The sequence below is a fragment of the Thalia democratica genome, chromosome 2 (genome assembly GCF_965202585.1).
Source record: "Thalia democratica chromosome 2, ktThaDemo2.hap1.1, whole genome shotgun sequence".
Taxonomy (NCBI): Eukaryota; Metazoa; Chordata; class Thaliacea; order Salpida; family Salpidae; genus Thalia; species Thalia democratica.
In genome coordinates, this window is record NC_139166.1 from 74,271,667 (window position 1) to 74,343,755 (window position 72,089).

The window sequence follows — 72,089 nt, forward strand, 5'->3', positions numbered from 1 at the left end:
ACGAACCAATGTAAAGCGCTCGCGGCTTTTTCTGTTTCTTTTTTCTTCAACTTTTTGTAGGTTTTACGTGTCCGCAGTTTACGTAAATACGTAGGTTACTTAAAATAGACAAGATGATCATCGCATTTCACTGATGTTAACATATGTTATAGTTTCTCTGAGCAGTAACGATTTTTAGGTAGACAGTGACATTGATGAAACATTTCATTGCAGTGGAAAAAAAAAACACACCTGTTTAGCTTATCACATATGTTCTTTTTTTTTCTAACTGTTGTGCCGCTTACGCGGTAATTGTCTCTTTTTTACTTTCTTCTTTTTTCTCAAGCGAGTATAAATTCAACAATCGCGAGTAACTTAGACTTCTTTTAGTTTCTACTTCGTTTGAGGAGACGGAAGTCAGTGCAGCTTTTCGCTGCACTTAAGTTTTAATGGTTTCAATCTTGTTGTCGAGTTGATTTCGATTTTAGAACACTTTTTGAGTTTGGTTTAAACATTTAGTTTTTAGTTTCTTTTATTCGAGTATTGTCGTCTTTTAAAATAATTGATAATTTGGTTTATTAGTGTAATGTTGTGCAGTATTTTATCATCTTTTTGTTTCGCAAATTCATTGTAAATATAATCATTATCACAGATTCGAACTAAGTTTAAATTAGTATAAGTAACTGATTTATTAAACCTTTAGTAAATAGTAAGTAATTCATATTGGTTTATTTAAGTCAACTATAATTTAAGCGTTATCTTGGGGCACCTACTATACAAGTTAGAGCGCACGTTGCGTTATAAATCAGGCCAATAACAGTGTATAAGTAGAAGCCTGAGATAGCGATATGATGACCCGGACGTCCAGTTAGTTATAACTGGAATTGAACACAGATACCTTCATTAAAATTTCTACGTTTTTTAGATGGTGACATGGGGACAGAGTGGAATAAACTTGATTTAATAATAGTATAAATTTGATAAACTTTATGGCGTTTATTTAACTTAGTCATCAGGTCTGTAAAGTTTATAAAAATGAGTTTAAAATTTCTAGTTAGAAAAACAACTAAGTAGTTCGAGTTTGTGATAGATTTGAGTTGTTTTTTTCTAATGGTAATTAGTTTTATTGTGTTTAATTTTATGTTAAAGTGGTTTGGAAAAGGCTAACCGACATGTGTTAGAACTAAAATGTATTTGTGGTGTATGATTTTATCGCAATTCATCGTTGAAGCGTTTTTTAAAGTGAATTTTAAAACTTGTACGAGCAAGTTGAAACAAAAGTTAGTCTTGTTTTCAAGTTGTTCCGCCGTCTCGTCAAATTAATTAAATATAGTTTAATCGTTTTAAATATTTTGTTAAAAGAGAAATGCTCGCTAAAAAATAAAATGAAATTAAAGCCTTCTAATAATAAAACTTTCGTATAACATAAAGAGTTTTAAACGTCTATAAAAGTTAGCAACTGTAAAGTTTAATTGTTTTGTTTTCAGACAATCGTTTTAATTTGAACTATAACGGATAATAAACTTATTAAACTGCATTTAAAAACATTGTTGTTTTTCGTCCGTCCTGGTAAAAATACTTGTATGAGGTTATTAAAACTTGTTTTCGAGTGTATAATCGGTTATTAAAGTGAAATGTTTTAGATTTATTAAACTTAATTTAATTTTATATTTAGCAACAACGATGTTTCAAACCCGTACATTTAAAAAAGTTCTTTTCGCCTAAGTACTGTACTAATTACAATATACTCGAACTTTTACTGTTTAATGAGTTTTCGTTAATGTCAAAGGAAGTTTAAACTTTATAACCAGAAATTTTACAACCTCAAACTCAATGTTTTACTGCTGAAAAAGTTTTTGTATTGTTAAAGGAAGTTCATGCTTAAATGACAATTCTTTACAACTCAAGTTTGAATACTAGTAACTAACTTTATTGGCATGTTTTTTGTTGTTTTAAATCTAACCGTATTTATAAAAAAAAAACATTTTTAACGAGGGCATTCGAGCTATTAAATGTCTTACCCGGTATTTAAAATCTGAAAATAAAAAACGATTTTGTTTAAAATTTGTTAGAATATCAAAGTTTTTAAAATTAGTACAAGTTCACAGGCTTTATACTTTTACAAAAGGAAGTTTAAACTTTTGAGACGCATGTAATTGCTTGTTTTGTCAACTAACTCGTGTAAAATGTGAAATGTTTTTTATGTTAAATCTTGTAGAGAATTACTTCGTATTAATTGAAGCCACAAATGTTTCTCAATTGCTTTAAAACTTAACAAACTTTAAAGTTAAAATATAAATAGACTAATTGATTAATGTATTGTTGTTGCTAACTAATGGCATATAAGTTTGTAAATTAATTTTTTTAAATGTTTTAACTTGTTTTTAAAATTGATATCAAGTAGTGACGTACATTCTAATTGCACTTTCGCACGAACGGCTCGAGAAACGAATCGGCGAGGAGCGGTACGAAGAGACCGAGTTTTATGTACAAGGAGAGGAACGAGGAGATGAACGAGGGGATGTACAGAGAGACGGATCAGAGAAACCCGTAGCGCCAACAGACCACTGGGTGAGGCAAGGAGACGGATTCCGTAGCGCCAACAGACCGTTTAGGTGAGGCAAGGAGACGGATTCCGTAGCGCCAACAGACCGTTTAGGTGAGGCAAGGAGACGGAATTTTGTAGCGCCAACAGACCGTTTAGGTGAGGCTAGGAGACGGAATTTTGTAGCGCCAACAGACCGTTAGGTGAGGCCAGGTGACGGATCAGCATAAACCGATAAACCGGTCAAACGACGAGGTGATGTACAAGGGTGGAGTGAATTCCAGCAGTGAAGAAATTTTTTAAACTTTCTACATTTTTCTGTTATTTTGTAGAACTGTATAGTACTTTTATTAATTTTGTGTATTTTAAATTAATATATAGAATTTTTCAAGTAAAGTAATGCTTTTTAAACTAAGGAGATAAAAGTTGGCGGTTGTTTTTCGTTCATTTTTCTATATCGGGAGTTTTAAGCATTCTTACAAGTGTTAATGAATAAAAATTAATGTTTTTTTTCGAAAAGCCAAGAATAAATTCTTAAAGTACCAAGGTAAGAGGAGAAAATGTGCCGCTTACGCGGTAATTGTCTCTTTTTTACTTTCTTCTTTTTTCTCAAGCGAGTATAAATTCAACAATCGCGAGTAACTTAGACTTCTTTTAGTTTCTACTTCGTTTGAGGAGACGGAAGTCAGTGCAGCTTTTCGCTGCACTTAAGTTTTAATGGTTTCAATCTTGTTGTCGAGTTGATTTCGATTTTAGAACACTTTTTGAGTTTGGTTTAAACATTTAGTTTTTAGTTTCTTTTATTCGAGTATTGTCGTCTTTTAAAATAATTGATAATTTGGTTTATTAGTGTAATGTTGTGCAGTATTTTATCATCTTTTTGTTTCGCAAATTCATTGTAAATATAATCATTATCACAGATTCGAACTAAGTTTAAATTAGTATAAGTAACTGATTTATTAAACCTTTAGTAAATAATAAGTAATTCATATTGGTTTATTTAAGTCAACTATAATTTAAGCGTTATCTTGGGGCACCTACTATACAAGTTAGAGCGCACGTTGCGTTATAAATCAGACCAAAAAAATTGTATAAGTAGAACCTTTTCAGATAGCGACACTGTGATAAAAAAATGAATTAGTTTAAATTGTGTAATGAAATCAACATTTCATTATATAAGTTTTAAAAGTGTGAAAATATATAAAATTTCTTGTAACACTAAAATCAACGATTAGCTTTCTCAATACAATTTTCTCAATTTCTCAAAACAACATTGTTTATTCGGAGGAGCTAATTTTTTTTCAATGAATATGTAAGTAAAAAGAAGTTTTCTTTGCCTTTGATACAAAATAAACAACATTTTGAAAGTTATGAGTATTTGGCCGGATTTACGGCAGTAATTGGTGTGCTGAAATAATGTGCTTTAAACACTTTAGATTTAAAAACTAATGTTTTCATGTGTGTTTAACTGTAGTTTTAGTAAAGCGTGATGTAATTATAATGTGTCTTTGTGTTTTTTAGTTCATGTAAATAAAATATTAGTTTTATTCCCATTGTTGTATTAATCTGCTGTACTTTACTAATCCCTATTACCCCTAAGAACATCTATATCAAGATATTAGACACCACGTCGGGTTTTCTAAATTGAGATAATTGCAATAATTTTTCACCTAAATTTCTTTTTTTTAGGTAATAAATTTACGATTACTATTTCAAAGTTATCAATAAGATTTAATATTTTTAATAATTTTATGAAGATATGAATTGATTTACACAGAACATTGTTTAAATAACTAAAGAAATTTACAATTTTATCATAAAAAATTAGTTACGAGTAGTTATAAAGGTACGACTATCACATCACAGTAGATCGCAATGCTACAACTATCACATAACAGTAGATTGCAACATTACAAATATCACATCATAGTAGATCGGAATGATACAAATAACACATAACATCAGATTGAAACAACACAACTATCACATCACAATAGATCGCAATGCTACAACTATCACATCACAGTAGATCGCAACACTACAACCAGCACATCACAGTAGATTGAAACATTACAACTATCACATCACAGTAGATTGCTGCACTATTTGTATTGATTTAATTTCACCGGAATATATAAAACTAAAAATTTTTGTGAAACTAACAATGAAATTTTGCTAGAGATATTTATTTTAAAGTACTAGTTTTGAGCTTATTACAATTTTAAATTACGTATAAAATATTTTAAACTTTAACAAGTTTTTCATAGATTTTTCTTTTTTCATATATTCATAAATATCAAACTATGTAAAACATTACTCAAATTATATTTAATAACTAACAGCTAACTTAAAAGCTTTAGCTTCGTTGATAGTATTCAAAAAGGTCGTTACCCTTAAAAATACAACTATAGTAACAACTTAAACAATACTTAGTGCTTAATTACAAAGTGTTATTTCTAATTTAACTTATACTTAACTATATAATATAGTAATTTTATTATAATTTTTTAGACTGAAAGTACGTTTGAAGGCAAAGTTTAACAAGGTTTATTAGAAAATAAAGTTTTAGCGGGCTGCGTATTTTTTACATTAGAGTACCAAAATATATAATCTTTCTTTAAACTACAATAAAATAAACATTTAATAAGAACTAATATGTATAATATTATCTATCAAGTTTAGAAAATATTAATAAAAAACTAGTTTTTAAAAAGCACAACTTTATTAAATAGTATAAATTGTTTTTAGGGTAAAAAATACGTTTTGTAATTTACAAGGATTTGCCCATCTCTACATCACAAAATCAGATTAATAGTACTTATGTTAATTCATAAATTTATTCATTTAATTACCTCTACAATCTACAATCTTAAGCTAGCGGTAGCCTTACATAAGTAAGTTCCTAACCGACGTGTATTAATGAAAAATAGTATTACATTTTTTCGGAAAGAAATATAGTTTTAAGTCTATAGATTAATCTTTACTAACCATTTTTGTAGATTTAATAGTTAAACTGTGTTCATAAATATGTTTATATCAACGATTTGTTATACTGGAATGTTTTTTCAAGAATTCCGTCAATAAACTCAGTCTCAAAAATAAAATAAAAGTTACGAAGCTAGTAGTCTTTTGTCTATATATTCTTAATTTTGGTCTTTTGGTTTCTTCAAAACTTACAAAGACAAAACGGCTATACAAACGATAACACGTTTATAACAGTTGTAGTGTTGCGATCTACTGTGATGTGTTAGTTGTAAGGTTAGAATCTACTGTGGTGTGATAGTTAAAGTGTTGCGATCTACAGTGAAGTGATAGTTTGGTGGTTGCGATAAACTGTGATGTGTTAGTTGTAATGTTGCGATCTACTTTAATGTGATAATGTTATTGCAATCCACTGTGATGTGATATTTGTAGTGTTGCGATCTTTTCTGATGCTTTAAATATTCCTGATATGTGCTCAACAAAAGTTCTTAAACAACTTTGGGTAACAAAGTTTTAAGTTATAAGTATTTTTTATTAATTTACTGCCTCTTACAGGCTTAAATTATGATTAAAGTTGTATAATATATCAATATATAAAAATAATTGACATTAACATGATAATCAAGTTTTTTCTTAATTTCTCTTTGGATTTAATGACACTATAGAAATATCCTAATACAATAAAAGTTAATTGATTATTATATTGACTGTTGTTGGTGACCTAACAATGCGGTATAAAGCTTATTGTATGGCGCGACAACGTCTTAGCTCAAAATGAACCGATGCTACTAGTTAAAATGAAATGTTCAAAAAGGAGTAACTTCCAAAGTGTTCGAGTCTGGAATTCTAATGATGAAAGACATTTTTACATTTTCATTACTGACTTTTGTAAAGTAAACAATAATAACAATAAAGTTAAAAATTTATAGATAATACTTTCCTCGCTTTAATTTAACATTTATTTCAATCAGCAGTTATGTTATAAATCCAGGTGGGTTGCTGTCTTTTCTTTAGCACTGTATAAGTTTTTTAGTAGAAATCATAAAGATAAATTAAAAATATCAGGTTGTTTAGGCATTAGAGCTGAATATAAAAATAATCTCATATATAAATATTAGTTTAATTTCATACTGTCTGTAAAAAACTATTTAGTTCCTTGTTACAAAGAATTGAATTTAAAATTATAAAAAAATGTTGCTAATAAGTTTTATATAAAAATGAAATAAAAATATATGATCCTGTTAGTAAACATCTATATTCTGTACTAAAACATAATGATCATAAACATTATTTCAAGATACATAGAGTATAATAGTCTGTGCATAATAAAATTAAAGTAATCGAACACTATTGTGAGCAAGAATAATAACAAAAGGTTCAGTTACAAAAAGTTTATTAGTACGAATAAAACTAAGACTATTAGTAGTTTTAAGATAGACATAATAAATTAATTAAATACTGCTTCTTATTTCGTATAGTGTAATTTCATCTAAACAAATATCATGGGTACTTTTTAGAATTTTTTTCAACTTCCAGTGTCAATCGAAAGGTCTATCATCTAGTCACTGTAAATTTTATTTGTAGTTATGAGAAATCTTTTGAAAACTTGTTTAAATAATTGCTATCACATTGTAAAAGCAGTATGTTGTGGTTAGTAAAGTATGTTTAACCAAACACACGATTGTAGTTTTCTTTGATACTGTGATACTTACTTCAGTTAAGATTTGTAAAAATATAAAGTTTTATTATCATTTTTTTATTATTTCAAACTTTTAAACAAAATTTTTCTATAAAGTATGAAAATTCTCAGCATAAAAAAAGCTTTTTAATAAAACAAAAAAATTTGAAACAAAAAATAAATTAGACTATGGATTTACCTTTTTTTTTTCAATTTAAATCGATTGTATTTATGCTTGTTGTAGTAAACTTACTTTAATCAAGGATACACTATATTAATAAAATATCAATTAAATATAATGATACATTAAGCTAAAACACTTCGAATTCTGAATTAGTGACAGTTTTTAAAAGAACTAAATTTAAAAAACTATTCTAATATTAGATGAGGGAAAAACTTATTTGATCATATCTATGACGTTACTTTAAAATTTACTTTAATAAAACTAAATTAGTCTGAAAACCCGTTATATACTTCAAAAGATTAAGTTTGTTAGTCACAGTCTAAAACTTTAAACCAAATAAGTTAAATTTCTCTCAAAGCATTTGAATATTTCTTCAACTACGAACCAAACTTAATTTCTTGAATCAACTTTCTAAATATTTGTCAATTAAATTTCGTTTACCTATTACTAAATGTTTCGTTAACAACCCAGGGATGGCACATTACGTCTTCCAATGTTGGTCTGATTTTAAGATCTTTCTTCAACATTTCACTAAGTAGCCAGTGAAGATCTATATAGTAGTATATGAAATAATTGAAAAATCATATTTGTACAGTGTAGTATAAAGCAAGTTATAAACTTAAGAAAACCATTAACTTTTAAATATTTTTTTTTTAACTGACACATTTTAAGTTACACATTAATACTATAAAATTGGATTTGTATATAATTGGATTGGTATGATTTGTATGATTGGATAATTTATATAGTGTTTGTTTAGTATTTTAGAGAATCTAATGATATAACTCTGAATGTTAAGCTTAAAATAGACAATAGTGTTGAATGAAGTTTCGTAAAAATAATTAAAGCATTGACCTGGCAAAATAAGTTATTATTTTACTTTTTTTACTTGCTTAACTAATTTAGTTGAATACCTTTAGAGATACGCCTTTCAACTGTGAACTGCTTTTTGCAAATCTCTTCTTTGTTTGAAAAGCAGTTAAGTCCGAAAACCATGTTGTACAAAAGAATACCGAGGGTCCAGACGGTGCTCTCATCAGGGTAAAAAATACCTTGTTCGAACACTTCTGGAGGAGATTTTATCATTGTACCTTGAAAAAAAGTATAAATTTTAGAAGTTACAAAACGCATAGAATTATAAGCGGAACTTTTAAAGTTTGTTCAGTGTAACTAGTGACCACTAATAATTTTAGACATAATTTTTTTTACATGTAGTCAAAACTAACTGTTTTACTTTTTATCAAAGTATTTAGTTCTTTGTTATTTGAACAAGCCTATATTAAACATAATAAAAATAAATTAACAAAAATTGAACAAATATGAAATGAGTGAAAACTTAACTTTTATCAAAAAAAAAGACTTCTTCATTCTTCAAGAAACTTTTTTTTTGAAAATTTTTATAATATTTTTATTTATGATAAAATTAAATTTTTAATTACTTAGAATTCTAAATTAAGTAACGTTTAAAAATAGTTATTATACATATACATTTTTTCCATTAATATATGGACCAAATAAACAAAAATGTAATAGCATAAATGATCGATATAATTTTTTTTTTAATTTAAAAACAAGCACTTTATCTAACCTCTCAAGTCGCGATAAGGTTCATTTAAATCCAAAGAAGCAGAACCGAAATCTATCAACTTCAAGGTACCTGTTTCTAAATCTACCAGCAGGTTTTCGTCCTTGATGTCGCGATGAATCACTCCGTTGTCATGACAAAAACAAACTGCCTCTAGTACCTGAAAGTTGTATTATTTGATTCGAAAAACGTTTATACTTGTGCTAGAAATTCTCTTAATTTTTTAATACTAAATTGTAGTTTGATACATGAAATAATAATAGTAATCGCTGTCAGTTTTAAATATCAAACCCTAAAAAATTGAGTTATTAAACGAAACAGTTATAACAAAAACTAAATTCCGGTAGTCTTTTATTTGTTTTTAAAAATACTTTCTGAAATTCCCTTAGCTTTAAACCATTCCACTTTGATTTTAAACAACTTTAGCCCTCACAAAAGTCTCACAAAATACAGGTGAAAAACAACAAGCTTAAATAATTTTATAACTTGAAATTAATTACTTGGCGAAAGAACATTCTGGAGGTCTCCTCGTCAATGTATTTTTTTGAACCTATATAATCGAAAAGGTCTTTGCATTCTCTCGGCCTTTCTAAGACAAGGACCCAAGAGCCTTTAAATTCGTAATAGTCTAATAGCTGGATCACATTGGTGTTTGTTCCGCCATTCGTCAGCTTGAGCATCAACAAAACTTCCAAGGGAAGCTCCTTGCTTCCATCAAAGAACAACTTGCGGTTAAGCAACTCTTCTTCAGTCCTGTGTATTTTTAGTTTATTTAAAATTAATATTTTCAAAAAGATTTTTTTTTTTCACTTTTTGTAAGTTCCTTGCAAACTTGTAAGATGAATAGTAAACTTTTAAAAAACAAAAGCAAGTGAAGGAGTTTTTTTTCAAAAGATCCTTAATTTTTTCTGTAAATATGGAAATTTATCAAAATGTTTAGAACTTGACAAAAAAAATTAAACGATTACACCAAACTAAAAGAAAACGGTAACTTAAAATTTAAAAAGTAAGTATGTAAACCTAGTTATATTTTAATTTCATTAATTTCAAACCATCAACTATTTTTATATCATATTTATGCACTTCTTTTTCTAGGATAAAAATCAGGAAAATATTGTAAATTTTTGTAGACGACCTTTAACCGATTAATTTATGAATAATATTATTCAATCTTACCTTCCGGTGTATAGCTTATCACTCTTGCTTATAAATTTTATTGCGACTGGAGCACCGTCCCTCAGTCTGTGCCCCTCTCTTACAACTCCGAAGCCTCCCTTCCCTATCTTGTCACCGACGTCGTACTTACTATCGAGCGCCATAATGTTGTTACGAAAAAAGTTGTCTGTTGTTTCCTTAATAACCCATGGATGGCACATCACTTTTTTCAATGAGGGTCTTCTTTCAACATCTTTCTCCAACATGGCACTAAGTAGCCAGTGAAGATCTAGATAGTAGTTAATAAAATAAGATAATATATATGTAATAGTAATAAATAGTTTATTAAAAAAAATATGATTTAAAAAATTCTAGAACATATATTTCATACAGCTATAAGCTTTAATCATGCTTTAAAGCTAAATTATTTAATTCATAATGCTAAATGTTTTTCATAATTGTATTTTTCTAAAAATCATTTAAAAGCCCTTCAAGTGGGCTCTGTAGTAGGTGTTCAAGTTGGAACTATCACATTTTTTTATATATATAGTATAATATATATGTTTAACATAGTATAAAGCATTTATAAACTTATAAACTTATGAAAACGTTTAACTTTTTGAGTAATCTTGTATGAAAAACTTACACATTTTGAGTGTAATTTGACAATTATAAGAAAACTCAATTTAATTTCATAACTTTTAGTTTAAAGACTATTTAATCTGGTGTTTGTTTCATTTTTTAAAGAACCCAATAATAAAACTCTAAATGTTAAGCATAAAAAAAACGATAATTTCGAATGAAGTTTCATAAAAAAAAAGCATTGACGTGGCAAAATAATTTTTTAATTTACTTTTTTAATTTGGTTTACTTATATTAACTAAATACCTTTAGAGATACGCCTTTCAACTGTGAAATGCTTGTTCCAAATCTCTTTTTTGTTTGAAAAGCAGTTAACTCCGAAAACAATTTTGTACAAAAGAATACCGAGGGTCCAGACGGTGCTCTCATCAGGGTAAAATAGACCTTGTTCGAACACTTCGGGAGGGAATACTGTTTCCGTACCTTTAATAAAATATTTATACATTAAAAACACGTAGAAATATGAGCAGAACTTAAAAAGTGTTTTTAGTGTAACCAGTAACCACCAATGCTTTTTAGCTGTAAAGAAAAGTTTACATGCAGTGAAACTACATATTTACCTTTTCAAGAAAGCATTAACTCTTTTATTACTTGAACATGCTTATTATCTTTTATAACAATAAACAAGCTTTTATATTTAACATTATAAAGTTAAAATGATAAAAATTTGACAAATCTTAAGTAAGTGTTAATTTAATTTTTTGAAAACATCATCAATAAGAGAAACATTTATTTTGAATTTTGATAATTAAATTTTTTTACATATGATGAAATTACTTTTTGTCTAATACTTATTAGAAGTCTAAAGTAGGCTAGGTTTAATCAATTAATATTGCTATACATATACATTTTCCCATTAACTTATAGACTAAATAAAACGAAAATTAGTAGCAAAAATGATCAATATTTTTTTACAGTTAAAAAGCAAGCACTTTTTCTAACCTATCAAGTCGCGATAAGGTAAATTTAAATCCAAAGAAGCAGAACCAAAATCTATTAATTTCAAGGTACCTGTTTCTAAATCTACCAGCAGGTTTTCCTCCTTGATGTCGCGATGAATCACTCCGTTGTCATGACAAAAACAAACTGCCTCTAGAACCTGAAATATTTGTTATTTGATTCTAAAAACGTTTGTACCTGAGCTTAAAGTTCTCTTTAATTTTTATTACTAAAAAAAAACTACTTTCTGAACTTTTTTAAAATAATTAGTATCTAGATTTTAAACAGTTGTAGCTTTAAGAAAAGTCTTCCGAACAACTTTTATATTAAAACAAAAAACAGGTGCTTAACAACAACTTTAATAGTTTTATAACTTGATTTTAATTACTTGGCGAAAGAACATTCTGGAGGTCTCCTCGTCAATGTACTCATTTAAAGATATGTAATCAAAAAGGTCTTTGCAGTATCTCGGCCTTTCTAAGACAAGGACCCAAGAACCTTTAATTTCGTAATAGTCTAATAGCTTGATCACATTGGTGTTTGTTCCGTTTTTTCTCAGCTTGAGCATCAACAAAACTTCCAAGGGAAGCTTCTTGCTTCCATCAAAGAATAACTTGCGGTTAAGCAACTTTTCTTCTCTCCTGTGTATTTTTAGTTTATATGAAACTGATATTTAAAAAAAAAACTTTTAAGTTTTTTGCAAGTTCTTTAAGTTTTTTTTTCCAAAAAATCATTATTTTTTCTGTTAATATGGAAGTTTATCAAAATGTTTAGAACTTGGCAAAAACCTGTAAACGACCACACCAAATTTAAAGAAAACGGTAACTTAAAACTTAAAAAGTAAGTATGTAACCTAGTTATAATTTAATTTATTTATGTACAAACCAGCAACTATTTTATATCATATTTATGAACTTATTTTTCTAGGATAAAAATCAAAAAAATAATGTAAAATTTTGCAGACGAACTTGATTCAATTTGTTTATGAATAATATTATTCAATCTTACCTTCCGGTGTATGTTTCACTCTTGCTTATAAATTTTATTGCGACTGGAGCACCGTCCCTCAGTCTGTGCCCCTCTCTTACAACTCCGAAGCCTCCCTCCCCTATCTTGTCACCGACGTCGTACTTACTATCGAGCGCCATTATGTTGTTGCGAAATAAGTTGTCTGTTGAAATTATAAAATTAGAACAAAAAAAACAAAATCTTCAAGTATTTAGACTAAAAGCTTTGTTTACGTTAACTTTGTTATCATAATCAAAGATATATTTATTATTATTTATAAATATTAAATTATCCCCTAAATTAATCGGATGAACTTCAAACAATTATTATTAATCTTAACTACATAACCTTATATATTCAAATTCTAGAATTTTAAGAAGTTTACAAAACTGCCTTAACTTAGAAAATTATGTAACTAAATCATAATATTGAAATTAAAGTAAAGTACAACGAAAACTTCTTACATCTAACTTGGAAAAACTTTTTCAATTATACTCTTGAACTAGAAATATTTTAACCAAATAAATTTTAGTTAAACCTTTACCTGACTTATTGTTATTGTTGTGAATTTCTTTGCTCTTCATCATTGCATTGCGACCGTCTTCATTCGGGTAAACAGAATCATTACGGCGGTATTGTACCATGTTTGGAGATTTCAGAGGACACGCATCATTTATTTGCGCCAATTGATGCTGATCAATTACTGAAGTGCCCAGCGATAAATTGTCTTTATCTATTGGCACGTAAGGTATGTCAATGACCTGTTCGGCATGGTATAACTGCGACGGCGTGCTGATATTCATTGTGCTGAAAGCAATATTCAAGGCGTCGGTGTTAAGCGCGGTATTGAAAAAATACCTTCCATCTTGGACGAAGCGGTCAGGCGTTAGGGGGCTGCTTACCGAATCAATGGTGCCATCGCTGACTAAAACAAGATCTTTGATCGGTTTCGAATTCCACTCAGGATTTTTTGGAGCTTCTCGAATGTTTTCCGTCAATAATGATCGGTTAGAGGATAGATAGGGTGTTTTTGCAAAAGTAGGAAGAGAAAGACTTTGAAGATGTTCTATCAAAGCTTGAGTATCTTCAGTGTTTAATGTTTTTTGAATTGGAGGAACATAACCTACAGAAACATCTGACTCACTGACAATGTTCTCAATATCAGTCTGCTGATCGTATTTTTTATCAGTTTCAAAAGATATAGCTTTATTCGAATGCAATAACGGCAACTTGTAGTCCTGTGACATAATGGCTTCTAACTCTTTGTTTAAATCCTGGTTGCTAGTATCTATTTTGTAAAGCTGTTTACCAACTTCTAATCTACCAGCATTAGGAACTGGATTAGCTTGCTGAGAAAAAAGTGATTGCAGAAAGCTACCAATCTGTTTTCGAAATGGTAAAATATTGTTTTCAGATCTCTTCAACTGCATCTCGAGTCCATGCCGAGAACTAATTGCAGATCCCTGAGAAGCCTTTCCGTTTCTACTTTGACTAGAAGCAACTGAATGCTGCTGGTTAGCAACATTTTGTCCAGCTTGTGACGGGTAGTTCCTGAAACGCTGGTCTTGAACACTAGCTGCACTGTCAACGCCACTGATGCTTACTAAGCTGATAGTGCTGGGAGAGCGACGCAAGTGAGTTCTGATTAGCAGTTGAAAATTTATTTATACACACAAATTGCTTTTATAAGTTGTATTTAAAAAAAAACCTTTATGATTTTATTTTTTGGGTTAAAAAAATTTGAATAAGTAAGTTTCAATTATACCAAAAGGTCATTTTTTGACTAATAAAAAATTTAAAATAAAAAGTTTTCTACTATTCTTAATTTTTACTTTAACAATGTCAGTTTTTAGCAATTTTATTATGTTAAGTTCAAACGGAATTAATAAAAATTTCTAATCGAGTAGTTCATAAATAAATTTTAATATTGTTTTTAACGCTTTATGAAATAGTTTTACCTTGATGTTTTGGAAGTATTTTCATTTCTTTCCAGGAACTGCTGAGGTTCGTCTTGTGTCATATTTAGAAATTTACTAAATTTACCTTTACTGCTGCAAAAAAAAAAAAAATTAGAAATACTTTTCATGGCTTAATTTTACTTTAAAACAGTATGTTTCAAATGTTTTAATTGTATATTCCAGTTTTATTTTTTTGTCATTTAAATCTATTACAGGAAGTATATCTGTGAACCTACTACATGTTTGGGTTTTACAAAATAAAACTATTTGATTTTAGTTTAAAAAACTTAGCTTTGTAAAATTTGTTTTTAATCCATACTTCTTCATAAAATAATTAATTTAGTTATTCATAAATTAGAAGAAAAAATGTTAGAAAAACCACAGTAAGGATTCAGTAAACAGTATGATGTACAATTAAAGCTTTAAACGATTTCCATCTTTTTTTAGTTAATTTTTATATATGCGTATCATTAAGATATATTTTACTAAAAAAATCTTTTTTAACGTAGGAAATATTGGTTATATTAGTTTCAACAGGAGCATTTTATCAAATCAGCCTGAATAATTACATCATAATTAATTTTACTAGAACCTTCAAAATGGGTTCGTTTGTAATGTAACGGTGTTTCCCAAAATTTTTGCTGAATCAGCAAAAAAATCTTTAATTTTCTTGAAATTTATACCCTTATCCCTAACCCACCTTGTGAAAAAAAGAATATTTTAATGATCAGAAATCAGCGACACATTTGTAGAAAATTTGGCTAATTTAATTCTTTTTATTTTTTTACTTTGTAACTTTTTTGAGATTCTCCGTCTCTAGTGCACTACATTATGTTGCAAAACATAGCATATTTTAGTAAATTAAATATTAATTTAAATTAAAGTAATTTTTATCATTCTTAGTATCATATGCAAATGAGGTAAAATGACAGTGCAGCAGTACATTAATAATGACTAAATTCGTATCTCTAACCACTTTAACCCAAAAACTTTTAGTTTATACCCATAACCTTATCTAAAAATAAAATCAAATAAAACTTTTAATAAAATTTCATATCAAAAAAAAAAAAAAAAGCTAATCACAAGCGCCTTAGATCTGCAGCTGCCAGATAATAAACAAACTGCTTAAATTAATATTATACTCTAGGCGGTGCTAAAGATATCTAACCAAATACAGTCTACTACAGAATACTTGGAAATGCAATGAAAGAAAACAAAAAAAATGAAAATTATATAAAAAAAAAAAAAAATATAAAAAGATAGAAATTTCTTCTTTTTATAGCAAAAGGTTTACATATTAATTGAGGAAAAAACACATTTAATATGTAAACGAATGTGTAATATGGTTTAAGTTTTATTTATGTATCTTTTTTATTGGATTAATAAATGAAACTGAATATTGTGTTAGGGTTATAAACTATTTTATTACTAACTCAAAACAAATTTCATTAGTGTTATCACAGTAAAATAGTTCTACACAACTTTCTTTTTAAAGTTATTTTTTGAAAGTTAGTTTATTTATTATAGTATAAGTTTATAGTGCTTAGTCAATAACTGATTGTGGATTCACTCTGGTGGCAGTGATGACATGGTTCGATTATTGGAGTAATTTGTTTGTTATATCACTGGTGAACACTTGCTTGCGGATTTGATCTTTATGATTTTCCCACTCTTTTTATTCTTGAGATTTTTCCACACTTTTTATTTTATAGATTTTAGCCTCTGGGTGTTCTCTTGATAATGTAACACTTATTTTTTTTGTAAATAAAAAGTTTTTTTATGGTATAACAACATCAGTCTTACTCTTCCCACAGTAATAAACATTTTTACAAGCTTAAGTTCCATATGAAGTAATTCTATATAGCCCTTTTAATTTAAAGGCATAGGGGGGATCCACCTTGATTTTTACAAGTTGATCTTGTTTTATAGAATTTAATCTGAGCTATCAGACATTTTTAACCGTTTGAAAAAATTCAAAGTATTTTCTAAGACATGAGCGATCAAAGTGGGTAACCTCAATTTGTTCGTAATGGAAGGTGCAAACTAAAAACCCAATAAAAGACCATTTCACTAAAAATCTATCTCCTTCATCATTTTTTAAGCAATGTTCTTCAAATTTTCTCAGAAAGTGTATTATTAAATTTTAAAAAGAATGAATGCAGGATATTTTTTTTGTAAAATTAAAATTTTATTAAAAAAAACCACCTATTTGTTTTGTTTTTTCATCTAAAATTTTTATTTTTTAAATGTTTTTAAAATTCGAACATTTGAAGTCTTTTAAACTATAAAAGGAATGTTTCCTGAAAGTTTGAGGTCTCTAGCTCAAAAAATGAAGGAGAAGAAAGGTTTTTAGTGATTTTTTAAACTTTTGAGGAAATTGACCCATAAGATTTTGACGTCCATACGTTTGTATCGCAAACTTTTTAGAAAAATTACAATATCTTTAAATTAAAATAAGATTTATTAATTCTATAAAAACTGGCTTGTAGTTTGTACTTCAAGCTTTTATATAAGATCCAATGTTTTTTTTAGTAAAAAAAAATGTCGGAACCCCCATGCCCTTAACATCAAACTAACCAAAAATTAAAACTATCTATTTTAACTAAAAAAAAATTCTTTGGTGATTTTTTAAATAGTAAATACTCACAATCTTAAAACCTGAACACTAAAAACCATCAAGTGTGGGGAAATCATGACTCTCATATTCCCTAACAAGTATAAGCCAATGCTGTAACAAAAACAAAATTTATGGATTTCACTTGTTTTTTTTTTAATTTTTAGTAGAAACCATGCAAACACCAGGCTTAGTATTTTTAATAAACTCAGGCTAGTTTGGACTTTTTTATAAACACAGATTTCTTTCAAACTTTTTGAAACTCAGACTAGTTTGGATATTTTCCTAAATCTCATAATGGTTTTTAGACTTAAACCTTTTCCTTTAAACTAAGCTTATATTCAGTCCTTTTTTTATTATTTGGTTTTCTAGATGTTTAAGCTTCATCAGTATCTGATTCAGTTATTGTCATATGTTTTTTTTTTTTTTACAAACTCAGACCATCTTAGTCTAGTTTGGTGTAGCTGTTTTGCCTCAAACAAGTGACAACTCTGTAGAATGAAGTTTTCTTATATAGTATGCCTTTTCTAAACATTCTATACACTTTTTTATAGTGTATATAAAAACAATAAAAAATACATGTTGCAAGCAGTAGCAGCATTCTAGTAGACCAATATATGTCAGAAAGAAATATTTAGGGCCTTCACTATATTTTGAAAAGTCCTTAACCACTCAAAATTTTATGAAAGTATTCATAAACCAGTACTAAAAGTTAATGAAGCACTTAAACTAAGGAAATCTAGTGTTATTTGTCAAATTGCAATTATCCAGAGAAATCCAAGAGATTGGGAACTTTGGAATAATTTTTTTTTAAAGTTTTTAATACAAACCTTAGCACCTCAACGTTTCATTGCATTCTTTTTTTTAAACTAAAAATTTCACTAGATTTCACAATTTTTGACAAAAAAAAGTTACACTCCATCCTTAAGTCCTCTAAAATTTATTTCTTACAATAATTTTAAATAAAGGGTATTTTTTTAATTGCCTATATTTTAATTGCTTAAAATATTTTTGAGTGTGTATTTATTATTATTTGTAGATATTAACAACACTAAGTAGTATTTAACAATATATTTTCATGTGAACAAGTACAGAAGTTGCATTTTAATAAAATATTTTTAATCCAACCGTGCTTTAATGTTAAGTAATAAACAAAAATGAAGTTATTTTATATATTACAAGTTATATTTGAATAAGAACTTAATTATAACTGAAGATCTCTAATAGTGTTAAACATTTCTTTGTAACAGAATTAACTTGAACAACACATTTCTTAATAGCTTTATCAAAAAAGTCAAAATTATAAGTCTTACAATTTGAAATTCATATGTTTTCAAGCTGAAGTTGTTTAAGATATTACTATCGTGTAGAAATTAACATTTGTCCAGTAGATTTTAGCCCAACAATTTTATATTAAATAGTTCAAATATTTTTCAGAAGTTGCAATAAAATGTTTCCAAGCCCAGCATGGTAGTTCAGACACAGTCCTGGGATTCAGATTTAGATTGGTTGACAAAAACAAAAGAAATGCAGCCAGAAAAAGATGAGAAGGTTTGAGCTAAAATTCCTGAATGATATCTTAAAATTAATTGTAAATAAAGGTGTTCTAGAAGCTTTTTTACAGTGATATGTTTGCTGTTAAGGGTTTTCAGTTTAAAATTATAATTTTGTAAGTGTTTGTTTAATGGTGTTCTGGATTTTTATTTGGCCTTCTGTGTCATTTTTTAAATATATTAGACTATAAAAGTCTCTAGCTAGTTTTCTTTAAAAAATTTAAAAAATTAAAAATTTTTGTGGTATAAACTAGCAATTGGGCTTTTAATTTAGTAAGAAATCATCAGTAGTGCGTTTTTATTGCTTATTTTACCTCATTTTTGTTTTTTTTTAGAGTAATTTTTTTATTGATTTCTAGATATATTTCAGAAAAACTGTGGCCCACCAAGACTTTTTTCTAATAAATAAGGCCTGCAAGTAATTTTTTATGTGAAAATTTGCCTGAACTTTTTAAAATGCTGCCGACCACTGAGATAGTTTATAATAATTTGCAGACAAACGTGAGCAATTATAATATGGTTTTACCTAAAGAGCTGCTTATCATTAAACAAACCTAATAACCTTCCTATCTCTGTATACATTATGTACTTTAGATTGTCCTTTTATTATTGTACCTTAGCAGTGAAACATTGGTAGTGCCAAATAAAAGCTTTTTCAGAAGGTATTATCATTTAGTATATGCTTTTTAAATTAACATGTTTTGTTTAATCTTACCTTTTTAAAATCATTTATATGAAAAGAAAAGATTTGCCTGAAAGCAAGCTTTGAAATATCAAATAATTTTTTATTTGACATTATTGAAAGTATTGGTGTTGTTTTTTAAGATTTTAGCAGGGTTGCTACACACTCTGGCCACTCAGGGTATTTAAAGTTTTTGGAAATCTCAGGATGACTTTGTATAGCTCAGGATGTTAATATTTTTTTAACACAGACTAACTCAAGGTAGTTTTGTTAAGTTTAAACACTTTTAAAAATCTCAGGCTAGAATTTTTTAGATTTTGAATGAAATTTAGTTGATTTAGATTCAATATTTTATTATTTTAATACAAATTTTGTAAAAGAACTTGGTTTTTTATGAGCTTCAAATGTTTTTTAAATTGTTTTTGTTTTTTAAGTATTTGAAAAAATTCATGGTGACTAAGTTTTTTGACAGTTTCTTGTGACTCTGGACAGTTTTGTTTGAATCAAAGAGTGGCAACTTCTGTTTTATTAAATTTAATTTAGTTTAACCTCAGTAACTTGGACAATAAAAGCTATTAGTTTTTTCAATGAGTTTTATCAAAATATATAGAGCTCTTAAATTTCATACTAGTTATTGTTGTTTTTTCATGGTTACATAACAATTCAAATTCAAACAACTCAAATTCTGACAATTCAAATTCTTAAAAAAATATTTAAAAGACTATATCGCAATAATTGTTATAAGCTTGAATGAAATAAAAAATACATGTGTAGATCTTATTAATATCTACAAGCCACTTTAAAAAAATTTTTTAGTATTATCTAAGATATTTTAAAATTACTAAAAATAACTATGTTTTTTACTTTCTTTAAGACGTATATCAAAAAGTATTTAATTTTTGCAAAAATAAAAATGTCCTGTAGATATTAATATGACCGGTATACGTATTTTTTATATTTAACAAATATACATTATTTGCTTATTTGTGGCCCTTTCAATTTTTTTTTAATTTGAATTGTTTGAATTTGAATTGTCTGAATTTGAATAGTTGTGCACCCTTTTTTTATGCATTAGTCTATACTTTCAGTCCTTATAGCTGAAATATTAATTAATACTAAATATTAACCACTATAGTAGAGTTTCCCAAAGTTTTCCCCTTGAGGGCCATGACACATGTTCAGGGCAAGGTTGCCACTCTTTGGGTCAAAAAGTCTTCCCTGAGTGACTAAAAACTTCCTGAGTAACCTTAAACTTTCCTGAGTTACCTTAAACTTACCTGAGTTTCCCTGATGTTTTTCAAATCCTTAAAAATGTTACAAGTTAATAAACTATTACAATGCTAATTCTAAGAATATCTAAGTACTAGCCGGAAGGCTTAAAACTTTCTAAACAAGTACTTAAAAATAAACAAAGTTAATTGTTTTGAACAAAATTTTAAAACTGGATTAACTAAATCTCATTCTAGATCTAGGAAAAAAAAATCCCTGAGATTTTTTAAAGTATCTTAAAATTTCCCTGAAATATGTTATTATGTTATAACTATCATAATATTTAAGGGTATAGGGGGGTCCAACATTTTTTTACTAAAAATAACATTGTATATTAAATGAAAGCTTAAAATACAAACTACAAGCCAGTTTTTATAGAATTAAAAAATCTTATTTAACTTTTGAGATATTGTAATTTTTATTAAAAGTTTCCCATACAAACGTATGGACTGCCAATTTTTCGGGGTCAATTTTCTTGGAAATTTAAAGAATCACTAAAAACCTATCTCCTCCTTCATTTTTTGAGCTAGAGACCTCAAACTTTCAGGAAACGTTCCTTTTGTAATTTAGAAGACTTTGACTGTTGAAATTTTGAAAATATTAAAAATTGAAAAAAAATCCTGCATTCAATCTCTTTGAAATTTAGTAATATACTTTCTGTGAAAATTTGAAGAAGATTGCTTAAAAAATGAAGAAGGAGATAGATATTTAGTGAAATGGTCTTTTTTTGCATTTTTAGTTTGCGCCTTCCTTTAGGAAACTATTGAGGTCACTGACTTTGCTCATATCTTAAATAATACTTTGATTTTTTTTTAAGAGGTTAAAAATGTCTTAAAGCTCAGATAAAACTCTATCAAATAAGATCTTCTTGTAAAAATCAAGGTGGACCCCCTATGCCCTTAATATCATAATATTATGTGGTAGTAATCATATAATAAATATATAATAAAATCATAATTAATTATTGTGATATAATATTAAATATAATATTATGATTAAATATATCACAATAGTTTAAAATTTTGAGCTAAAATTATTGTAGATTTTCTTGAAATATATTTTTATTTGTTTTATTTATTGCAGAAAGCATCAGTGGAAAACTTAAAGTCAGATGAATCAGTTTCAAGTTCACAAACTTTAGAAAGTGAAGAAAAAAATGGTGAGTTTAAAACATTTAATTCTAATAATTCAACTACTTTTTCTTTCATAAGTAGGAAAAAAAAATCAGAATTTGGCTGTAAGGTATGTGTGTTAGTATACTCAATTTATTTGTACTACTCTTCATAATTAAACTCTACCTTATTTAATTACTATCTTATAAATACTAGATACCACTTTATGTAAATCAGACAGGACAGTTTGAAAAATGTTATCTACTATAAAAAAGAACCGAAAAACACTAATATAAAACCTCTACTTCAGAAATATAAGTTACTGTTATAAACCTGATGTAATTAAATAAAACTTAAGAACAATTAAAGGTAAAGTGAAAGATTCTTTGAAAACTATAACTTATGTGACAACTATAAAATGTTAAAAGAACTCTTAAACAATTAAGTATTGTTTATAATACTTCTTATTTTTCACCCATATAGATACCTTAGTAATTTTGAATGCTGTTTTTATTAAGTAATAAGGGTCTAATTCTCAGTCTCTACTGCTTATCAAGAACATTTATCTTACAATAATGATAACATTTCTTATATAATTGCGTTCCGGATGACTTATTTTACATTCAAAATTAAAACAGTTAACATTCAACAATCAAACTTTAGAGGAGCATATGAAGAACAGGGTTGCCAAATAAGCTTGAATTTTGAACAAAATCACTAATTAACTTGGAAAAAACTGGATTTTTAAACAATTTTTACATGTTTAGTAGTATAGATTAAATTTGACATGAAAAATCTACCATATAGATGAAAAAGAATTGCCACTTTACCTGGAAAAACCTGGAATTTGACAATTTAGGCAAAATAACTGGCAAAACTTGGAATTGAAAAATTAAAAAAAAAACCTGGAATTTTGAACAAAAGTCTCTAAAAAATAAACCTGGAATTTAAACATTTTTCAGATGTTCAGTAATAGACTTTTAATTTTACTCAAAAAATCATCCTATAACTAATATTTTTTTGTTATCATTAAAATATTTTTTATTAAAAACATATTTAAAGTAGCTTTACAGTATCTTTTCAATGTTTTTATACTATTTAATACAGTTTTTTACCTTAAACTTAACTTTAAACTAAGAATAGACCCAAAAATGTGTACCTTTAAAAGCTGGGAAGAAGTTTGTCAAAAAAATTTGGCAACCCGGAAAGATGCATTACTTTACATGGCATTGATTGTTTTACAATTTTTGATGCATAGTACTTTTATAATTTAGTAGTATATTTATATAGCTGAATGGCATTGTGTTAATTAATATAAATGTAAAATTACATTTAGCACAAAGGGCTAAAAAAAAATTTAAATTGCTCTTTATGCTATATAAAGTATACTTTTGGTATAAATCTGTAAAACAGGGTTCACTTTTGTTTGTATCATTGCTGCTTATACTATAAAGTTGCTTCGTTTGACTTTTCTTCTCTAATTAAAAAACAGCTTTTTTAAATGTAATAACAGATTTTTATTTTCTTTTAAACATAAGGTCTACTACCCGACAATATATATTGATATTCAATTTTAAAAATTTATGTTAAATTTTTAATTTATCAAGACAATTTTAAAACTCAGTTGAAACTTCTACCTTTATCTAAATTATGTAACTTTAAATATCATATTATCATAATGTTTAATTACACAGCACTTACTTAAAAAAAATTATAATAAGAGTAGTTATTTCCTATCTTGTTAACTATGTAGCAAAATAATTGGTTTTTTATTAAGTTTTCTATTATTACTTTCATCTTTTGAAATATTCTTTCATCCTTTTTAAGAAATAAAGTTTAGTAAATGTTTTAATTTAACTAATTATTGGCACAAGGCTACTTGTATCAAAAGATGTTATAATAACTAGCTAAATTCTTTAATTTTTGCTTTCAAAAAAAAAAAAAAAAATTCCAAAAATAACTTGACACAATAAATCACAAAATATAATTTAAAAAAGAGTAAATAAAATAATGAAAACAAACTTCACTTAACTGATCTAATTTTGAAAAGCTTTTTATTTGAAAAGATCAAAAAAATGCAGCCTAATAATTGTTTCAAGTGTAGTTATTAAAAGGACAAATAGAACTATAACTAGGTTACAATTCAAGTTAAATGCAATTAAGTTAAGGCCATATTGGGTGTAGCATGATCTAATTTTGGAAAGTTTTATCTTTGATTAAATCAAAAAAAAAATTGCAGGTAAATAATAGTTTCAAGTGTAGTTATAAAAAGGACAAATAAAATGATAACTAAGTTAAAATTCAGGCTAAATGCAATTAAGTTAAGGTCATAGGGGGTCCACCTTGATTTTTGAAAGTTGATCTTAATTTATAGAGTTTTATCTGAGTTAACAGAAATTTTTAACCGCTTGAAAAAGTTCATAGTAGTTTTTGAAATAAAAGTAATCAAATTCAGTGACCTCAATAGTTTTCAATGGAAGGCACAAACTAAAAAGGGGAAAAAAGACCATTTCATTAAAAATCTATCTCCTCATTAATTTTTTAAGCAATCATCTTCAAGTTTTCACAGAAAGTCTATTATTAAATTTTAAAAAGATTGAATACAGGATTATTTTATTTTTGCAAAACAAAATTTTTATAAAAAAAACCACCTGTTTTTTGTTTTTTTATTTAAAATTTTAATTTTGATATTTTAAAATTCCAACATTCAAATATTTTTAAAATACAAAAGGAACGTTTCCTAAAAGTTTGAGGTCTCTAGCTCAAAAAATGAAGGAGAAGACAGGTTCTAACATAGACTTTGTTTGAAAGCTCATGTTGTATAGTATAAAATGCTTTTGTAAAACAGAAGATAAAATTTACTATTTATATATTACCAGTATAGAAAAAATGTTCATTACAAACGTGTTAGGAAGAAATATTTTTACTTTAATAATTCACTAGAAATTTATTTAATCCTCATTTCTTGAGCAATTGGCTTAAAGTCTTTAGAAAGTGTTTGTTGATTTGTAAGGAAAAATGCATTATAACTTTTTTTTATTCAACTGTAAAATTCAGCATGTAATGTAAGTTAATACAATATTTCAAGTGTCCTAAAAATAACTGAAACATCTTTGTATGAACCCTCCCCGGTTAGAGTTAAGCTAAAACTTTTTTAAGTACCTTTAGGACGTTTTTGATGAAACAAAAAGACTTAAATATACTCTACTTAAAATAAGACACCTTATAGTAAACTCCAGTAATTATAAAACTCCAGTGGGAGGTATTGCCCCCCAGGAGGTAATTTTGGCTATCATGGACCCAAAAAGTATATGGGTAATTACTAGTAAATGGGTGATAACTCATTGAGGAGGTCATTTATTTTTAAATTTATGCCAAGTAAGAAACTGTGAAAATAATTTTGGGTAGTCCTACCCTAAGCTAATTCACAGAAGAGAAAAAAAAATCATACAGTCCTTAGACTACCAAGAAGTCTTTTGCAGCAGACCATGATTGGAAAGGGTCAAATATACACAAAGCTACACTTTTGCACATAAGGAAATTTTTGCACCAAGATTCACTTTTACACAGACGGTCACTTTTGCACAAAGAGTCATTTTTGCACAAGAATAAAAAGAAATAAAACTAAAAAGTAGAAAAAAATAAAAAGATTCATTGCTAAAAAAATTTATTTACAGAGGGTAAAGGTTAGGGGTAACAGTGATAAAAAAAATTACCTAATAAAATTTATTATTAAAAAAAAAAAAAAACAAATAACGTATTAAAAACAAAAAAAAAGTATTGACCAAGGGTAAGGGTTAGGGGTTTGAGTGACAATAAAAAAAATATAAATTTAAGTTGAAAAAAAAAAGGTTTACCAACCCTAGCAAAAGTGTCTTCTTTTGAAAATGTCCCTTGTGCAAAAGTGACTTTTTGTGCAAAATTGTCTTCATACATATTTGACCCTTCGTGCAAAAGTGTCCCACCTTTGTGCATATAAGACTCATATCCATTGATGATCGGTCCTAAAGTCTTTAATCTGGCTAAATCAAAACTCTCCAAGTCAAAAGTTGCACCAACAAAGAAAATCCAAAACACCGATTACTTGCAAATGAGTTTGAGCTAAAAACCCATTTACAGTAGACCCTTTAAGACCAAAATTGATTTTTTATGATTAAAACCAAAACACTTTTTGATTAAAATCTGATTAATACAGAGCTCCCTGAATAATAACTTGTAGAAGGGAAAGAAGATTATTACGAAGCTTATTAAAAATTCATTAACACACACAGGAGCGAAGGAGGGGCAAGATGAGTACAACCCGTACGATTACTCGCAGGACGAGTTCGAGGACGACGCGGACGCGGACTACGAGCTGGACCAGATGAGGACGGAGGAGGAAAAGATGGAGCTGGAGGAGAACACGATGCGGAACATCATCGAGACGGAGGCCGACAACTACTCCGTGCAGGAAAAAATGAAGGAGGTTTGAAATATTTGCAATGTTGTTATTATTGTCATGCTAATAAGATTTGTTTTTGTACGGATGTTTATTTTTATACCGGATGTTTGTTGTTTTTGATAGGCAACTATTTTAGCAAAGACAAGGTAATTTTCTAATTTATAATTTTTTAATTGTTTTTGATGGTTTTTAAACATTACTTAAGCATTTTGCTGTTATTTTTTTTTTGACTGAATTCTTGTTGTCATATTTTAACAAACTTTTTTTTGATCTCCTTCAACTATTTATTTTGATAATTTATTTTTATAGAACATTAATCAGAGTTGCCACTCGTTCAGGAAAAGTCAGGAAAAATTTTAAAAAATTACAAAAGTCAGGAAAAAATGGGGTGTTTTGAAAAAAAGTCAGGAAATTTGGTAAAATTAAAAAAAAAGTCAGATTTTGTCAGTTTAAATTTACAAAATTCCTTGTTTTCCAAAGCCTTCAAATGGCAAAAATTTATTAAAAGTCTTATAAAAGTCGAAAAAAAATTCCAAAATTTTCCTAGATATTTACAAAAGTATTTAATTTTATTTCCAATGCTTTCATCAGGTATAAATTACTAAAATATTATTTACAAAAATTTTACATATTGAACAACTACCCTACTTGAACAAGCAGATTTTGTAAGCTTTTTAGTATTGATGATCTGTAGCAAGGACACTTCCATAGTGAAACTGTGATATATACACAAAAGTTTATATAGCATAATTTTCGAATTTTGTGTATTAAGTGTATTTTGTTTAAATAATTGAATTCTTTATAATTAAGCAGTTAGTTTAGTATTTTATGTAACAAGTTAATGTGTATACTTTACCTCTTTATAATTTTTTTTAAAGTTGTATAAATTTAAAATGTAAGTTATAAGAGCTTGATAAATTTTCTCAGCTTGATCAGTGGCAACCATGATTAATATATTACAGTTTTCTTTTCAAATATTCCTTTTTGGGTTTAACATATAAAATAATTATCCTACCTAAAATAACTCTTTTGTAGATATATTTCAGTTTTTTTACTTAAAGCTTTCAACTTAAATATGTCACATTATTGAAAATTTACATTGTGGTTGTTCGAAACAGGCCAACGAGGAACTGAAGAGTACAGAGGAAACTCCGTCGCGGAGGAGAAAAGTGCTGTTCAAGCCGAAACTGGTGGAATTCAAGAAAGACGAGGAAGAAGCAGGGACGAGCAGTGACGACAATGCCAGGTTTGAATAAAATAATTTTTATTTAATTATTTATGTAAATAATAAAAATATAAAAAAGTGTCTTTTCCTCTCCAAACTCAAAAAAATTTCAATCAGTTTAAACAAAACTATCACTGTTATACAAAATAAACTTTTTCAAGTTTTGTACAATTTATTTTGTTTTTTTATTTTACATTACTGACTTAGATTATATTTAAATTTAGTAGAAATAAACTTTGACTAAATTAAAAAAAGACTTCAAAGCATTATTCAATGTTAAAATTTAATAGTTTTTGTTAATGCAAATTATTATCATCTTTGCAACAGTTTACATAATTATAAAAAAATATATTCAGAGCCAGCGGTAGTAGACAGATTTCAAAAAAGAATTCAAGTAAAGAAAATACTAAGTTAGCTTTTTTACGGAAGTTTTAGTTTTGTTGTTAGATTTCTATTTTAGTTATATGACTGTTCTAGTCATTAAACTGAAATAAAGCTTTATATACACTCTGTACAATAGTTTACATATAGAATTATGTTTTTAACCGGTTATTAAATTGAGATATGTTTGAAAATTTTAATAACTTTATTACATTTGACTCAATTTTAAAAGCAAGCAAAAGTTATTTTGTAGACAGTTTAGTTGTTTAACACAGTATGTTTTGATTTAGAAACCAAAGCGTGTTTCGGAAGTTCATTTCTAAGTTGATGTGTCAGACCAATGTTGAAAACTAGTTGAAATTTTTTGTGTCTTATAAGTTGGTTGTTTCGTTTTGTACATTTAATTATTAACTGTTAACTAACTATTAATGTTTGTAAATTATTTGTGTAAATTTTATTCAGATAGATTAAGCTTTATGTTTTTAATTTATTGTTGGAGTTTAAACCTAGTGAAAATAATACTTAATTTGTTTTTTTTTTTTGCAGAAGTTTCTTTTTTTTTTTTAAGTACAGGGTTGCTACTTTACCTGGAGTCCCGGATAAACCTGGAAATTGGGAAATTTTGAAAAAAAAAACTGAAATTTTGAACAAAAATCACTAAAAAAACCTGGAATTTAAACAATTTTCACATGTTCAGTAGTAAAATTTTATATGACTCAAAAAATCTATGATATAAGTAAATATATTTTGTCATCATCAAATTTTTTTTTTTATTAAAAAAAAAATTAAAGTAGCTTTACAGTATCTTTTCAGTGTTTTATACTATTTAAAACAGTTTCTTACCTTAAATTTAAACTAAAAGTAGACCCAAAAATTGGTCTGTTGGAAAACTTGGAAACATTTTTTGAAAAAACGAGTGACAACCCTGTAAATAGTTTTTTTAGAAGGTTGTTTATACACATTTCTTTATTTTTTAGAATGAGTTTTACCTTCAAACCTGGAACTTGGTAATTTTTGAAAAAATACCTCGAACCTTAAAAAAAATTATATGCAAATAATGAAGTTTAAATGTTTTTGTTTAAGAAAATCTATTATTTTTCAAATGTTTGTTTTTTCAAAGCTTTATTTGTTATAGAACTCATGCAAAGTAGCATTGCAGTATCTTTTTAGTAATTTTGTACCACTGAAAGTATTTTTATACCTAAAATTTTTTAAGGTACAAAAATAATTCTACTTTAAAAAACCTAGAAGTAAGTAGTACAAGTTTTTGCATTTGCTAATTTTGTTTTATCTAATTTAAATTTAAAAAATAGATATAAAATAACATTGTGTAAAGTTTTAAACCCTCACTTCAAAAATTATCATTTTAAAAGTTTCAGGTTTCTCCACATTTATACAATAGTTTTATGTATGTACATAATAAACTTTATGTTTTAATTTCATACTTTAACTACTGAAAATCTTTTTTAAAGGCAATACTTTAGGTTGTCTGTTGAAAAAAAAAAAATTGGATTCTTATAAAAGTAAGTTCAGTAGCCAAGTTATTTTATAGTTTATATTTTGCTAATGTGTGTTTATTTTAGTACTTTTATTTTTTAGAGCTGAAACACCCGAGCGCAAAGTTCTGTTCACCGAAGATTTGCCTCAAGAAGAAGAAAACAAATTCGAAAAAAATGATAAGTATGTTGGAAAGAAGTATTTGTTACTAGTTTGTTCTGTGCTTGCTTTGGTAGGAGTTTATTGTTTGAAACGTAGAAAGTAATTAATTTATAGTCAATAGTCTGCTTTTACAACTTAAGCTTTTTAAATGTTTTTTTATTTTAATTTATTTTCTAAGTATTTTTTTTCTTTAAAATTATTTTCTTTTAAAGGAAGTTTAGTTTTTAAATCTAACTTATATTTATATGATTTTTCCTTTTTTTTTGTTATAAACTTTTTAGACGTCTCTCGATATTTCAAAAATCAATGCACTGTTTTTATTTATTATATCTTATTTTATAAATTTATGTACTTGTGACACTTTTTTTATTTGTACTATACAAACGCTCTTGAAACACAAAAATACTGCTAATACATTTGTACGAGAGCGCTTTGCATTATTGCGTCACGATGTGTGATTTATGTGATTTTGTCGTAATAAAACATCGTAATTTAGAGTTTTGTTTGTTTCACACAAATATTTGCACTCTAGTGTTTGACTTATAATTAATTTTTGTGTTTAGAAGTAGTTGTTTGGTTTTAAATTAACTTTTTATTGTACTTTAGTCCTAAACAGAACAGTGGTAGTTCTCAGCTTATGTAACCACAAGGAGACAAGTTTTCGAGATTTTATTTTATCACATCTTTTAAAACATTATTTTTATTTGTATGAAATATATTTTGTAAGTGAAAAAAAAAAAACGTTATTGGGTGAAGCATTGTATTATAATTAAAATCTGATAAAATAAAATCTCAAATAGTTTATTTAGAAAGTTTTTCTCATAAACTTTTTCATCAATTTACAATTAAAGATTTAAAAATTTATAACAAAAGCTGTTTAAATTATATTTTAGTCTTTAATTCAGTTAGTATTAGAATGTTTCAAAAACTATCAGTAGCTTCGTAATTTTGAAAGGTTAAATCAAGTGATACATTAGCTTTTTTATAAACAGTTGTTTCAAAATTGTTGACAGTACTTAAAACTGAAAACAAAAATTTCCAAATTACCATTTTGTAATACACTAGTTTTTATATATACAAACTATACATTTCTACATAGATTAATTACTGAAATAAAAAAAAAAATTTTTGAATTACTTTATAAAAAAAATATTTTGATATTGTATACGTAAAATTTTAAAATCTGATTTTTTTGTAAAAAAAGTGAATAAATTTTTTAGTTTAATACATACTAAATCTAATATTTTGCTTTTAAATTCGAAAAAGAACTGTTATTTAAAGTTTTACTGTATAATATAAAAACTAATCACACAAAATACAGTAAAATTTACATATGCTGTAAAGTAAACAGACTAGATTTTACATGAACTAGACTATAATTAAATGATATAAAAACCTTTCTATAAAACAACCTGTTAGACGTAGAGTAGTGATTTTGCTGTCCATTTTAAGAACTTGCATATTTTGTGTTTAAGATTCTTAAAAACGTTTTAACAAACATTTTATTAGAAATTAAACATATAAAAAAGAATGTTATCAGTATTTTCTAACTTTTTAGAAACTGTGTAAAGTAGACTGCTAAAAAAGTTTGTGCACACTTTATTGGATCTTTTTGAAAACTGATTTTGTAATCAAAACCGCCCTTTCTCATCCATTATTGTTTTAAAAATGGTTTAAAACTAGTAATGAAATAGAGTTTCATTAACAAAGATCTCACTAACTTTTAATTAGTCTTTAAAATGGACTTTTTGGTAACTACTTAATAATTTTTAAGTAGTTTATTTTTTTAACTTGATAAAATCTTTATTAAAAAGTACCGAATGCTACTTTAATAAACTACGGTTTCTTAGTATTAACTCTTTATGAGCAGCTAAACGTATTATTAACTGTATCCATGTACTGTTTACTGAGATGGTAGCTAAAAAGGAATACAATTTGTTTTGTCATAGTTAAAGTTTTCAATTTAAGATTTGATTCAAAATTTTTACTCAGATATGTTATTTTACTTATTGATTTTTTTACATAAAAATATTTAAAAAACATTTTTAGTTTTATACGATTTTTAGCTGAATCTGAGAGAAAAAGTTATTTAAGCTTTACTGGCAAGGAAATTTGACAAAATAAAATATTTTTTTAAAAGCAGAATAATATTATTTTTTTATCATCTTATTATTTATCTGCCATAGGAAAAATCCCTTACGTACTTAGAGTTTTATTAACTTGCGAGTTATTAATCAAAAGAATAAAGAATTTTTTTATTGACGCTTTTATTTTACGATAAGTTTTACAGACCATTTTAACAATAATTAATAATCTTACTTTTTACATTATTATCAGTTAGTTCACTAACTTTATTATTTATAAGAATAAAAAATTAAATTGAAAACAAAGTTACTCATATAATTTATCTCTTAGGTAAACCGCTTATCATATATATATATTTTTTTAATATTTAAGGTTTTCTTGGAGTCAAAAATTGTATGAAAGTTACACTTTCTCCAGAATATTACATTTAAAGTTTATTTATAAGACCTTATTTTACAAAAGTAAATTAGTTGCTAAAAGTAAAAATTTTCAAATAGACTTTACTTTAAATTCAAACATTTTTAATTTGTTTATATTATTGAAATAAGTTCTTAAGTTACTCGATTTAAAAAAATGTTCAACGCTAAAAAAAGATTTTAACCTTTCTAGGGAAAAAGATAGAGAGTAAAACTAAGCAAACAAAACTATAATTATTAGAGTTATTTACATTTCTTGAACGTTTCAAGTGCCTTTATTGTGTTTTTACAAGTATAATAAACTTTGATGAAAGTATGTACTAATATTGGTAAGCTATTTTTGTTTTGCAAAAAAATAAGATTTCCAGAAGTTGAAATTAGAACTTACAAAACTTTTTAAACAGTTTCTGTTCCTTAAGCAGCAAATCAAAAGACCTAGCTTAAGTTCTAATTTTATTAAGTTGTAGGAGCAAAAAAACAGGCTTAAATGTTTAGTTAAAACTATCATCAACTTAAAGCTGTAGGCTTTAAATATGCAATCGTCAAGCTTAATTATGGTGATATTCTGTTTGCTTAAGCTTTATCTTAATACTTTCATATTTGATAAACGTTACTGTACAAGGTTATAAAGTGTTTTACAGCGCCTCAAAATTAAAGTTCTAAATGTAATTATTAAGATGTCAGAATTATTGCAGTTACTTTTTTCGAAAAAAAGTAAGCATTCAAAATCATACATTAATTAAACATTCATAACCCATTAAAGCCCTTGAGGTAATGCTTAAAATTATGAAAAAAAGCTTTTGACTCAGCTTTTTTGTATCACCTTTTTTAAGTATACTTTCTACAATAGTTTGGTTACTTAACTGTTGGTAATTTGCAAAACATAAACCTAGTTGGCAATATGTTACAATTTAACTTTTATTTAAAACTTTGGTGTATACTAATTTTAATATTGGTTCTTTATTATTCTTAAGGCTTTACATTCTAAGATCATACGACATCAAAGGGTTTAAATTCACTGGTTTTATCTACTACAAAAACATGTAAAAGACCACAAGCAAAGTATCTACATAAAAATCATTTAAAGCGCGCAAGCACACTTGAATAAGAACGCAAAATTGACAAAAGCGCAAATAAAAGCTACTGACGACAGCGCGTCGTAACTATAACAACTCTTTTTGTTTGCTCTATTGCTGGTTCATTGTTCGGCGGTGAAAGTTAATTGTGTTGTCACACACGCCAATGGCTTGTTGCGCTTTTCTTCTTTTCAGCTAAACAAAACACATGACTTGCTTTCAATCAAACGGCGGTGCTTTTCCATTTGACACTTTGGAGAGACGGAAACATGAATTATTTATATCGGGCTTTGGCATGCTCTAAAGTCCTTAGTGTGATTTAAAACTTTGTTTTAAATATTTAAAGCTCTATTTTTGTCATAAGATCTTTTCAAACTTGACTGAAATTTACAATTTATTCCTTTTATGTTAGGTTTCAACGATTATTGTCAAAATGAACTGAATAGTTTATATTCTCTAAGTGTAAACCACAGTATATTTTTTTAATTGTGCTTTTATGTTCCAAAGAAAAAAGATATACCATAGGCAAAAAATAAAGACTTTTAAAAAAACCTAGTTAAAAAAGCTATAGTCTGTTTCAATGGGAATATTAAAATCAAAAAAATATTGTTTAAGGATTTGACCTATATAAATTAAACTAAAAAACAGGAATAATATAACGTATAGTTTAACTTGTAAAGTAATAAGTTGAATAAATATATACTATTTTTATTTTAATTATGTTGTTTTTATTTAGGTCTGAAACCACTGAACAGAAAGAATATGACACAACAAGCAACCACAGTGACGTAACAAACGAAGTTAAAAGTACACTTGACGACGTCACGAATGAAGTAGTGAAAAGCGCTGACAGTGATGTCATAGACAAAGCAACAAGCAATCATAGCGACGTCACTGATGAAAAGAAAAGCACCGAGAGTGTTGTCACAAAGGACGTGGAAAGTACTCATCAAGAAACTACTGATGAAAAGAAAAGCACCGAAAAAGAAACAAAAGACGTTGATAGTACCCATAATGGCGTCATAAGGTCTCATTCACCAGCGATCAGTGATGTCAGCACACTGGAAATTGATGGAACGAAAGTCAAAAAGACAGAGAAGGTATATTTAAAAAAATATCAACTTTACATTTAAGTCGTACAATCTTAGATGTTTTTTTTTAATTTAACTATTTTTAAAACATTATAGAAGATTATTAATATTAAAATTTGATATGTTAAAATAAAAAAATGATTAGTCTCTTTATTTGATTTTTTATATTTGTAATAAAGTATGATATTGATTTATTTATACTTGAAGGCTAAATCGATATCTTTTTCTAACAGATCTATTTAAAAATTAAAAACAAAACAGATATAAAAAAGGATAGTGTTTAAAAACATTTATATCTAATAAATTGTTTAATTTTTGAGGGAGTAAAAAGTAAAGTTTATAAAAGTTTTTTTTTAGAAGAGTCTATTTATTAGTTTGGTTCATAACATTATTAGACATTTTAATTTTATTGCCACTGTAAAGTATTAGTCTGTAGTAGCCAAGTTTTCTATAACTTTCATTTCAAACAAAAAAGTTGTTATTTATTTTTTAATCTTGGTGTTGGCTTATTTATTTTATGACAAATTGTAAACTTTCAAACCTGATTTTTGATGTTATCTTTCAAAGCTTTTTTGTACTTAGTGTTAATACTTTACAAAAAAGAGTTTTCTTTCAAAAGTTAGGTTTGAAAACAATTAGCACCCATTTTTATTAATGAATTGATGTACTAATAATTTTACATTTTGCGTATTATGTTTAGTATACAAAAGTATAACAAAATTAGATACATGAAACTATCTTTTTCTGGTAAGGAACTATAATTTATTGTTTGGTGTTAACGATTTGTTAAGAACTAGTGGTTTTTTGCACATAATCGCTTTAATATTATTCATTAGATGGTAAATTTATAATACTAGTTTTACTTGTTCAACTAGAAAAATGATATAACTTATACAAAAGTATTTGTTTTTTTTTTAACAAATTGCAACATAATGAAATAAAATGTTTACATATTTTTGTTCTCAAAGGTGCTCGTAGAGAGAGATGGAAAGTTCCAGCTGGTAGAACTTCGCGAGTTAGAGGCCATTCTACCTCCCCTGAAAAACACCAACAACAGTTCAAACAAGAAGCCAGACTTGTCAGAAGTAGTCAGCTGTGGAGAAAAAAGTAGCCCTGCGAAAGAGGTACAAGTAAGCGAAGAGAAAGATTTTAGACCTACTTCTGCTCCTGTTAAGAAGCATACTCCAAAACCTCCCAAGTCTAGACCTAAATCAGCACACTACAATGCTTTCGAGCACCGAAAATTTAAGGTTAGTTTTTGTTTGGTGTATAAAAGTTTTATTTTTTAATAATAATGTAAACGCATGATATCGACAAGCTAAGTACAAATTTGAGCTTTACATTCTGTAAATATTCAATTCTGAAGTTGTTTAACACTACAAAACTTGTATTTCTATTAAACACGCAAAACCTCAAAAACTGGGCTTAGAACTAATTCAAAAAACTTAATGTGAGAAACTTATTTAACTGGTTTAGCACAATTATTCTCTTGAAAAGATTGTAATATTTAAAAAATAGAGGTCTACTACAATTTTTTTTAAAGTTTCGTTAAAAACCTTGGCTTCTGTAACACTTAAAGTAAACTTTCTATGTGTTTCTAATTACTTATATACTAATCACTTCTCAGGGGTAGAAAAATTGCCGCCCGCGAAGAATTTTTTGCGTATAACACACTAATTTATACTAATTAAGTTAGGTTTTTTGATAAAAACTTTCAGTTAGTGCTAACATTTAATAAATAATTACAAATAGTCCTCTTTTATTATTTATATTGTCAAACTTTAGTTTGAAACACTATTTTTATTAATTAATGCAGTATTTTTTTAATAACTGTGGCCTGCGAGCAACTTTTTCCAGGACAATCTAATTGATTAATTATAATGCAGGCCGACCTTTGTACTAAAACAAAGTACAATGAAAACAAATCATATAAATGCGAATTCAAGTACTTTTAATAGCAAGATTGTTTTGAACAAGAAAGCTTTTTAAATGAAATAGTTTTTCCCACATATTACGTCATAATTAAAAGCTAAAATAGTCTTAATCAACTTAAGAGTAAAAATATTACAATTTCATAGAAGCAAGAAAGACCTATAATGTTTTTATTATCTCATTGATATTTTTGTTCAAGAAACGCAAACTATAAAAATATAGAAAATACAAAAAATATGGCTGAACCTGCTGAGCCTAATGTTAGTTTTGTTACTACTTTTTAACATTTAGCAACGTCCAAACTTATATAACAAAATTTTAATGAGGTCTAAAAAGTCAAAGTAACACTGTTTTAGAATAATATAAATAACAATTACTAATTTTTAATCTAATAATTTCAGAATGTTAATAGTAAAACTTGAATACCAAAATACAAATATTTAAACTACTTATTTATTAACTTAAATTTAAACCCTTTGTACTAAATGAAATTATTTATATTGAAACTGAGGTTGCTTTATTTGTTGAATGTTTTATATGTTTAATTGTTATGCTTACATTCTCTAAAACTTTTGTTTTAACAACTTTAATGTTCTTTAACATAAGAATGATTATTGTTTATTGTGATTAACACTATTATACTTTTAAAGTATGGAAATTGTTAGAGTATAAATGTCTGTAAATGAAAGTTATGTTTTTCGCAATTTGTTTTCTAAAATTAAAGAAAAATAATAATTTTGTGAAAAATTATGCTTTTTGTTTAAATACTAAAACAAAAAGGTGTTTTAAGTTTTCTTCAAATTTAATCAACCGTTTTCACATTATAAGTAAGTACAAACATTTGCTTAACCATCATTTTAAATATCAACTTAGTAATAAACGGAGCAGCTTTTTACAAGTTTTATAAAGGTATTTTAATTTTAAAAATTCATTGTAACATTGTTTTACAAGAAAAATTTTTAAAACCAAACAAGTCTCTATGCCATTTTATTTTATGCATTTTAAACTGTCAATTGATAAATAATGTAGTTCTTTTTTGTTAACCGTAAGCAAGTAATGTAATAATTGTAATAATTGTTTTTATACAATTTTTACAAATAAAACTAATACACTAAGGGTCTTAGGTTTTTTATAAGAGATGACCTGTTGCTTAACTTGTTGAAAGCTTAAAATGTAGTTTAGTTGAAGAGCCTTGGAGAAAAAAAAGTATTGTATATTAGGGTAAAGCATGGTTTGCACAGTTTTTCATTGTAACATTTCACAAACTAGATATTTATAGATAGCTAGTTATAAAAAGACTAAAACCAACTAATAACTTGATTTAATTTTGTTACTTTACCAATTTTTACAATTTTATAACGCATCTTTAAAAGGATGTTAGCTTTATTGTAAAGGTTGTTGACACAAATTGTACTTTTCATCATATACATTTAAATAACAACATATAATAACATCATATCTACAAAAGCTAAAAGAATTATGTATTTTGTAGATACTGAATCCTGTTTAAAAAGTACTGTACATACTTTAGAATAAACTTTTTTTCTTGTAAAAGGCGATTTAAAATTAAATCATTCGGACATGCAAATATAGTTATAATAACGGTAATAACTAATTTAACAATATTCCTTACGTTTTAAATAAAAACGATTGTAAACTAGAGTATTTATCTGTTAAAAAAATACATTCACAAGAAAAAAAATCACCAAATTTTTTAATACGACTGGTTAAATAGGATGTATGTAAAGTTTAAACTTTTCTTGAGACTTTTTTGAAGTTCTAAACAAATGTAAAAAACCAGCTTTGAATTTTAAAGAAGCTATTTCAATGTCATCTACTATATTTATTTACTTATTTGAATCTTTAGTTTTACTGACTATGCTAGTATTATCTTTTACATTTTTTCATAAAAGGAACATTTAAAATTGCTTTTGAAATTTTGTATATAAATAGCTGTATAGTTTACTGTCCAGTATACTTAGATTAAAACATATACCTATCTTAAAATTAACTAAGTATTAATTACGTTAATAAAATTAATCAAACTAAAACATTGAATGATTTATCAAAGCTATTTCAATTTTTTTGATTAAATTAATATACCTAATATTATTTGTTATAGTTTACTAGTACTGTATTGAGCTTTATTTAAAATTTTTGTAAATTACCTCTATATAACTAAATCATATAGTCCGATACTTTCCAAGAAACTTTTGTTAAAGTTTTAAAGAACATGCACTTCAATATGAAAACGTTTTATTTGTTTGCTTTTTAAAATGTTAGTTATTGAGCATATAAAAATCTAACTTTAAAAAAAAAAAGCTTTATTGAAATAACATTGTTTGTAAAGTGTTGGTTACACTACAAAACTCATTTATGAGTCCTTGAAAGAGATTAAACATTTTAAGCTAAAGCTTAAATACTTTACTTTTATAAGTAGTTTTACCATTACATAAGAAGAGCATGAAATTTATTTGAAAGAAATTGATGAGTTATATTAAGTAAGAAAGTAGAAATGATTATTAAATTAAATGTACTTAATAGTGTTGGCAAACTTATCAGCAAAGATAAAGATACACTAAATCAGTGTTACTAAGTTATCAAATATATATTAAATGCCGAATACTAATGTTGACTTTTATAAATATTCTAAAATATTATTTGATTCAAAGGGTGTACATTGTGCTTTTGGTACAGTCTAATTTTATAGAAAGAGACCGTTTTATAGTATGATTATAATATAATCAAACAAATTCCAAATCGAATTTAGTTCTATGTACATATAATATTTAATAAAATTTGTTCTAAAACTTTTACTTGTGTTATTAAAGTATCTTCTGTTTATCAAAGTTCTGTAGTTTTACTGTTTGGTTTAGAAAATACTTAACTATATGAGAAGTAATACAACTAAAGTCGGTTCAAAACTGTGAATTATTTTCACACATTTGTTTGAATATTCATGTGTACTTTAAATACTTAATTGCTGTTAAGGTGTTTAATGATCTAATAAACTTATATGTAAATTTTTACTGGTACATACAGTTGTTATGTTTTTAGCAAAATCAAATATACCAAAGTAAGCCGCTTTTAAATTGTTTAAACTAAACTGACTTAAAATAAAACTTATTTCAAAAAAGTATTAGTTGTGTTTTATGACTCTTTTACCCTGTCATTTTATATCACCATTATCAATATAATTACTTTATTCTTAAATATATATTCTAAATTTTTGCCTTACAGTCATTGTCCTTGAAAAGTTTGCTCAGAGTTAAACAATAAAAAGTTATAGTTTTTTGAACGAGAAAAAAAATAGGCCCAAAATATTTGATCCAAGGACCTTGTGCACAAAGAACCTTTCGGTTATTGAGTTGCACACCACGGATACCTTTTAACGTTTTGTCCAGGGCTTTGTGTTGAATTCATTAAAGCTTTGTTTTAATATAAAAACTTTTATCAATAAAAAAACAGCAAAGTAAAACACGTTTCCATATATTTCAAACTTACTTGACTGTTTACAGCTTATAAAACATCAAACGGTACTTGTTTTGGAAACAAACTTTACAAACCAAATAAAATACACATTTTTTATAAACTAACCAAGAAAATATATACAATTTAAGAATTTTGTCCTCCAATTCAACAATTGTTATTAATCACAAGTTAAAACACAAAACTCTCTCCACAAGAAAGTCTTTTAAAATAAAAAAAAATTCAAAAATAATAGCTCCATAAGCGACTTAAAGTAATGTTGTAGACTAAAATTTATTGAAAAAGAAAACAATGTGTCCTAAATTATTCAAATCTTTACTTGATGTTACAAAAGTTTTTAGATTCAAAGGAGTAAAGAAAAAAGTTACTTACAACAAACGAACATTTAGCATACTAGAAAAATTATAAACTTTTTGTCTGTAAAAGCATGAAAAAAGATTAGAAAGTAGTCTTTAAGACAAAATAAACAAACAAAAGTTTATAATCTCTGTTGTCTGGTAGAATTGGAAAATGGAAAAAAAAAAAAATATTCTTAAGGCACAAAATAACAACAATTTTTTACCTCTCCACAGAGAAAGTCGAACCAGCAGACGTTCGTGTACTCTCCGGAGATGAAGGAGGTCATGAAGAAGCGGGCGGCGGCGAAGAAGCAGAAAGAGAAGGAAGAGGAGGAGAAGATGCGCGCGGAAGAGGAGGCGAAGAAGCAAGCGTCCGCGGAGGCGTGGAAGGCTTGGAAGGCGCGGAAGGATGAGGAGATCAAGCTCCAGAAGCTCATGATCAAGAACGACGAGGAGGAGAAAAGGAAAGCCGCCGAAAAGGTAAAAATAGATATAAAGTAGTAACTGTTTTTTTTTTGATATTTTTCAAAGTAAATAAAGTTTACAGTTTGTACATTAAAAAGTAATTAGAGCAAGGTTTAGTTTTTATAAGATATATTAACAAAAAATCATAATAAATCAGCACATTAGCTTTAAATTAAAAAACAAAGCTCTTGAACTTCCATTCAATATTTTATTATAATTTTCTTCTTAAAATTAAAGTAGTTTGAAATAGTTTTACTGATTTTCCGTTCAAATTTTAGGTTGGGATGAGGGGCCTAGCTTGTTAAAAAAAATGAATATGTAATTTTAAATATTCATTTATAACCATATGTACACAAGCATATCTTTTAGACCATAAAATTCGACCTGGCTATTTAAATTAACATAACTTTTTATACAGCTGTATTTTAGAAATAAAAGGTTGGAGCTTTCGGTGAATGAAACAAAAATAAAAACAACAACACATTTGATGATTTTGTTGTTCGTCAGACTTTATAATGATAAAAAATAGTACTTGACCTCAAACTGTAAAAACCTAGTACAAATTAAAAAACATGTTGTTTAATACAAAAACTCCACAGGACCCGAGCGAATCGGCGAAGGCGTACGAGCGGTGGTACAGGATGAAGGTGGCTGTGGGGAGGAAGCAGCAGAAAGCTTTTGAGGAGTATCAGGAGGAAGAGGAGAGACAGTACAAAGTGAGGTGAGGGAGTTGAAGTTTAAGTTGAAAACTTATTATTTAAAACTTAAAAAAGGCAAAACGCGCTTTGGGCGGTAATAAAATGAAATGAAGCGAGAAGTTGGTGTTAGTGCTGCTCTAAGCAGCTTTGAAACTTACAACAAGAATACTGAATGTTCGGTCAAATTTCACATGTCAGGCAGCACAAAGTGAGGCGAGAGGGGAAAAATATTTAGTTCTCGTGAAGATATTTTTCAATATAAAAGTGTAATCGCATTTTAACTTCTATGCAATTGTATACAATTTAAAAAAATAAGTATTCAAAAAACTTTGTTACGAAATATCGAAAAACTACGCAGGGCAGGCCTTTAAGAGTCTATACAAATACTAATCAAGACTATCACACAAACTGGAGGTTTTTACTTAGATTTATGTGTTTTAGTCGCTACAAATACAAAGTTTTCTCAACTTATACAGCCTAAATTAAAATTTCTTATTTGGTTTCTAAAAATTTATACAATTTAATGTTACGCTTAAATATTCCTCTTTAAATTAATAAACTTATTTTTAAAATTTTATCTATTTAAATTGGTCGCTTTAAAAAAAAGTTAGTTAATTTTCAACAATTATAATAGTTAAAGGTAGTAAACATAAACTATAATCAGCTTCGTTAAGAAGTTTTAAACTAATGAAAACATTTTTTACAATTTTCATAAAGTTTTGTTCTTCAATTATGTATTGCAGCTTTTTATGCATTCGATTTGCGGTTAAACGCTCACTTCCGTTTTAATGCATATTGCAACAAGGCAAGTTTTGCATAACTTGTAACAATGCATGAAAACTTGTAAACTTATGAAATTAAACAATGATAAAGAGCCCTTGATATATACATTTACGTCAATTTACACTCGTATTTCTCAAGGGCAATTAAGGTTATTAAATGAATTTTTCGGTAAATTCCACAAAAGAACCGGTTTGAAAAGTACTCAAAAACACGTAAAAGCAACTTTAAGAGCTGTTGTGTTAAGTTTTAATAATTAACTTAGCATCAAATACTGTTATGCAATTGCATTAATGGATTTTAATTATAATTTCAATTGAGCCTAAAACTTATACGCTTAAAACATTTAACCATGTTTAATTTTATTTCGAGAATATATTCAAAAGTATGTTACAAATAAAATTTCGAAAAATATTCAATCTAAAACTGTACATTTTCATCAATATATTTTGTTCAATAAACGTTTAAATGTTCAATTTTCTTCCTTTTTAATGTATACGAAGTTAATCTAACTTATGTACTATGGCTTCTAACAAGAAAACATAATAAAATTTACTATGTACCAGTATAACCGTCAGTTTTGAAAAACATTAACTACCTTGAATCTTACAAAATTAAGCGGCTTTAAATGTAAACTTAATCAAATTTTTAACCAGCAAGATTCACAAATAAAAGTAAGAGGCACTTTGAACTTGAAATTAAAACAGCAGGTGAATTTTCGCACTCAAAGCTCAGTAATTTCGACTATAAACTTCCAGCATTTTAAAACTTTATCTGCAAATCAGGTCTCGAACAAAAATCAAGGTAATTTTAACTAGTACAGCTTTGTTCCTGAAAAGCAAACAAGTAATAAAAACAGCAGGCTGAAAAGTGTGCTAAATTGTCAATATTTTCTACAAAAACAGAAAAAAATATAATTTTCAATACAAAAAAAACTCTTTTCTGAGATTCTAAGGATCCATAAGTAAAACAACAGGATAAAATTTTCTCTAAAATCAGGATAGCTTTTAGGGAAAAATACCCAAAATCCATTTCTCCTTTTATCTCTAGAACGAAGGGGGAGGCCAACCGGGCGTTCAGGTGCTGGCTGCGGAGGAAGGACGCGGAGATGAGGCTGCAGCGGGAGCAGGACGAGCTGCTGAGGAGGGAGAGCAACCGGATCATGAGGAAGGAGAGGAAGGCGAGGAAGATGCTCGAGCAGATCCAGATGGCGTCCGACCTGAAATACATCGACGCCTACTACTACCACTGTTGATTGGGGAGAGAAGATTTCTAAAAAGATCTTTTTACAGATCTCTAGTATTTGCACCGTTTAATGGTACACACAATAAAATAAAATGAATTGAAAATATTTTGTGTACTGTCTAAACTTTTAACCTCAAGAATAGTTTTGTGTCAATTTTTCGTGATTTTTTCTTGTAAACGTTTAGATAAGCATACTTTTTTAAGCAATTAAATTAACTCAATCTTTTTCTATAAAAAATTCTTTGTTTTTATTTTCAAGCGGAACCTTAAGGTGTTTTTAATTGTTGAATTTTTACTGTTTGTAAAATATGCACTAAAAGTTTTGACCAAATGTTGTTTCTTTTTATTTTTGTGTTTATACTACACTTATTTCGGTATGTAATTTACAACAATTTTTTTTTGTTTTTCGAAGACTGAATTTTTTTTTTCTATTTGCAAAAAAGTACTAAAAGTTTTTCTGATGTAAAACTAATGTTTTGTTACTGTGATTTAGATTTGTTCGATGTTAACTGTGCTTTCGTTTACCTATATGTTTCAATCTAATTAGCAATTTAATCACGTTAAATAATGATCTTTTCATTTATTGTTATACTAACTATTATAGTTTTTTGTACTTGCACAATTTTTAAATAAAGTCACACTTTTTATACTAATTTATGTTTTTTTTTTTGCTAGTATAAGGTATTTTTTAACTTGTTACTTTGCAACTTTTCAAAACCACCTTATAAGCTATTCTAAAATAAAAATTTTAAAACTTGAAATTTTTTTAAACATTTAACTGCTTTTAAAATGTTTAATACAGTAATTAATAAGGTTTTTTTTAACTCTAAAGTTCTATTGATATAAAAGTCTAGTATGAGGTAAAAAATAACAGTGATAGGCAATTATGAATTATGACAGAGCTACCAGCAAAAGTGTTTAGGAGAATCGTTTTTCATTGATATATTCTAAGTTTTTTGTTATGCTTAAGATTTTTGTTATGTTTCAATTGTTATTGTTTTAGTCAGGCGTCCGACAGGTACAGTTTTGCTACGTAAAAGTTTCAGGAAAACACTGATACATGTGAACATTTGTAAGTAGATATTGTCAGTCTAGTGAGCTTAAGTTTTACTTTTTTTATTTTTTTTTTACCATAACTAAAGTTTGTTTAACTTATTTAAAATACCACAATAAACTGTAATAACTAAAACCCATTTGTAAAGCGTACTTATTGTTAGCAATAAACTTCATTTAACTAGCGTAAGTAGATAGTCTAGGTAAAAATACAAGTTTTAAGTGTCAAATTTTTATTAAATTTACATTGTTTTAGTAACTAGGATGTACTAAATACTGTTAAATACGCAGTTTGTACATATAAATACAGCATGCTAGTGTGTATAGGTTTTTTCCAAAGCAAAAAATAACAAATTAGAAAAAGCTTTTTTTTCAAGCGTACTTTTGTTTTGCTATAACAGAATAAGTTTTATAACTTCTTGACCAGTAATAATAATCTAAAATGCGTAAAAAACATATAATTCATAATAGTTTTGTTTTTGCACATTATGTGCATATTGCATAATAGTTTAAGTGTGCATATAGTATTTTTAGCATACTACTATTTCGTTTTGAAGTTTTTAATACGACTAACTTTGAGATTTCAAAAAAAAAATTGAAATAAAAAGTATTATTTTTTAGTTAAATCTATGTCAAAGCTTCAATAAGCAAAACATATTTTCTTAACTTTGATATATTTAGATAATAACTTTTCGTTTTTTTGTTGTTTGGTCTCTAAAAACTTTTACTTCTTTCTTTAACAAAATTAATAAATAAAAAAATATTTCATAAGTTCAAAAACAACCAACTAATTACTATTAAGTTAGACCGAACGAAGAATATTTGCTTTTAGAGGGTCTACTAGTGTTTTACTTAAATATAAAATCTTTGCACATATTTTTTTAGTTTGTTTAAATACATAACAAGAAATGAGTTTTAGCTATGTTTTGTATTTATATTAATATTATTTGCATTAATTGTTATAATCATTAAAAAATTATGTTACTTTACTTTCAAAGTTCATTAATGAAGTTAAACAGAGATTTAGCAGTTTTAAAAGATAGCTTTACCGTAGATTCCTATTTTTTTTTACAAAATTCAAGGCAAAAACAGTATAGCTTTAACATTTTTTTTTCAAACTAAAGTTAGAACTTCCATTTCAAACAAGCAAAACAAATCTTGCAACTAAAAATATAAAGAAAAAATCCCCCAAATAGAGACAAGGAGCAGTGCCGGAAGGCGTACCAGTGCTGGCTGAGGCGGAAGTCGAGGGAGCAGCGGAATCAGAAGGAGGACAACGAGGCGCTGAAGCGGGAGGCGCTCCGGGTGATCAAGGAGGAGCGGAAGGCGGCCAAGATTCTGGAGACGCTCCACAAGGTGCAGGAGATGAAGTACGTCAACTACTATTAGTGGGGACGGGGAAAGGGCAGAAAGTAGGCGACCGGGGAAACTTTTTTGAAGCTTCATCTTATGTGAATGCAATAAAATGTAAATTTTAAAGTTGAGTTATTCTATATTCACAGTTAGAAATATAGAGATGTAGTTTTTTAATGTTTTTTGTTTAAATCTTGCACATTTTGTTGGTAAAAAGTTAGCAAGTTTTATTGGCAGCTTTTTCAGTGAATGAAAGTAAATATTATTAACAAGGATATCATTAGCTATTTTAAAGCGTTTTTTTTCTTTAAGAAAGTGGTATTTTTAAAAGCAAGCTAATGTTTATACAGATTGGTAGTTAAGATAGTCTTTTATTTGTTTAAATTTAATTGTTTTTAGAGGTTAGTATGAGTTATATTAATAGCTTAAAAGTAAATTTTAATTTAAACTAAAACTATTATATAGCTAAATAGAAAGAAATTACAAGTATTGAATTAATTTTGGAACAGTTATCACCAAAATAATAAAATACAAACTTATTCTAAATATTTTCAAAGTATCTTTAAAACAAAATTTCAGTTTCTTAATTTATTTTTTTTAACTTTGCAAAAAAAAAATATAAACACTCGTTTTAGTTTTTTTATAAAAGCCTGAAAATATTTTGGTTTTTCTTACCGTCATTTAAAACTTCAATTAAATGTTGTAATAACTAGTAAAGCGCTTTGAAATTAAATTTTGAGCTAATTAAAGTTTTACAGTTGCACTTAAAAATAAAAAAGTGATAACCTTTAAATAAATAGTTTGGACAGTGTAACCAGCAAATATCAGTGATTAAGGTTCTTTTTTCCTTTAGTTTGGCTAGAAAATTAGAAGCTGAAAGTTGTTTACATGAAAACCACCCAGTTTAAAGTTAATTAACAAGAGTTATAATAAAGTTTATTAATTTAAACAGCCTTTTTTAAGTTAATTTTTAAACGATTACATTTGAAACATACAGTTTCAAAGCATGGAAAAAAAAATTAGAATGCAATTATTTAAAGTTGTAAATAAAACTAATCTAAAGAAATAAGATCAAATTTACCAAAATGTTTTTAAAAGTATCATGACAACAGTTCAATTTTATTTTTTGTTGTTGTTGTTTTAGGAGACAAATTAAAACAATTAAAGTAATTTTTTAATATTTTATGGTCTTGTAGAATAACTTTAAGGCAGCTTGTTGTTTTCGTTTTAGATGCTGTATAAGGTTTATACAAAAATGTGTATTTAGCTTGTTTATAACACCAGCATAACAATGTTTATGATCTACGCTATGTATTTTATAGAAGTTGTAACAAAAAGATTTGAAACTTATTTAGCTTTATTCAGATAAAATAAAAAATAAAGTTTTTCTTTACACTTGTTTTACATGCTATATTATATCTAAGCCTTATAAATAAAAGTAACTTACTTTATACATATTCGAAATTTAATACAATATTTAAAAACCAGCCGCCTTATATACGATCTTATCACCTTATTTATAGATAAATTACCAAATATACCGCACACATTCAAGAATAGCAAACGTAATGTTTCGTCATAAACCAAAAGATGACTCATGATGTTTTTAAATACACATTTCAGCGCATAAATAACATTTTTGCATAGAAACATTGATTATATAGTGCAGGTAACGTAAAAGGAAGTATATAAAATTTAAAGTTCAAGTTAAAAGGATATGTTCTGCTCACAAAAGCTGTTTAGTTACTACGTGTGTATAATGTCGCTTTTGAAAAACTTTGGATTTTTGTGTTTAAGTTTTACAATTTTTTACTACTTGCTTTGGAATTGTTTTTTCAGTAAAGTTTTGATTCTGTTAGAAAGTGAAAGAGATACCTTGCAGTTGTAGTCACTTGACTTTTTAATACATAAATTTATATAATTAGTTTAACTTGTTTACATCATTTCAATTGTTTTAGTAATTAAACATTATTTTTCTAATTTAATGATGTATCGAAAAAAATAAAGTAGTTAATAATCGCGTTAAATAAAACGAATACTCTATCGTCGTTCAAAGTTTTTCTTCAAATCAAACTTAAAATAATTTCAAGTATTAGTTGCTTCAAGGCTAATTTACATGTTTTAATGCAAAAATAACTATAAATACACTTTTAGTTTTACATTTTTTAAACAAAACAAAAAAACTACTTGGTGCTAGAACTATTAAAGTATTCGAACAAAGTAAAAAAAAAACTTGCTACAGTTCAATTTATTTTTTTAGTTTAATACATTTAAGCTTATGTAACAACGACTAAGATTTTACTAAACTAACTTTTACTACTAAATATTTTTGTCTTGATTATTTTGTCTAGTAAATTTTTCGCAAAATATTATCAGCTGTAGAGTGTGCATTTTAAAGTTATTTTGAGATTTTTTTTTATTTTATCGTGTTTTTGAATTGTAAGTTTGAAAATTTCCAACCTAAAGATCTTAAAAACTGGCATTGAGATTTAACATTTTTCAAATAAAATTAATTTGTATGAGTAAAAAAACTTTATTAAACTTCTTATCATGTTACACAAGTTCTTGTATAAGTATTTCTTTTAAACAATATTTTTTCACTTTTGTAAAATCAAAACATTTTTGAAAAGGTTTTTTGAAAATACAACATTTCAAGCTTTTTCAATGCTTTTTATATGTTTTAATGTATTTTAGTATAACAGATAACGTGTTTTTATGATTAATAAACTTGTGTTAATAATTTTTTTAAATATAACTCGAGTTATTATAGCATTTCTCAATAAAACACTTACTACCCGCCTTATGATTAAACATGTGGTAGAAAAAAGTATTTATAATTTTTGCAGTAGTTTAGATAGACCTTAAGTACTTTATTTAAAATTTACTTAATATTTGAATTTTTTAATGTTTTGGGCTTATAATTTTACGTTACCAACTTATGAATGTTGATTTTAAAATAGCCGTATATTAGATTAAACATTAAAAAATCAATTAAGTTTTGGAAATATACTACTACGTGTTTAAAAGCAGATAAACTTATTAACACTTTCTCAATAATTAGGTTTGTTTCTAAGCTATTAATATACACATAACATACTGTTGTAATGATTGAAATTCCCAGTCTACCGAAAGCTTGTGGTTTAATGATTGATAAAACTATTATGAAAAAATAAATAAAGAAATATATTTTAAAGAAACTATTTAGTGCAATTACTTTGTAATAAAAATTCAAACACCATTAAAGTATAACAACCGTTCTATAAAATACTAAATGCAAACAATTTAACAGCAGCAGTTTATAAAGTAGATTTATAGTAAACTAACACATTTTTACATATTATCTTTTGAAAGTAATTGTTTCTGTCAAACATTACAAAAACAAAAGATTGAGTCATTAAACAAAGGTTAAACGTTTATTTTTAATAGACTAAATATATACTTCGTATAAGATTTTTAGTGAAAACTTTTATTCGTTAAATAAAAAAACTAGATGATTTAGACTTTAGCAGTTTGTATGCGTTAACAATCGAAAAATTAATTAAGTCACTTTTTAAAAACCTTAAACAGTTTATTAAAATTAAAAAGGATACATTTTTTACAAACATTACGGGGATTACCAAGACTTATATTTCGATACGCATTGCCAGCAATTTCTGATAAATCTGGCCCGTTGACTATAAAAGTTGCCCATCCCTGTTTTAGTTTATAAACAAGTAATAATAATATGAATCAATTTTAAATTAGCCTTAATGACTTAAAAGTTTATTAGTCATATGGGTTCCGTCCGGATCCTTATTTGTAAACACTGTAGATAACTACATTAAACTTTATTGTTCTGTAAAATATTAATGTGTGTTAAAAACAATAACAGTTTTAAAACTAGACTTTTCAAACAACTACATCAGTGTTTCACAGGTTAATTCATACCTCCAAAAAAAATCGCCTCTTTTATCATAAAGTTTTTACTAGCTTTTTTCTAATACAGCAAAGTCATATTGTCAAGACTACTAATAAATTGGGGGTTGGCAGAAATTCGGTAGTTGCGGGTCAAATTTCAAAAAAAATAAAAATCTTTGGGAGCTACAGTTGTTGTCATATTTGCAATATAATTGTTTTCTTTTCATATCAGATTCCGGAGTATGTAAGTTTCAATATCCCGTCGATTACCTTTTATTTTATTCTTTTTACTCTTTATTTCAAACCCCAAAATGTCAAGTGTTAGTTTCAAAGTTTTCTTTAGCGGGTCAGAATTACATGCTCGCGGGTCGCAAATTTACCCTTTGTAGGCCGTAGTTTGCCGTCCCTGGCTTTAGCGTAGTAAGGCCGCGCATACCCGCCTTATCAAATACATAAAAAACACCTTAAATGAACTCAGGTTGAGCTAAGGTTATTTTACTTATTTTATTATCCGGTGTCCAGAACTACTGTGTTCAACTTGTTCAGACAGGAGACAATGACTTAAATGTAAAGTATAATCGCACTTCTTTTTAAATGACCGAAACAAAAATACTCTCGTTTTATTGATAAACGTTTTCAAGTATAACACGGCTTTTTTTTCCAAGTAAAGCCAAAGCAATATGATGTCCCTTATGAATCAAAATTTATTTTTAAATAAGAGAATTTGATTTTTTTATATGTGATCAGTAAAAAACTATACAAAAGGTTATATTATTTTCAAATATTTTTTAATGTGAAAGTCTTCTACTTGAAAATACTATTTTTTAGGTATTTTTTATTAAATTTTAATTATTTAGGTTGTTGAATAGCGTTTTTTAAAAAAATAGAAAACAGCGAAAACTTACAAAAAGTGTTTCTTTTCTTCTTAGTAACGATATTTTTCTTAAATTAGCACTATTAGGTCTCCTTATTAATAATGAAAAAATTACAAAAAACAAAACGAAGAGTTTAAAAACCTTTACTATTTTAATATTTTAGAAAACTTTTGCTTAAACTCTCTAAAAGAATCGTTTTATTATCAACAAAAACTCAAAACATTGAGCGAAAAAAGCGTTTTTAAAACATCACCGCTTTACGATGAGTCTTCAGGCTTAGAGACAAAATATTTGTGCAAGAGCGCGCTTTTATATGTTCGAACAATAACTGTACTTACAACTAAACTGGCTTGTAGCTGATATTTTGCTAAAGTTGATGTTCAACAGTGTATAAGTTGTCTAGAGACAGATAAAATTAATATTGTTACTAAACAAAATTAAGCACAAAAATTTATTACATAGCGTTTCTAACAAACGACCGTTATAATTTTTGTTACTAACTTTATAATGTATTAAACAGTCAAAATAATTTAAAACTTAAAAAAAAGATAAAGATATCCTTGAAAATATTGTGTTTGTAGATTGTTTTTGTTAAATTAGCACGATTGGGCCTGCTTGATAACTTTTATTTGTATAAAACAGCCCATATAGTGTAAATTTAACAAAAATTTTTAAATCTTTTTTTAAGTGTCGTTTTTGTAGATGGTTTTTATTAAGTTAGCACTATTGGGCCTGTTTGATAACTTTTTATTCGTATAAAACAGACCAAATAGTGTAAACTTAACAAAAAACTATAAATTTTTCATTTATATGTCGTTTTTGTAGATTATTTTTGTTAAATTAGCACTATAGGGCCTGAATGATAACTTTTTATTCGTATAAAACAGACCAAATAGTGTAAACTTAACAAATAAACTATAAATCTTCATTTTAAATTTCGTTTTAGTAGATTGTTTTCGAAAAGTTGCCACTGTAGGGCCTGTTTGATATTTTTTTTTTATAAAACAGACCAAATAGTGTAAAATTAAAAAAAAGTTTATTAAGATGTTAATTAAAAAACAAACGTAGAAGTCTTAACTGACTTTTTAGGTTAATTAAGCTTACGTAACATTAATTATTAAAATAATTTAAATTGTTAGTACTGTAAATATCAAATTTAAAAACTTCAAATTTATAATAAAAAAACAATCTTTTATATAATGCGGTTATAAAATATTTTACTTTTTTATGCTTTTAAAGTTTTAAATGCTGTTAATACTAAACAGTGTTCTGTACTTATTTTTTATGTATTAAAATGAATACAATTATAGTAACATCTAATAAAAAGAACTAACGTATTTTATTTCTTAACTTAACTAAAAAGTTTGAAAATTTGTTTTTTTCTGTCATTTATACAAAACTTTAAGTTTAAAGTTCTAAAAAAAGTTTTCTGATATTAACTTGTTCTTAACAAAATCAATCATAAAACGAGCTTTTAATGCACGACCACTCTTACTTAGTTTATGCAAGTTTTTGAGATAAGATATTCGTGCGAGAGCTTTTATATGTAAGCAAATTAACAGTGTGTGTTTGAAATACTGCTTTGTACGATCACCATTACTCGGTGTCTGTAGGTTTTTGACAGAGCGCTTTTATAAGTTAGCCCAATAACAATTTATACACACAATTATTTTGCACTATATGTGATGCTTTAATAAAACTGAATTCGAACAGCGTAAAACTTATCTCAAAGTGTGTAATTAACAACGAACACTCAAACTGGCACGTATATTAGCTGTTACTGTTTATGTTTAATAACTTTATTATAGGTATTTATTGAATAGAACTATGATTTAATTTACTAAAAAATAGTTTAACTAAATAGTAACAAATACTACTATTACTTTATTAAGCAATTACTTATAATATTATAATATCATTTTTAATTACGGTTTAATAAAAAGTATGGTTGTTATAGCTATTAGCTATTTAGATTTTATACTTCAACTAAATTTTTACCAGAAAAGTAATATAAATAAAAACATAACATTTAACTTATTATAAAAAGGTAAAACTAATGCTTTAAATAGTTTTTAAATTAAAAGCCGCAATTTTATTGCAGTAAAATTTTCACATTTTAACTTAAATTATATAAATCAAATAAAAATTTTAAATTATTTCACTTACTTAAAACTAAAAAATTCTTTAAATAAAAGTTTATCTGATACCACAAAAACAAATCTTACGTTTAGCTTTTTTATAAAAAGATAGTAAGTACCAGGGGCGTAGTGTGGGGAGGGACGCTGGCGCATGCGTGCCACCCAAAATAAAAAAAGAAGTAAAAAAAAACAGTAATATCTTTATTCTTTATTGTTTATTTTTTCTGATTAATTTTCCGTTTTTCAACTAAGTTTTTCTAGTATTTGAAAAGTTAAACGAAATTTCAAATACCAATTAGTGACAACTTAGGGAAATTACCCAGTATACTGATTCGGTGTGTAATTTCAAATGTGCACCAATGTTGATGCAAAACTCCATAAGGAAAAATTTTATAACTTCATTAACTTCATAAGAATTTACACTCAAACAGTACGCAACCAGTTAGTGCACCGGAGTAGTATAACCTTATGAGAGAATTTTCTACAAGGACAAACGCTAACATTTTGTTAGCAAACCATAAAGCTAAACCTGTTTTATAGTGATAATGATTCAAGAATAAACAAATAGTAGTAAAAATAGCAATTAATAACTGCTCATAAAATAAAAATAAATTGATAATAAGAACAAAAAATATTAACAACATAATTTAAAAGATAGATAACAAAGAAAAAATTAAACAAATAATAAATAAACAGTTCATACTGTGATTGCAGTTTTAATCTCACTGTACAAAAAGTATTCTTTAAATTACCCTAAACTTAAAATTTTTATTAAACGTAGTTTCTTTTTTTATTAAGATAACAAACAAATCAAATTTTGCTACTCTATCAGCCATAAAGTTTAAAAATTAATCAATTTTTGTAGCTAGTTATTTTAAAATTTCTTCAGTCACATCATGAATAATATTATAGCAACTTGTAAAACAGATTTTTTACAATCAATATTTAGTCTTAAAGACTTAATTGATTAATTTTAAATTTAAATTTATTTAATTTAAAATCAAGTTTAAATGGTATTTAAAAAAAAATTATTTCTACACACTGTTTGTAGTATTTAAAAAATGCTATTCCCTAAAGATCATAGAAAAACTGATTTCAAGATAAATGAAAAGCTATATTTCTTGTGAATTTTTAAAAGCATGAAAAAGGTTGACCTTCAAAAATTTATCTTTTAAACTTTTTGTTTTGTATCAGAAACATTCAGTAAAATCTTTCCACACACTCAGGATAACTCAAGATTCTATGAAGTTTTGGAAAACTTTAGTATGACTCAGTTAAAACCAGGATAACTTTTTTAATTTTTTATAAATTTAAGTATTTTTAAGCTCAGGCTGACTAAGGATATATTTGTTTTTTTGTTAACTCAGGGTAGATTTAGTGGTTTTAAAAGCTTTTTTTTAAGGGCCTAGTTTCTATTAGTTTAAAAACAATAAAAAATATCTTTAAAATAATTTAAAATGCCTATGATGACACATGATATTTTTAAACTAACTCAGGACAGTTATTTTGACTCAAAGAGTGGCAAGGCAATCCTGATATCTTCAAAGTTATTTGATTTTTAAAAATTTGTTTTATAAAACTAAATAAAAAGTAAAAATCTGTTTTCATTAATTTTTAGATTATTATCTAAAAAAAATATGCAAAGTAGTATTGTATGGAATGTTGCAAGTCTAAAAATATGTCAGATAGGAAAATTATCTGAAGTTCAAAAACTTGAATTGAAAAATAGCAGACCAACACCAGATATTGCTATTACTCAAGACTGCAGTTCAAGTGGTATGAAATTTTAATTTTTGTTTATATTTCAGATTTTCTTCATTTGTTAAGATATATTTTTACAGTTTTATATTGTAATATAGCCAAAAATGTAGAAGTTAAAACAAAAAAAAAACTAGCTTATTAGATTTTTTCTACAAAAAAAAAAAAATTTAAGACTTTTAATTTTAATACTGAAGATTTAAAATTTTTGTATAAAAGATAGAGATAGTATATTAAAAGCTGCAACAAACTAAAAGTATGAGTTATTTTGAGTTTAATACAATTCTATTTGTTGATATAAAATAAATATTGAAAATTATCTAGAAAATGCACAGAGAAAATGTTTAGAGGAATTAATTGTTATACTTAGTTGACTATTTATTTGTAGTTTAAGGCCATAGGGGGGGGGGGGGTAAGCCATGTTTTTTAGAAGTTGATCTTATTTTATAGATTTTTCTCTAAGCAATAAGGTGCTTTTTATTTTAATAAAAAATTCGAATTTTTTTTTAAAAGACTAGTCAAAGTTGGGCCGCATAATAGGTTCCCTATGGGAAGGGAAAGACTATTTTGTTTAAAATCTATCTCCTCCTACATTTTTCAACAATCTTCTTCAAACTTTAACAGTTTAATCTTTATACAATAATAAAATAACATTACTTGTGAATTCAAAAAAATTGTAGTAACAATGTATTTTTTATGAAAAATAAAAATAAATTTTAAAGTTTTTTTATAAAATTTTTATTTATTTTAATTATCAAAATTCATAAACTACGTTTTTTTTTGTAAAGTAAGGATCATTTTCTAAAATTTAAAAAGATTGCTTGAAAAATACCCAACTTACATTAAATAAGTAAGCAATATGTTCTATTTATAACATTTCAGTTTCTTTTACTAAAACATAATTTTGTGTAACACATAAAATGCAATGAGGTGTTGTTATCATTTTTGTATTGTAAATTTAAGAGATTGATATTTTTTTCTTAAATAAAACATATACTTTCGTTTTTTTGAATATATTTATTTTTAAAGATATAAAATTTACTGTAAGTAGTAAAAACATTTTTTTTTAGTAAGTTTACATTTGTATAAGTATAAGTAGTTCTAATAAAGTTTATACTTTTTTTAATTATTTAATTTTGTAATAAATATTTATTTTTTAAAACAGTTGCTTTGAACTTATATTACTTAATGAATTTTTTTCAACTATATTACTTATAAAAAGATCTGTTTATAGCAATTACAAAAGTTGCAACTTAGGGGATTTTTTGAGAAAAAAAATTGCGCACCCCCTGACCAAAACACCACGCTACGCCACTGTTACGAAGTAAATATAACTAATTTTAAGAACATTAAGAACTCTTTATCTTAAAAGTTCTTAATGTTTTTAAACGAAGTGACATGACTTTAAACTGTATCCTGGTGTATGACTCGATAACCGAAAGGTTTTTTCGTACACCAGGTCCTTGGACTAAATATAAATAAACTAAATACTACTCATACAACATATTTTTAAAATACTTTTTAAAAACATAAATTTTAGTCACCAAAAATGATTTTGCCTAGTTTTCGTTTATGGTCCTTTTTGAATTATAAAAGGGTAGTACTTAATTAGGAAACCGCTTTACTAATCGACCCACATATACAAACGATAGACTGTAGGTTAGTGGTAATTTTAAAAAACATCTAGAAAAACAAAAAAAAAAGTTTGACATATTGACAAGTGTAGAATACAGAGTAATATCAAACAAAATTTTGTTTTAATGTAAAAATAAAGTTTTTAAGTCTGTGTTTTATAAAAACAAACTTTTGTATGCATAAGAAATGTTATTTAGATATTAAAAAAAAAAAAGGTTTTTTGTTAGTGTTTGTTATCTAACAGTGTCCTATTTATAATGCTGTTGTTATGACAAATTTAATTAGTCAGAGAACCAGATGATAAAGTATACAGTTCTTAGCTTGCTTAAAAGTTAAGCTAAAATATACTAACGGTTTTAAATAAAATAGAATTCTTTGTTTCCAAAAACCTTAGGTCGGAATATTACAATGAAAAAGAATATATATTTCGTTAAGCCTAATATTTATTTTAAATAACGTAAAATACATTATTTTTTATTGGTTTATATATGCACAACTCATATAAAAGAAAAAAAGGATTCAATTTGATATTAGGTATACTTTTTACAAAGTAAAGGAAATAAAAAGTAAAATTATAATTACTTTAACAAGTCAATGAGACACTTGCAATCGAACAACATTATTGAGGTTTTTGAAGTCATGATGCATTATTAAAAGGATTTTAATCATTAAAAACTGCACGATGAATTGAAATTGATTGTAAAATAACTAAATCCTGTTGATGTTAACAACTTTTATAAACTTTTGTGGACCTAACCAAAACAGGTAGTTATATGTCCAACTCTTTTAGTAGACAATTTTTGATTTATTGGTTAATATTAATAAAAGTACAGCCTTCAGTATAGCGTAAAATTAAGGTTGTTTTGACTTTAAAACTAATTAAGTTAGTTTAAGCCTTGTCAGTTTGCATTTTTGGTGCCGTAGACAAAAACAAATTATTTTGTAAGTTAGACGAGCCTCAATTATTAAGCTTCTCGAAAGTTTAAACATAAATAAGGTACCGTCTTGCACTTTGCTTTACATAAGTTCTCACCTATAAAAATTGTTTCTATAAATTGTAAAAAGTAAATTTATTGTTCCTCGAAATATGTTATATTAACTTTAAAACAAATTTTTATAGCAGGGTATCTCAAATTTTCTTCAAAAGTCATTCTTTGAAAATTTTTAAAAAGTATAGTCCCCTCCCTGGACCTCTCAAAAACCCTAAAACTTTATTTGTAGCTCTTCATCACCATCTCCAACTGACGCCTTAAGCTCTGCACCTTTGCAGCTTATGACCCCCTAATTTTTACAATGGTTCACTGGTTTAGTGTAAGTTAAAAAAATTCTGTTACATCTGGTGTAAGCTTTAAACTGCCCTTAAATGCGACTAAAACCTTCTTTTTTTTCACTGTTCTTCATCGTGATTTCCTGAATATCTAGCATAAGTTTCAAACAAAGGTCGGTCTTGTTGCCCCCTATTACCCGTTTTAGTAGTCATCCCCCACCCCTACTTTGGCCACTTTCCATATTACCCATTTTATGAACTTGGTCTTTAAATTCAGTAAGAAATGCTAACGATTAAAATCTAATATTTTATTTTGATTTTGTAATTTGCTTATCTGTTTAAAATAGGCCATAAAACTAATAATTTATTTGTAAATTGTATGTATTTTTGAATTACTATTAATAAATACGTTAAATAGTAATGTTAGTAAAAAACGTTAAAACGACTTTAAAAACTTTTTCACAACGTATTTTAATCAAAAAGCCTTTTTTTTACGAGGTGTGTAAAGTTTAAAACATTTTTTTTTCTAAACATTGATCTTTTCATTTTAAAACTTAAAATACAAATTAGTAAAAATATGAAACAAATAACTTTTTATTTTTTCCGACATTACTAAAACTATCAACTACTGTTTTTAAATTCAGTAACTGTACTAATTGCGATTTTAAGCTATAAAAAAGTAAATCATTTTTAAAAAATTACAAAAAATCCTCTACAACGCCTAATAATGAGCATTTAAATATAAAAAGTATATAATATTCTAAACAACAGTAAATAATCTTTTAGTAATTAATTTTGCTTCTTTTAATTTTTATTTCAAAAATATAAAGTATTACATTTAAAAGTAGTAACTGTGATTTTTCGTTTTTGAAAAAAAAATAAAAAAAGAATTTTGTAAGTATTCTAAGCACATGTATTTTGTCATAAAGAGCAACGAAAATAAACATTTAAGATACTGAGTTATATATTAAAGTTACATAAATGTTAATTTAATTTTATCCAAAAAGTTTTTATTATGCAGAATAAATAATGAGAAATATATACTAAAAAAGTACACATAGTTGTTATAAGACTCTGTTAAAAAACTCCACGAAAAAGTGCTAGGTTATTATTTTTAAAGATTCAAAACTTAAAAACACAATTCTATTACTAGTTTTATAACTTTAATGTTAAAAACTTAACTTTTCAATAACTTTATCAAATCTAAATTAAAAAGTGTTAGAACAATTTTTTCAATAAATACATTTATGTAACTTTATAGTATAAATGTAAATATAATAGTTAAAAAATAATTAAATTCTCATTTAGTTGTTTATGTTATCAAATAGTTTAACTTTCAAATAGTTTTGTAAATGACTTTTTGCAACTGTATAGTCGATAATAAATTCAAACTAAAGTGTCTAGATATGAAAAGATTATGACACTTAAAACACCCACGGCCAAAATTACCACGCGTTGTAACTAAACTATAATATATCAATTAAAAGTCCTAGCTTTAAGTAGAGCTAAAGAGTAAGTTTAAGTATTTTATTTTTTTAGATAGCAGTATTTTTTTAGTTCAATAAACATTAAGGATTGTAACATTTCAAGTTTTTTCTTTCATTTTGTAACTGGTGTTAAATAAACAAACTATATTTTTTAACTACAAAAAATTGCATTTACAAACATGAGTAAATTTTTATTAGGAACACCGAATTTTTTCAAAAGTTTGAGTAAAAACAAACAAACGCTTATAAAATACTCATTGTTCACTTAGCGTTCTGGCAACACTGGTAAACAGCATAATTGTCAAAACGCCAAAAATAAAGAATTCCTAGTGGTTGAATATCAGTTTTATTCTTATATTTTTAAAAATTATTTACCACTGGAAAATTTTAGTAAAACTTTAAATGGGATCTTAATTTTTTTTTTAATTACGATTCTATTTCTACTTGATAACTTACATTTTCACAGAAAAAAAAACATATTCTAATTTTAAACAAGAGCTGTGTTCATTTGAAAATATTATTTTATTCAGCTTTAGTAACTGTTTATAAAACATTAAAGGATAAACATTTTAGTTTCAAGAAGTAAAAGCAATAAATGACATACTTTGTTTAAAATATTACGATAAAGCTGTTGATGTTTTAAAAGAGTCGTCTTTGTTTTATTTTAAAGTTTTATAGTGTACTGTAATTTTTAAGTGGAGTCATTTGGTTTATTATGAATTTAATAGAATGCTGCTTTTGTCTAAATAAAATGTTAATTAAGAAATTTAACGATTTTTTTTACTTGAAGTCAATTTGAAATTTTGTTTCATTTTCTTAATGCAATTGAAAAAGGTGTGTTTTTAAACAATTATTTTAACCATGTTATCGTTATTACAGACGTAAATAATTCAATCTTAATCACTTTTACAACCACTTTAGAAAATCTAAAATATAAATTTTTCTTTTATACATTTAAATCATTTATAAAATGACTAAAAAAATCTTCATTGTCACTTAAAAAACTTCATACCTGTAATTCTATACTAATGTATTTTGTTTAAAAGCCTTTTTCTTATATTTAAAGAATTGAAAAGGAATTTTCTAATTTTTATTAAACCACTTTGACTATATTTGTAGTATACAAAACAAAAAGACTAATTTGTTACACTTTATAAATTTTATTAATAACATGACAACTCAAAACAATAACAGATACAAAAAACAAAGTTATAACCGAATAAAACTAAACTTGAAAATTTATAAAGAAACCAATGACATACAAGTAAATCAGATGCTAATCTTCTTCAGTAACAAAAACATGCAATTTTGCATTTGGCACCAATCCTGTTTAAAAGAAAATACATTTGAAATAAATATTGTTCTAAAACCTTTAATATAATAAAATAAAATAATTCTATGAAAATTTTGTCAAGCTAAAATTTTTAAGCTTTTTTTTTTAATTATGTCAGTATGTACTAAACAAAGACTGTATGTTTTGACTTTCAAATAAAATTTTAAGCTTAACAAAATAATCCCAATATTTGAAAACGGAGTTAACTTAAAGTTTACATTAGCAAATTATTTTAGTTATAATAAAAAAAAAAAAAAACCAAGTTGTTGCAGTGTCTTCCCATAATCAGAAGAGTTTGGTCTGAACTCTCTATCCGGATACTTCGATCTGAACCCGATAATTTCTTTGCCTCTTCTCGCAGGTCTGTATCGCATAAAACCAATTTCATCTTCATCGGAACTTTCAGAAGAACATTCATCCGAGGAAATATTTTCTCTTGTTGACATGACAAAATTTTCTACTTGCTTCAGAGAGTCGCTGGTGTTGAATATTTTTACAAGTTTGCTGCCGTCAGTGTCTAATATCTGGAAAAAAAAATTTTTTTTTACCTACAGTGTAAAAGTTTTCATGTTTTTTTTTAATACAAGGATAATTTGAGGTTGAACCAAAATTCGTTTTTATGTCTATTAAAGCATTAATATTAGTATTTAAGAATAAGTTAGTTTTATTTTTTTAGTTGTGTTTCTTACTAGAATAATTATAGATATACTATTTATTTTATTTGTTTAAACATTTCAAAGTATTATTTTCTAGAAAACTTTTATGCATAAGTTAATATACTTTATAGGTAACGGAGGTATACTTTTTTTTCTTTCGAAATACAAATTATTCATTTAGTCTAAGTTGTAACGTTTATTTTTCCCCTTTTAATTTAAGTTACTACAAATTGATTACAGTATCATTTTATATATTGAACATACTTATAAGTGTTTTAACGCTAAGTTTCAAATAGTAAAGTATACAGTTTTAAACTTTGAAGTGCTTTATGTTATACTATCAGTGTACAAAAAGCTTACCATCAATTTCGTTTCACTAATCTTTATTTTTGGAGACTTCTTTTTTTCAACAATTTGCGGTCGAGCAAATTTCTTCATCTCCCTTTTCCTTCTTTGCTCCTCACGATCTTCCTCAAACATCTGAAGAGCTCTGATCTTTGCTTTGTTTTCCTCATCTTTCTTTCGTTTGATCTCTTGAAGTCTCTCCTGGTGCATAGACTGCCTCAACTCGGCTTCGTGACTGAATAAAAATTGTTCATGTAAAAAATTACTGTAATATTTCGACAGAAAATTTTTTAAATATATTTTCAAGTACAAAATACTAATTAAAAGTGAAGTACTAAATTTTAAAGTTTACAGAAATCTTGTTAAGTTTTGATAAATCCAAGATTTTTTAATTATATAGTACCACAAGCTTGTTTTTACAGAATGCTGCAAAGTCATTTTGCTATACAATGTTTTATATTTTACAGTTTTATAGTAGGTCAACCTTTTTACATTTAAATTAAAGTTGTAAGTTTTAATCAACATCATACTTAACTAAAATTTATAGTATAAAACTAAATATGAAAACAAACCTCCATCCATCACAGGCTACATACTTTTGAACTGGTTTTGCATTCCTCATTACAAACAATTTAGCCTGGGGTACTAATCCTACAAAGATTATTTAACTTTTTAAATAACATCTAATTTAAGTGCTTTTCATTAAATTATCACAGTTACTTGGTTTAAGAACTTTCAAGTTTAAATAAAATGTTTTCTAATACGAAATTAATGTTTAAAGAAAATAGTGAAAGTCGTTAATCTTGATTAATTTACTTACCCAGTTCTTCCAAAGAAGAATCAAAATCCTTTCCGTTGAAAACTCTTTTAGGATATTGAGTCGTGAAACATGTACCTTCTTTATTATTAACTTTCAAATAAACACGAACTGCGGAAAGGAGCTCATTACTTTTGAAAGTTTTGACTAACTTTGATCCGTCAAGACAGTAAATCTGTGTGAACAAAAAAAAAGCTGATTTAAGAACAAATTGAAGAAACGTTCTTCATATCAGAAACGATTTCAGATTTAATTTTATAGTAATATCATACTAAAATTTAAGTTCACAAAGGAGTTTTTATCAATCAATCAACTAGTTGTTAAAACATTGAGAGCTTTACTTTTGTCTTGTTTTAAAAAAACCTGTAAGCAAAAAAAAACTTGCTTTTTTCCTTGTTCGTTATAACTAAAATAATTTAAATTTGCTTTCAAATGTAGCTGGAGCTCTAAAATGTGTAAAACTAATAAATTTAAGTTTTAACTCATGCTAAAAATGTGTTAGATTTTTAAAATGACAAAGTAAACCCTCAAGAAAAATAAATATTATTTTGCACTGGGTTAATTAATATTTGGCATTCGCACAATCTTAAGTATAAACTTAAACCATAAATTTTCTACTGATGTACCTATTTATTATTTTCAAAGATAAGAATTATACCTGAATCCTTGTATCATTTACATCTTTGACATTTGCTGATGCTTGAGAACTTAGTTCACTCGAAAGTACATTCATATTCAAATTAATCAGATATAATTCACTGTCTGTGAAAGGTAATATAGTTTAAATCTGCATTGTTAAATACAACTCTTTTTTTATTTAGAACCAACTCAATTTATTAAAAAAAGGATAAATCTGTTTTGAAAGCGTTGTATGAAGTCCATGAAACTTTACCTAAAAATAACTTAAATTATGTTTTGCTATGTTTCTTTAAAAATTATACTTTTATACAATGGCGAAAAAAATCATTACAAAATACTGATTATAGATATTTAGTAAAGTACACTGCTAAACTTAGATGAACTTTAGTATCTACATGTCAAAGAAGTTGTTATATGATACTACTTTTTAAAGAATGAACACTAGACCAACAATCAAGTGTTAAGAAAATATCATAGTCTGATAAAAGGTATGTCGTTTTAATTTTAGTAGTTATTAAAAGAAGATTAATAACTTACTATATAAAAATTTTATAGCTAACAAACTTACTAACTAGTAAATTTTGACAATTTTTAGATCAGACAAAAGATTACTTTTGAACCTTTTCACAAAACAGAGTTAAAGTTAAAATATGGAGTTTAAAACCAAATAGATTTAATTAAAGGATGTTATATTTATTTTTAATAATATTGTTCATGTATTTTTTTTTGCTTTTGCTTCACCTCATTTAAACTTATTTTATAAAACAGTTTTTAAAGTTTATGTTTTATTTACTTAAATTTATATTTTTAAATTTAATATAGTTTTAATTATTTTTAACAGTTTATTAAAAAAGTTAAAAAGCATTTTAAAATAAATAGTTTTGTAAATTATCATTAAACTATGTTTGCTGACAAGAAGCTATTTCAGCATTCTAATCTTAACAAATACCTTATTTTCTTTTTACATTTGTTTAGACCAATTATCAAATTAATCATGCTACCAATCAGTGTGGCTTGGAAGCGTTAGATAAATAATGCATTGAAAATTCAATAACTTATTGTTGTAAGATTGAAACATATACAAAAACAGACAAACACTAGTATTTATTGTAATAAATACATAAAGTATAAATTTTTAAGAATATGCCGTTTAAGTTATTATTACTCTTTTAGGGATATGCATTGGTAGATATGTTTTAGATAAAATAAGAAAAAAAAAGATAGAATTTTGATAGTTCCTTAAATAAAACTAAACAACGTAACATATTAGAGTAAACACTTTTAATAAATTTTTAGAACAAAATTACGTGCTTGCGATACAAACGTGATAAATATTTGTAAAATAAATATAATTGAGCTTTTTTGCACTATATATACTAATAAAACTTTAAATTTGGTTTAAGTCGACAGTATTTAGAAAAAGTTCATTTAGATTGAAATATTTAAATATTTTTCAGTTCTTAGGTAATATCTTATTATAAGTATAAATTTCTTATAATTCACAGTGGGCTGGCAAGTGGCCATTGACTATTTTCGTGACTAAACAGTTAAAGCAAGATTTTTATTTAATTGTTTAGAGAGGGGTTTCGTCTTTTAAAAACTGGGTTTATTTCTGTTCTGCTTAAAGTATACTAAAAGCTTTGTAAGCTTAAATGTAGTCAAAGTTTGCTTTTTTTAAGTTTAAAAAAGCCTCGAAAAATGCTTAAATTTTTGTAAAAATTAAGGTCTACATCTACTCTTAAAAAACACCTTATAAGCTTTTATACAAATAATTTTTTTTAAGTTTTTTCAATTCTTTGGTTTAATGTTAATTGAAAAAAGTCAAAATTCTTTGAAAATTTAAATATTTAAGTATATTATTTCTCATTTAAAAAATCTTCTATTCTCGCCGAAAATTTACTGATGATTTTCTGACAATTTAGGGTATTCTTCAGGGCTAATTTTCTCAATTCGCCACCGTAGAACCAACATAATTTTTTTTTAATAATTTAGTAAAAATGACAAGGAATCTATATACAAATTTACAGACAAATCTATCATGTAAAATATAACTATTTTTTTAGGTTTTGACAAGCGATATTTCTGTTAAAAAAATTGATATAATATCCTATCCCTGGTTTTTCACTGTGACAAAAAAGACCATTTTGTATGTTCTAGAAGGTTCTTAATGTGTATAGATTCACTTACTTTTGTTTACAGATCATTTAAGCTCCAAGAATGATGAGAACAGTTAGTACTGGTCAAAACATGGTAGCTTAGTACATGTTTTAGTTATTGAAATAGTTTTTTTCTAACTATTTTAGCAAATTAAAGGTTTTCTTGAAAATCCGTATCCCACAGGCCATGGTGGAACTTCTACAACAGGTAACGTAGTCAAAACTTTGCTAATCACCAATAATAGGACTCTGCTGACGAAGCATATTTCTGATGTTAGTTTAAAAGAAAACATTAACAAAATTATTTTGTATGTTTCCATTATTTTATGGCCTATAAATTCTAACAGAAAGATTAATGTAGAGAAATACTCAGTTTTATTTCAAAAAACAATGATGCTGGTCATGTCGGTTAAATGGATTCGCTTTACTCCAACTGCGCATACTGTTCTTGCACATAGTGCTGAACTGATTGAGCAAAATAACGGTAGAGGTTTGCTAAATTACACCGAAAAAGGGATTGGAAGCTAACAACAAGTTTCTAAGACAGTACAGAATGAACTTTTCAAGGAAAACTTCTCAGTATTAAACTTTAACAGACTGTTTAAATCGATTATGGGACAAAAGTGACTACGATGTTAACAACACTTTAGACAGACTGAATTGCACTTGTTGTAAAGAAGTCGGACATACTGCGCGAAGTTGTTTGCAGCTAAATGAAAAAAATTCATCATGTATTTCAGAATGGGAAACGTTGTTACATATGCTTTGTGCTACTAAATAGAGTGTTTTATTTATTTGAGAGACTTAATTTCAAAGAAGTTTTAAGAACTTACTGTTTGACTTATATTTTCTAGTAAATTTAAAGTGCTTTTTTTAATCACAGGCTAAATTATTTTGTTTTTTGCACTGTTTTGCAACGAATAAATGTTTTTATTGTTCAAAATGTTTACGGTTTTTTTCTTTTGATAAACTAGTACAAATGTAACGTTATTAATAATACAAACTTTGATATACAAAGATCAGTCTTAAATTAAAATAAACTGTATTTAGAGTATAGTTTCACTCGGCTTGATATTGAAAATTCATTTATATTTAAACTAAAATGGAAGTAAATGTGACTCTCTTGAGGTAACCAATTATAATTTTCTTTTTTTCTAAGTTTCTTTCTTTAAAGTTTTATTAAAAATTAAAATTTAAACAATTTTTTAAATAAAAACAAACATTATTCTTATTTTAACACTAAGTGTAACTTTAAATTGTATTATTGTGCTTCTTATGACAGTTTTATGTTAATGACCGCTTGATCCCCGTTTTCAGCCCACTGTGTAATTTGTCTTGTTCGTGAAGTACACTACAAAGTACAAATCAAAAACGACCAAAACAGTTGCCCAACATTAATCTAAAGGGTTGATTAATTGCAACATAATTCATATTAAAACAAAAATATTGTACTTGACACATAATTAGCTTATTTTGATAAATTAATTTTTTTACCACATATTTACTAGTCATATAATAAAGTTATTGTAAATAGTTTAACCAGCCGTAAAGAAAATCAAGAAGGTTTTTAACTTTCGTATGTTAATTTTTTGAAGCGCAAGTTAGATACACTAATGTGCAAAATATTACATTTAATTAAATTTCAAAACTATAACCGATGTCAAGTTTATCTTTATAATAGTTTAATCTTTTTTTTGAAAGGCAAAATGTTTTTTCGGCTTATTATATTTTGCATCACTGTGTTTCAAATTGGTTTTACTGCTGTGTATTGTGGAAATAACTTGTATTTTTATTTTCTTTTTTTCTTCCATGCACAACAAGCACAATCGAATTCAGCTGACAGCAGGCCTATTGTTATTATCATTATTATTACCATTACTACCATCATAATTATCATCAAATATCAAAAATCAATAATAGTATGTTTTGTGTTATGACTGTCATTTTAATCAGTTTGGTTTTGTTTAACTGTTTTAATGAATACTTACTACTATTCTTGTAACAAATAAAATGTAGTTAAATGTATTGAAAAATACTTTTTCAAACTTTAGGTAGATTATTTATAAAAATGGTTTACTTATTATAACCATAAACAGTAATAACAGCCTGTAAGTATGTACTGATTTAATAACAACAACCAACTATAATAAATTAGGTTATGTTAAAGCATATTCTTGCTTTAGCAAACAGTGCGTTAATCTCAGTTTTATATTAAAATCTTTAAGTTTGTATTTCATTTCTAAGAATTAAGTCTGTTATATTCATCTAAATCATTAAAATGTACCTGGACAAGACGTTAAACTGAACCCAAGTAGTATACGAATCAATAACTGAAATGTTTTATCGTATTTATAAAAATAAAGAAACCTGATATTTAAAGAAAAACACCTAAATATAATAATAAAAAATAGCTGTAATCTCTTCTATAACTTGAAACATGTATAACTTAAACTTTTGTACAAGTGCTTTGTAATAGTTGATCGATACTACAGAAATTTTTTATTTTAAAATAAATTATGCAATTAGTTTTCATACTTTGATAATCAAAGTAAAACTTCCTTTAAACAGAATCTAAAACTAACTTATAATATTTTTCCTCAGTATTATACACTATTAGTAACTCAAGATAAAACCTTAGTTTTGTATGTTTCAGAAACCTACAGGATAATGATGAAACTAACAGAACTTAGTAATTGTTTCAAACTATGTTTCACTTGTTTGTTTTTTACATAGAAAATGGTAAATATTCACTAGTAATGAACTAACTTACTAGGTAGTTAAAAGTAACTTATTTCTTATAAGTTTTTACCAGGTGTGGCGCACATTTATTAAAGAGTTTAATAATTGATTTTTAAAAAGCAAATCGTTGAGAAAACTAACTTTAAAATTATCAATACTCCTTGATACAAAATAAATAATCTAACTTAATAAACTAGTTTTACGCTATGTACTAAAAATAGTAGTTTTTAGCATTGTTGCCAAATGCTACTCAAACATGACGCTTTAAGTTTAAACAAACAAACGTTAATATAACATTTTTTGTTACTGTCATTACAGTAAGTATCCTGTTAAGTTTTTAACACGACTGTTTTAGTTTCTAGTGTTTGTAACGGAACACACGATTGAGTAGTACAGTTGTTCATATATATTAAAAAAAACATAGCTTTAACTTTTTTTTTATTAGTACGAATTAAAATTGAAACTAGTCAATGTAAAATCGTACGATTTATAACAAAATAAAAATCTACGTTTTGTGTTTTTATTGTTTTATAATGCTGGTTTTTAATAATTTGGATTCTTTACACAAGACTCGGCTATTACGATACCAAGTACAAAAACTGTTAAGCTTTTATAAATTTTAACGTTTTTAGATTTTATTGAAAGCATAAAATAAACTCTGTAAACCTTTTTCTTTCAAATACGCTGTAAAACAAAACTTTGTGGTCACGTATCACATGAACTTTATTAAATTATGCATAAAAATATGTATATTCTAAAATAATTTAAGATTTTTTTTCCAGCATTTGATAAACCATTAAAATTATACAATGAAGTTTTAATTTTTTATAATTAAATTATTGCTGTATTCAAACTTTTAATATTTTAGAAATAGTAGTTTTTAAAATGTAATAAATTTATTTTATAATAAATCTTCTTTTTCCTATTTCATCTCTTTTACACTCAGTTTTTTACCTCAATTTGTAAACATAACCATTAATTACCGTTACTTACCAAAATTATATGTAATAAGTTTTTCAAAATACAGCTATAAAAAAGCTTTGAGTTCTGCAAAAGTTTGTTTAAAACATTAAGCATTAAGTAATACTCTACATTTTAAAAACTAAAGTAGTATTTAAAATAAGTATATATAATCATTCTATTTGTAATAGAAAGCATAAAGCATCAAAAACTTAAAACAAAGAAAGTTAAGTTTGTTGATTGGTTCAAAAATTGGGTGTATAGAGTCTAAAGCAGGGTTTCCCAAACTGGGCCGATTAGCCACTTTGAGGGACATCACAAAGATTTGGGGGCCATAAAGGCCCATAAAGGGCCAAAAAGGGGTCACAGGAGGACCATGAGGTCATAACTTAAAATGTTCTTGAGTTGATGATGAAAAGCAGAAAAAAATTTAATGATAGTATTTGGAGAAAAATTTGTTGGAGGGGCCATGGATTCTTTGATTGCTTTTTAGGAAGCCTTCTAAAAAGAAGTTTGAAAATCCATTGTTTTAAGTTTCATAGAGTTTTAATGTTTCTTTTTTGTAAAAATTGAAGATTATGTTTAAACATTTAATAAAAGCTACCTAAACACAAAAGAGAATTAGTACTTAGGTGTTTTAATTTTTTATAACTTGTTTACATAAAGTTTTTATATCATAAGCTTTGGCTTTATTTTATACCTGATTTTTTTTTTAAATAAAAAAAAAATTTTGGTTTTTATATTTATACTTTTACTTAAGTTCAGTCACAAAATTAAATTACACTTTTTAAATTTGCTTGAAAATTTTTCTTTAAGTTATGTGTTTTAATAAACTACTTATAAAAATCTTTGCATTTTTATTACAGATTTTCCGTTGTGACAGACTGACTGATGAGTCCTAATAAGGACGAAACCGGTCTCATTCTACCGAAAGTCTGAAGATCTAGTTATTATGATCAAGCCTTACACTAACTTAAGCGTGTCTCACAATACAAAAATCCAGGCTAAGGATCTGTAAACGTTCGCCGACTTTTTCGTTGATCATTTATATTAGAGATAATATTTCTTTAAAAAGTGAATGGGTGGAAATTTTTGATGAGAAATGATCGCAGGTTGGAACTGAATGTGCTTATAAATTATACATATAACGTTTTTTTTTGTAAAACTACTAATTAGTATGATACAATTTTTTTAGTGCTTATACCGAATAAGCTAATTCATTTCTACTCTTTTTAATTGACTGAAATGTTTTTTAACGCTTAACAAAATCGCCTAAGCATTTTATAGATGGTTAAACCAGACTTTTTTTTTAATTTTAACAAAATGTTAAAGAGATATTTAATGGTTAACTAACTGTTGTGAAGTATAGTTTAAGTTATTATTTGAAAGACATTTAACACTGAAGAACTTTTAAGTTCTTATTAGTAAAATACATATTTAGTTTTATATTTCATTTTCACCCACAATATTCAAAATAGATTGTACTAATAGCTTAACAACTTTTTAGATATAAAATGTTATAAATTAACTTTTTTTTCTTCTTCAATGTGAGGACTTTATGTGAGGCTACTCTCAAAATATAAAAGAAAAAAGTATGTTGCTATTTTGGAAGACATAAGAGGGTTCATATTTCTAAAGTCGAAAAAAAGAACTTTTATCCGTTAGTTGTTGATAAAAAGATAGTGGTTATTTTTAAAATGCATATTGAAATTTTATATTTAAATAACAAAAAAATAAATTCATTGTATTTTATTTAAAAATTTAAACTTAGACAGACTTACTTAAAAAATAGCATCTACCAATAATTTTTCAACAATTTATTACAAAAGAAATTAATTACATAACTAGTTTTATTACATAGACACACATTTTTTATTAATCAAATAACTAAATATAGTATTGTTTATAAATTTAGACAACTTTAACAACACAAATTAAATTCTATTATGTAAGGATTTGACGAAAAATTATTCATCATTTAAAAACATTTAGGATTGTCATTTTAGACAAAAAGGTCACTATAAATGATGTATTTGTTGTATCTAAAAAATATCATAGAAAAAGTAGAATTCATAGTTTAAGATAGAAGAAGTATGCGTTTTTGTATAACGTTATCATCATCAATTTACTTTTTAAAACCATGGTATTTTAGCACAGGCAGAAATTCTTTTGTTACCTTTTAAAATCTTTCTTAACCATTCATCTTTATCAACATCATAACAAATAACTGTTTTGGTATATTCTCGAAATATAAAGAACTTATTTCCGATCGGAATGATGTAACTAATATCAACAAGAAGAGAACCAGGTCCTTTGACAGCAACAAACTTTTCACAAGTGTTGTCAAAAACTTCACAAGTGTTATTCCGACGTCCAACGATAAAAAGTTTGTGTTTTACGACAACCGAACAGTGTAGTGACTTTTCTTCGTTCATACTTGGCATAGATGACCATTCATCAGCAGCTTCATCATACGATTCGACACTGCTTAATCTGTGTGAATTGGTATCTATCCCTCCTGAAATTACTATCTTCCCATTAAAAACTGCACATGAAGCATATTTTCTTGCTACGCTCATTCTAGCGCGTTCGTTCCAACTGTAGTCTTTCGTGTTGAAGTGCAAACACGAACTTGTAGCTGTTTGGTTACTGTGACAACCGCCAAGTATCAAAAGTTTATCCATGAAAGCACAAGTGGAATACCCGTTCAGTGTATCACACATATCAGCTACTTTATCCCAAGTGTTAGTTTGAAGAGAGTATCTTTCGACAACCATTATAGTGTTTGGTGCATCTTTAATAGTTACAATAGTATAAACCTCATCTTTTATACAAAATGCTTTGTGAATATATCGGTTCCTATTCACCGAAGAGAATGTTTTTGTGATCTTAAAAGTGCTACAGTCTATTTGGTTGACATTTCCATGTGTTCTTAATAGCGTGTCATAACATCCACAATTAAAAAAACTAAAGTTACTATGACTACAATATCTACTTTTCAACAATAAACTAGACTTGGCACCAGATATTTTTTCGTTATTTCCTAAAAAGTCTTTCAATGCTGTAACGCAATCTTTAAGTTCAGCAGTTAAAGATAACTCTTTGGAAATGAATTTCAACTCATGATCTGACAGCAATTTAAAACGAACTTTTAACAACAGATCTTTAGCATATTTTTTACGTTCATTAATGTTGTGGCTTAACCATGATTTTGTTGAATTGAATACTTCAAGCTCTGAAGTAATGTGCAACTCAGAGCTCCCAAGTATTTTTGCAACAAACCCGTAGTCTAACTCTAAAAAGTTTTGAGTATCAGCTAGTGCTGTGAAGCAGCTCTCAATGTAGCTAAAATTCTGCTTAGCTAGAACTTGTAAATTGAAAACTTTAGTCAGCATGTAAGTTGTCAACACGTTTTTCATATTTACATTATGTTCAATCATTTTCTTTATTTTATTTTCTAAATTTTTTGACGGAAAATGATCTGCTCTCCTAATAGCTGAGATTAATTCAGTGGTTTTTAATGTACAACCTGTAAAGTGTTGAGTTTTAATTGTTTTAAACTAAATACTTACAATACGTTTTTGTTTAGCAAAGATAAAAACAATTACTTTAATTAGTATATTCTAAATACTTTTGAAAAAATATTTTATATAAGTACATAAAGTAATTAAATTTAATTGTTTCAATGCATTAATATGAAAATGTTTTAAACAACCCTTAATTTCATCCCTTTTATAAAAAAATTAAATTTTTCAAGTAGATATGCTAATAATTA

At 26.4% G+C, this 72,089-nt stretch overlaps 1 protein-coding gene across 1 annotated transcript; it reads left to right on the forward strand.

Annotated features, from left to right (window-relative positions):
• The first annotated feature begins 18,704 nt into the window (after positions 1 to 18,704).
• Positions 18,705 to 45,648, forward strand: LOC145828939 (uncharacterized). The gene is made up of 12 exons (XM_082936684.1): positions 18,705 to 18,820; positions 21,857 to 21,932; positions 26,157 to 26,350; positions 27,445 to 27,572; positions 29,532 to 29,612; positions 33,905 to 34,268; positions 35,228 to 35,509; positions 40,253 to 40,498; positions 41,083 to 41,204; positions 43,012 to 43,211; positions 44,409 to 44,418; positions 45,456 to 45,648. The coding sequence occupies exons 1-12, from the start codon at positions 18,737 to 18,739 to the stop codon at positions 45,646 to 45,648; spliced, it is 1,980 nt and encodes a 659-aa protein (XP_082792810.1). The 5' UTR covers positions 18,705 to 18,736.
• Positions 45,649 to 72,089: the final 26,441 nt, after the last annotated feature.

Coding starts and splice junctions, on each gene's coding strand:
- LOC145828939 (XM_082936684.1), top strand. CDS start 18,737: ATGGTAGTTCAGACACAGTCCTGGGATTCAGATTTAGATTGGTTGACA. Junction 35,510..40,252: donor TCGAGCACCGAAAATTTAAG/GTTAGTTTTTGT, acceptor ACCTCTCCACAG/AGAAAGTCGAACCAGCAGAC. Junction 41,205..43,011: donor GAGAGACAGTACAAAGTGAG/GTGAGGGAGTTG, acceptor TTTTATCTCTAG/AACGAAGGGGGAGGCCAACC.